The sequence below is a fragment of the Arachis stenosperma genome, chromosome 6, assembly GCF_014773155.1.
Source record: "Arachis stenosperma cultivar V10309 chromosome 6, arast.V10309.gnm1.PFL2, whole genome shotgun sequence".
Lineage (NCBI taxonomy): Eukaryota > Viridiplantae > Streptophyta > Magnoliopsida > Fabales > Fabaceae > Arachis > Arachis stenosperma.
In genome coordinates, this window is record NC_080382.1 from 138258772 (window position 1) to 138328864 (window position 70093).

Sequence of the window (70093 nt, forward strand, 5' to 3'; positions counted from 1 at the left end):
TGTACTGAATTGATTTTTCCTTGGCACCTGCACTGGGTAAGGACAAATGTCTCATCCCGCTTGTTCTGTGGTTGCAGTGTGACGTGGGACAGCGATATGGAACACCCACGTTCTCTTGGATGAAAGGTGAGACGGCACTCTCCGTTGTTTGAAACGTTTATACTTCCGGAAGAAGGTGAGACAGCACTTTCTGCTGGAATAATAGTACTATGATTTATAATTCCTCCCAGTGATGTGCATCGAGAGACCGATTCGGGGTGTCAACCGAATTTTGTGTCGGGCTTAGCCTAATAACCGACACGTGAGCTCATGGCTAGTAGGACAGGCATGTATAATCTGCATTTAAGTAACATTGTTTAAGTATGTTCAATGTATTTGGTTTGTCTATGTGATTATTTCCTATTTAACTGCTATTTGCCTTGTTGTAATTGTCTTTGTCTGTGCTTGAAATTCTCTATTTGTGCTTGTTACTACTACTAAATAAATTACTGGACACTAAATTACTATATTGAATCATTGTAACATGGAGAAAATTGATGACTTGTATAGAGAAGAATTGAAAGTCTGAAATCACAAAGGACTTTAGACTTGAACTTTGTGTTGGTTGGAGTTTAGGATTATCTAGTGGGTTCATATCTTTTTACATACTCTCTATTTAGAATTACTACTCTACTGGAAACTTTTAGGTTCTCACCCCGTTGTGGAACTATTTATTTTATAGATACAGGACGTGATGCACCTTGTTAAACGTGCTAGATTCCTCTCAGAAGCGAATACACTCTTTTAGGATTTTATTTTGTATCTTGTTGTATTATATTTTCTACTTTTGTATATGTCTTTGTATATCTTTCTTAGAGGTTGATTTTGAAAAAACATGTTTTTTTTGTGTACTTCTGGGTTGTGTTATAGTTTTTAACCGACATTATCTTCGGAGGTCGAGACTAGTACTTACTATGTATCTCCTTTTGAATCTTTTATATATATATATATATATATATATATATATATATATATATATATATATATATATATATATATATATATATCATTTCTGTATATCGGTGCGGTATATCTTTGATGTTTCGAGTGAGATGCGCTTGTCGTTTCGTTATTTTTTTTACAGGCTATTAACTATATTACTATCTTTTAAATATATGTATGTATATTTTTTTAGGTATCGTAATGCCTTACCACCACTGATTTACGACTATAACATAAAACTTTGTGTGATAGAGTGTTATAGAAGGCATTTATCGATAACACATTTTGTAAATCCAGCCACATTATCATCTTTATCTTTTCTGGAGAATTAGAATGCCAAACTCACCTAAAGTTGTTATTATCATTCCCATTTAATTTCTTTTTCAAGAGCCAATGATAATCTTCTCTAAAACTATAAACCTTTAAAGCTGTGGGCCACCAATTCCATCCGGCCTTCAAATCAGACATAAGCGGAGACCAAATGCTATGAAGAAACTATTTGATTTTATGAGAAATTGGCGCGACAAGTCTTTCTTCCTCCCAAGCCCCATTGCTCCACAAATGTGCAAGAGAAAAATTTATTTCAGATATGTATACATAAGAAGTAAGATCATAAAATTTACTGAGAAGAGTTCACTTATCATACCAAATCGATTATTGCCATTAGATGCTACCCATGTGATTGGAAATCTGGAAGTACTTATGAGTTAGAACTTGCACCCACAACTTGTCCTTATTATCTCTAGAAGATTGATTTGTTTTTATATATCTTGGACAGAGAGATTTAAATATCTCATATTTTAAAAAGTAAAAAATATTTTTACATTTTCAATTAGTTATAAACTTATGTGTTTTTGAATAACTATGTTATTACTTGTATGCTAAAATTAACCACTAAAATAAGCCATCAGTATTAAAATATATGTTGAAATACAAATACATATTGAAAATAAATTAAATTATTATGTATTTATATATAAATACATTGGTTGTTAATTTTGATGTACGAATAATATTTTTTATTTTCAAATTAAAAAATTGAGTATATATCCAAATAAGTTTCTGAAAAATTTTGTATCAGACATTTTCGTCTTCAAATTTTTTTTATTACATTGAGGTTCCTAAATTTTACAAAGATAAGATATATAAGTCTTTATCTTAGTTAAATATGATATTTTCAGGTAGACAAATAAATTCTCAAAAGTGTGACACAATAATCTATATATCTTATGAGTTATGCTACACATACAATTCTTTTTGGCTTACAAGTCTTACAAATTAGGCCAAGTCTAATAAAAACTACATTCATCCACTGGAGCGTGATAACACGCGCATCACTCAATTGTTTCCAGAGCGCCCTCTCACTCACCATTATGGAAGACGCTTCTTCTTTTTCTTCACGTTCCTCCTTATCCTCCTCCTCTTCCTTTTCCTTTTCTTTCTTCTTTGCGTTTTCCCTCCTTTTTATTCGCGTGTTTCATCTTCATTGTTATTTTTATATTACTATTGTTGTTGCTGCATTTTTTTTCTCCTCCTCTTTTTATTGATTTTGCAACATTATGTATTTTTTTTCTTCTTTGTTTGATTTTTCTTCCAAGAAGAATTATAAGAAAATGAAATAAGAAGATGAGAAAGAAGAAGCAGTAGAAGATGAAGAGGAGGAAGAGGAAGAATTTTGAATTATACAAAACTTATCAGAATAAAAATACACTCAAATATCTTCGTGCTACACCCAAATATTTTCGTGTTACACCCAAATTTGCTGCAAATATAGAAAAATATTTTCTCTAATGCTGCATTTTTTTCTTCTTCTTCTTTTCCTTATTTCTTTCTTTCTTTTAGTTAAATGAATGTAAGTTTATCCTATTCTAAGTAATTTTGCAGCATTATGTGTTTCTTCTTCTTTTTTATTTGATTTTTTTGTTTTTATTCTTGTTAAGAGAGTAAAACAAGAAGAAACTTGAGAAGGTAAAATAAAAAAAAAGTGAATAAGAAAAAAAGAAGAAGAAGATGGTAATGATGATAAAAAAAAGAGTAGAAGATGGGAAGGAAGAAGAGAAAGAAGAGTTTTGAATTATGTAAAACTTCCCAGAATAAAAATATACAAAAAAATTCTTAAAATACACCCAAATATATCTTCGTGTTACACCTAAATATCTTCTTACTACACCCAAATTTGCTGCAAAAAAATGTTTTCTCTAATGCTATATTTTTTCTTTTGAATTGAACCACACCTTAACCACTTAATTGGATTAAAAACAACAATCAATTTTATTCTAGTTTAATTGACAATCTGAACCTGAATTATTTGTTATCTTTAACAACGAAATAAGAGGAGAAAGAAAAAAAAAAGAGGAGAAGAAATTCTAATGAAAAAAAGAAGAAGGAGAAGGAGGAGGAAAAATAGGTGGTATTGATGACGACGATAATAAAAGAGAAAAATTACGAAAAAGAAGAAGAAGAAGAGGCACGAAAAACAAAGAAAAAAAAGTACAAAAAAAATATGAAAATACATAAATATAAATAACTTATATAACTTATATGAAAAAACGCTTGTATATGAAAAATAACTCATATCTTATTTCTATAAAATTTAAAAATCTCAACGTAATAATTTTGTTTAAATACAAAAATATCCAATGTAAAATTTTTCACTAATCTATTTAGACATATATATACTCTAAAAAATTAGACATGTATTTATTTTTTTCTCTTAGTATTACTATTATCTTACCGCCTCAAGTATCAACTTCAACCTAAGAAACTTCTTGAGTCTGAGGCATCTTCCGACTTCGATAATAATCTCGTCTTCTTCTCTCTTATTTCTTCGCTTTTTGCGGCCGCTGCACTCTTCTTCCCCCCTAGGTGGCGGCGAGGTTCCATCCCCCCCCCCCCTCTTCTCACTTCTCTCTTTGCTTTTTACGCTCTGATTCTCTTGCTTGGTGCTTATCTTCTACTCTTTCTCTCCTAATGCATATTCCATTTACTTTTCAAACACTCATATATCTTGTTTTCCCAATTTTCTTATATATTGGTTTTTCTAGAAGCAAAATTTTTCCACTGCACATCATTTAATACCCTTGCCCTGTGAATCTGTCTCACATCATTCTATGCGAGTTTATTTATTTTTATTTTATTTATGCGATTTTAGGGTTTTGTAATCCCCTCATCAACTCCTATGCTAAGTTCAAGACTTCCAAGACTTGGACCATGGATCGCCAAGCGCCTCTTCACAAGTACATCACTGCATTTTCAACTATTTTTTTATGCTTCCCTTTTTCTTAATTACCAATTTAATTTACATAATGTCCGTTACATGTCAACAATATCTAATTCCGTTAAATCCATGATTCTAAAAAATCATTTTGGCAGGGAATTATGCATCCATTTATAGAGGAAGATACAATCAAAGCACCAGAAACCGTTTCCTGCAACCTCCGGCAGTAAGTATGATTGAATCATTCAATTTAAATTTTACGATTTTGGATATCTAAATTTGGCTCTTGGCTTTCTGTATATGATATTTGGCTGTTGTAACCATTGCCAAAAAAAAAAAATGAAGGAAACAAATACTGGATTTCGATCAATGGCTAGTTTACTGATGAGCATAGACTAGTATAAGAATTCAATTTTGGCCTTTGTTTGGCTGAAACTATGAATAATCTGTTTTTGTTTGTTATTTGAAGTTCTGTTTACGAGTATGATGTAATTCTTATTGAACGGAATGGTAACTATGGATGCACAATTATGGAAGGTTATATATCATTCATAGAAATTGAAGCTTTTGAATGTATTAGGTGAGCTTGATAATAAGATTAGACATTCACCAGTTCAAGGGGTGTCGAGGAGTGGAATCATGAATGTTGTCCCATTAAGTCGAGATGACTGATGTGTTTGTGTATGACACAAGAATGGGAATTCAGATTTTGGTTATTTTGGAAATGTTAATGAATTTAGCATTTTTCTGTTGTTTTGGAAATGAGTTTATTTGCTTTTCATAATTTTGTCTCAACAGATTTCGTTGCTTTCGATTTCTTGTTATTAGAGATAGATTTCATTGTGACAACATTCGCAATTGGTAAAGGAAATCTACACTAGAAAAAGAAATCTAACGGGGAGTAAGTGAGGATATATTAAAAACTTGGAATTTCTAGAATAATGTATATTTAAAAATTTCTCCAATTGGAAATTACGTGCTATTATATTTGTGGATGCCATGTAGATTAAAATTATATATGTATATATAATATGGATTATTAGCTATATAGTTTTATAAGATGTTTTTTTTTCTGTGGCATGTTTATATCTGTGTTTTTAATGCTAATTATTATTATTATTATTATTATTATTATTATTATTTTGTTAGGTACAGTTTCAACAACTTTCTCTTAATAAGTTATACAATGGAGCTATGATTGGAAAACATAATTTCCTATCAACAACTAGCAATGAAGGGAATGAACAAAAGGAAACGTAAGTCTCTTTTTTTTATCTGAAAATATTATTGAAATTGCCTTTTCTGTAGCAGTGTGTGCATTTTCATGATGAGTGTAGTCAAGTTACATGACTTACCTATATAAACTCACACTTTGCCTTCCCCAAGTTAAACTGAGCACAATTGGAGCTAGGAATTTCATTGTTGCACCTCAATTCTCTATTTTTGTCCCTTCCCCTCCCCTGGCACTGTCCTCTACTGTTGCTCAACATATTATCCCAAAGCATTCCCATAGACTATGTATCGTACATACTATGTTTCTCACCCTAAACTCTGTTGTCTTCTCTATTGCTTTTCCTACATATATATATTTTGTATGATTTGGGAATATTTATCTATACTTCTCAAGTTGGCGGCCAGCTTTTCATCCACTATCCAGCTATAGCAGTTTTTGAGTAGGCTACATTGCATCTTGATCCAGGATTAGCTACTATGATTTTGGACGATTCACCCTGATTGGAGAAGTTAAAAGTTATGTGATTTTGGTTTATAATGGTTCAGACAATTTTATTGGGAAGCTCACAGTTTGTGTATAATCTACCTTTATAGGTTATACTACTAAGTTGTAATGGTTGAATTTTTAATGGGATATGAGAACTTAATGCAAAGAATGCTAATCTCATGTAGTGTGCATTTTACCAGTCTGGATTTGTGCTCTTAACCATGGGGTTGTAATACTTTACCATCGTAGAATGAGTTGAGTTGATGTTGGGGTGTGGTACTTCTGCCTAAATGGCACTAGTGATTCTGGCGAGTCTTGAGTTGTTGCTCACAGTCATACTTTCTTGAAACATCTTTCATTCCATTGCTCTTGGCAGAGGACAATAATACTTATCAAATGCTAAACTAACATTTTAATAGTTGTTCAGTGCTAACTTTACATAAGACATACAGCACAATTAATGCTTTATGTTCCTTACATATTGGATTAGATGAAAACAATGCATTGTCTAAGTGTGTTCTTATTCAATTAGGTGAATGGTAGTATGTCTTCAAAGCTTAGGGGTAAAAGTGCATGTTTGTTTTTTAGTCTTTGATCCAACTATGTGCAGGATATCTGTGACGTTTGTTGATAAGGATGGGGAGGAACAACATATTCGAGTCCCTGTTGGAATGTCCATGCTAGAAGCTGCACATGAAAACGACATTGAACTAGAAGGCAAGAGCTTTGTTATTATCAATTTTTTCATTCTACACTAAATTGTATATTTTGATTGTTTTGAAAAATAATTTCTTTTGTTTGGGTAACTTGCTTTGGTTGCTACCTTACTCGTAATGGATATATTGACCCATCTCATACACCCTTATTTTTTTAACTAAGCTTGCAAGTCTGTGTTTTGGGGCTATGGAAGTTGCATAGTGGTATATTTACTATTGATTCAGCTTAGCTTCACTTTTCACGAGTTATAATATGTTGTTTTGCAGGGGCATGCGAGGGCTCACTTGCATGTTCAACTTGCCATGTTATAGTCATGGTAAATTAAATTAATTTATCATTTTTATGCAATTACTTATTATTTTCCACATACATGAGTGTCAAATTGCTTGAGTCTGAACTTTGTGCAGGATGTAGAATATTACAACAAATTGGAAGATCCAACTGATGAGGAAAATGATATGTTGGACCTAGCTTTTGGCCTTTCCGAAACGTGAGTTTGTTTAATCTGAACATGGGATCCCTTATATCTATAGTTTGTATTTCAACCCTAAATTCTTCCCAGACTAATCTTGGTAGTTAATACAGTTCACGTTTGGGTTGCCAAGTGATTGCTAAGCCTGAACTCGACGGGATTCGATTAGCTATTCCAGCTGCCACGCGGAACTTTGCAGTCGATGGTTATGTGCCGAAGCCACACTAATGAATACAATTTATAAGTTTGAGTGCAAAAGAATGGTAACTGATAAGGTTTAGGATTTGGAGGTTTAGGTTTTGTAGCTTAATGATTGGTTCTAGATAAATGAGCATTTACATCTTAGGCATTATTTTTGTGCTGAGTTTTGTGGATAACAAGCTACTCAGTATGCGAGAACCAGAAATTTGTCACTTTGTTGGGAATTTTCAGCGTCCCAAGTATAGTTGCATGCCAATAAATTAATCAGATCTGCCACATATCCAAGTAATATTGCCATTTAAGTTCAACTAAGTAGATCTAACACCAACAAAAACCACTCATTAAAAAAGAGTGTGATTACACGTGCATATATCATTCTTCTAACCTAGTCATTTACATTTATAGGGTGTCGTCATCTTTTTCTTCACGTTCTTCCTTGTCCTCTTTTTTCTTCTTTTTTGCGTGCTTTTTTCGCATCATCATTTTTTTTATTGTTGCTGTTATTGCTATTATTAATTGAGCAGGACGAGTCTAAATGTAACTTAATTCACTAAAAAATGAACTGAAATTATATAATGATTATGACACAATTAACTCAGAAAGAGAAGTAGAGAATAATGGTAAAGAATATGTAGAACTCAAATTGTGTTAAATTTGAGTAAATCAATAAAAATTTTGAAAAAATGAAATAAAAAGTAGATGAGGAGAAAAAGTTTTGAATTGTGTAGAACATCGAGTTCAAATGAGTCTAATTCATTGAGAAATGAATCGAAATTGCATAATGATTGTGACACAATTAACTCAGAAAGAAAAAAAGTAGAGAACAATAGTAAAGAATTTATAGAACTCAAAAATTGTGTCGGAGGAAGCAGAAAAAGATGAGGAGAAAGAGAAGAAAGAGTTTTGAATTGTGTAAGACAACGAGTCTAAATATATCCTAATTCACTCAGAAATGAATCGAAATTACATTATAATTGTGACACAATTAACTAAGAAATGAACTAAAATTTACTATAATGATTGCGATACATAAACTCAGTTCGAAAACAAGCATACAAACAAGATTGAATCATGGTTTCTTCTTTTTTCTTTGATATTTTCTTCTCTTTTTCTTGGTTTTATTCCTCTCAAAAGAGTAAATAAAAAAATTTTAAAAGAATGAAATAATAAGGTGAAAACGAAGAAGAAAAAAGATAAAAAAGAAGAAGCAGTAAAAGATGAGGAAAACGAGTTTTGAATTGTGTAGGACAACGAGTCCAAATATAACTTAATTCACTCAGAAATGAACCAAAATTATATAATAGATTGCGACATAATTAACTTAGAAATGAATCCAAATTATATAACGATTGTGACACAATTAACTCCGTTCAAAAACAATCATACAAATAAGACTGAGTCATGAATAACAACACTTCGAAAATCAATTTTGGATCAGATAATATTATCAATATGGTAAAAATTCAACGATAACGATGATATGTATAAAAAAAGATGATGATGGAGGAGGAGAAGAAAAAGGAAATTGAAGAAGAAATTTAAATGAGAAAAGAAAGAGGCTGAAGTTGTGGTGTTATTGGTGTTGACGATAATAAAGACAAAAAAAAGAAGAAGCGCTGCGAGAGAAGAAAAATGTCACAAAAAGAAGCCCTAAATCACTGGATGTTAAAATGATTTGAATGTGGAGAATAATTTAAAAAAGAGAAAGTCTAGGGAGCCAATAGTCTAAGCGTACAATGTGTACAATGGAGGTTTAGGAAGTATTAGAGATATGACCATTAGTGTTACATTGTTCTGTCAGGTTACGCTTTTGGGATGAGTGGTTTCAGATATGGTATTAGTGTTCTGGATCCGAAAGGTCAAGAGTTTGATTCTTGGTGAACTCCAAAAATAGTTTAATTTTTTATTGAGATGTTTATTATCCTTGGTATCCAGATGGTTATCTTTGCTATCCGGATGGTTATTCTAGATAGTATGGTGATGTTCATTTTATTCATGGATCAAAGATTTAGTCCATTGTACACATTGTATATTTAGTCCATTGGCTCCCTAGCACTACTCTACTATTACAACTAAAGTATCATTAATTGAGGAATTATCTAAAGTGATAGAATTTGTAGGATTAGATCACTTTTAAAAGAAAAAAATTGCCCCTCTCAGGTTCTGGTTCGTGCTAGACTGCTAGTGTTTTTGATTACCAAAGCAGAAGCAGAATAATCGGAATTGGAAACATGGCAATGCTCTACAAGATATCATCACTATCACTCTCACCCACACCCATCCTCCTCAACCGCCTTCAAAACCTCACTTCCCTCTCTTCTTCTTCTTTTTCAACGGTCAACAGCCCCATTCGTAGCAGCGCCACCTCAACAAAGAAGCAGAAGCAAAAATCGGCGTTGGCCAAAGAGAAGAGAAGGACCCGTTCCGATAAGGACTTCGACATGGACGCTTTAATGGACCGTTCTGAATCTCGTCATCATTTTCCTGTTATGCTCGCTGAAGTTTTGGACGTTTTCTCCAATCGCTCGCTTACTTCCTTCGTCGATTGCACCCTTGGCGCCGCCGGTCATTCCTCCGCTGTTAGTATCAATCAATGCCTTCACTTTGCACGAATTTCTTAAATTTAGGGGTTTTCTTTTGCTACCTTTGTTTTGTGCAATTAATTACTAGTTAGTATAATTTAGAGTAAGGGTTCAATTTGGTTCTGAAATTGCAAGTGTTTCATTTTACTATCTTATCAACGTTACCAGAGAAAGGAGTGTCTTGCATTGCAGCTGACCATTGAGTTGAGATTAAGTTAGACTCTTGAGTATTTCGAAGTATGTGTTCAAGGACAATTGTCTTTCCATTAATTCTTATTGTATAACATGTAGAGAGAATTTGATATGATTTTTATTTTTTGATAGACTAATTTGATGTTATGCATTTATTTTGGGCATGTATACTTTTTCTTATTTGATAATGCCATTGTGATGATGTTAATTTGGATATGAATGTTGAGACAGGTGATTAATGGGCATGCGGAGTTGAAGTATTTTGTTGGGATGGATGTGGATCCTGTGGCACATAACATGGCTCAAGCTCGAATCAATTCTGTAGTAGAAAAGCAATTGGATGGTGGTGTAAAAGTTTTTACGTTGCTAAGGAATTTCAGACATATCAAGTCTGCTCTTAGGGAAACTGGCGACGAACGGTTGGTGGATGGGAGCATTGATGGAATCTTGATGGACTTGGGCATGTCATCCATGCAGGTTTCATTCTTGAACTTGTATCTTCTATACTGTTACATGATCGGTCCTTGCTGCGTTGCTTGGTTTGGTTTCCAATATTTGTGCGTTAGTGTTTTTGATCTTTGGAACTTCCAATGGGGAGAAACGGAAAATTTGACTTCTTCTAATTTTTGGTAGAGCAATTGCATTTCATTTATTTATTTGAAAAGGAAAACCCTGTCTTGCTTAAGTTGTAATTATAAGCTTTATTGAACTTAAAATAAACTGATGATCCCTTTTCTTTTGGCTTTTCATATTTATATTTGTCCTGGTTTTTAGGTGGACAATCCCCAGAGAGGATTCAGTGTGCTAGCTGATGGCCCCCTTGATATGCGTATGGATCCACAGGTATACTTTTAGACATTCTGGAGTTTAATGCAAAAATCAACATGCTCATTTTGCAGAAAGCGTATCTGGTGGTAAACTGCTTTGTCAGGATTACGGTTTTGGTCTAGATGAGTATTTTGTGGAATGATACTGTTGCTTGCTTGATGCAGAGTCATTCATAATTTTCTTTCCTGTGTAACTGATGAACAGGCCTAATATGACAGGCAAGTCTTAAAGCAGAGGATATATTAAATTCTTGGCCAGAATCTGAAGTTGGGCGTGTCCTAAGGGAATTTGGGGAAGAAAGTAATTGGCGTAATCTGCAAAAGAAGATTGTTCAAGCCCGGTTAGATGGTGGATTGCATTCCACTAGTGACTTGCTCAATCTTATTCGACGTGTGACTCCTGCAATGAAAGGTAGGTCTTTCTCCATTTTGTGCCTCTTGATTAGTTGTCTCTAAGGCCATCAGTTTATTTATGCATGTCTTTTATTTAGATACTGTAACCAATATCATGCATGAAATACCAATTATGCTCAAGGAAATATCATCACCGATTTCAATCAACATTGTAACAGGTGGAAGGCAAGGTTGGATAAAGACAGCAACCCGGGTGTTTCAAGCTCTTCGAATAGCTGTGAATGATGAACTGAAGACACTTGAGGATTCCCTCTATTCTTGTTTTGATTGCCTCTCGCCGGGGGGTAGGCTTGCCGTGATATCTTTCCATAGTCTAGAGGACAGAATTGTGAAGCAGACATTCCTTGATATAATTAAAGGAAGCGAATATGAGAGCTGCGATAATAGTGATTTGAGGAAGGTGAGTGATGAGATAAAAGAGAAAGAAGCATGGATAAAGCATGTGATAAATGGATCAAATGGAATAATTCTCACAAAAAGACCAATCACGCCCTCGGCCGAAGAAGAAAAATTGAACCGCCGAAGTAGAAGTGCAAAGCTCAGGGTGATTCAGAAGGTTTGATTTTTCTTTTTTTGGATTCTTTTAGAAAATGAAAATATTGTATGCATAGACTTATAGTTTGTTCTTCTTTTATAGTCATCTCTAGAATATAGTCACTGCTGTATTCACAAATTTCATTAAGAAAAGATTTAAATTATAAATGCCTGCACCTTTAGCAAACCATCTGCTTAATTAGACACGAAAAGAAAGCTATCTGCTTAATTTACTCATAATTAAAAATTCACACTTCCCCCTCATAATTTCTATTGCATTTATATAGGCGTTTGCTAACAAGTATCTCGCTATTTCCTTTTATGTATGTTACAGTTTGAAACGAGGTAGTATTCGATGAAAGATCGTAAAAGATTTCTTTTTTGAAAAAATGCTCAAAGACCAGAAGAACTTATTTTTTTATTATTATTTTTAGTCATCAACCTAATTTTTTTATTCGAATAATTTAATAATATATTTTTAGCCTACACTTTTAAATATTAATGATTAATTGTTAATCAAAACAATAAATTTTACTGGCCTTCTAATATTTTTCTTCTTTTCTGAAACGAAAATGTCATTAAAAAAATATCTTTAGAATACTCCTTAGTGAAATTCAATAAAATATCACCATAATTATAATTAAAATTTGCCACAAAATAAGAATACTCCTTCTAATGGTAGATGAATGACGTGTCCGTTGAGATGATTAAGATTCAAGCTCCAGAAATATAATTGTTCAAAAGTGTCTTTTTATTATAAAAAGTAATATCAGACTCAAAATACTTTACACATCAAAATTCTGATTAATATAATAACTAGTGAATCGTTTCTCAATGATATATATACCAAGACATACCATTTCTCTATTCAACGGAGTAGAGAAGAAAACAAGCGTAGGCACGATGTTAGATTTGTTACATTCTTATCCTAATTCACATTAAGAAATATTTCTTTTAATTGAAAGATTATCTATGGGATCCAGAGCTTGCTACAATTATTGGTGAAGGAATTTCAGAATAGTTTGATCATTAGAAACTTCGAATTCTAGTATACTTGTAGATAAATTTCTCAACATAAATTCTATAATTACTTTTAAGAAATGAAAAAAATCAGAAAGGAATTTACTAAATTTATGATTTTTATCTCGTGTATTACATGTAATGCCCAAGCATTACATGAGATAATACAACTTAGTATTAGCTTACATTATCAGTGACATAAGGAGGAATAGTACAAAAAGAATGAGGGAATGAAAATGACAATAAATATATCGTAAAAAGCAAGAGAATATGACATTTAGACCAAAATGGATATAACAATATTATAGAATAGTAAGTTGTCAAAATATCACTTTATCATTATTTTCTTTCTCTTTTAATATATTATAAATAAATACATTTGTAAGTTTTTATAAATTTTTATTAAAATAAGACATATTATAAACTTGATGGACGGACTAATGTCAAATTCATTTATTTTTTGTTTTTAAAAAATATCCTGTTTGAGATTTTACAACAAGTGTATTTAAATTAAATTCCCTTAAAATTAAAAAATTGCTTGTTTTAATTGTTAAAAAAATGTTTAAAGAGTTTAATTTTATTACAGTGACAATCGTGTAATCATATCCGTTTTTATGAAAAATTATTTATGTGATCAATATAAAATATAATTATTTTTGCTGAAGATACTATAAAATTATTTTAAGGTGTATCAAAGTTAGATTCATGTTTAAAATTGTTTGTTGTTATCACTTATCCAATTTATTTGGAGGTTTATACTTTATACTACTATGTAAGATCTTGTGCACATAACAATCTCTGCGGCTCATATGTCATAACACGTTTATTGCGCACTTTCTGGGTTGTGTCTGTGATTGTGAAGAAGATGAGATAAGAAATGAGATTACGATATCATGAAGTTTTAAGTGGCATTTCCGCAATTCCGCATAGAACTCATCTCTTTCAATCTTGTTCCTTGTTCGGATTCCTCCAACTTCCTTAATGGGTGATTACGCTAACCCACACATTCTTTTTCACTTAATTCTCTGCAAACCAAACACTCCCTTCATAACCACTGCACCTCTTTATTTCCTTTTGCAGCAAAAGCTATTCCGCTGTGTAACAAATGGTGTGGATATCGCCATCACTGTTTCAAACATTCGCCTTCTTTTTCCATCCCTAAATTCAGTTACTGGTAACTTCATAACTTTATAGACTTCCATCTAATCAAGTTCTGCCACGTGGCAGTAACTGAATGGATGATTAGATGAGATTACTATGAAAGAAGGTGAAAACTCATGTGCAGATGACTGAAGTTGATAGTTGAGAGTTGTTAGATGAAAATTTAGTCAAATCAGTCTAATTATCTAACTGTTCTTAGTTATCAACTTCACGTGAAGTCAATTGCAGCTGAGTTTCCACCATGAAAGAATTTTATACTGGGCGATGCACTCTAAAGTAGTTATGGTTGTTAAAAGAGTGAATAATGGTAAAATATTTGTGGTTGCTGTTGCATTGTGATTAGGTGCATCGTAGAAAATTATGGTAAAATATTTACGATGTCTTTTGATATGATTTTGTGAGCACTTCTTGTGGCATTTTCTTTTAATTGAAGACATTATTATTAAAGCATCGTTATTTCCCCTTTTTTTCTGATAAATTTTGTTCCATAAACTGTGTGATCTTTGTTAATGGTTGTTAATATTTTTGGTGTTAAAAAAGGGCTTCTAGGAAGAAAACTGTTATCAAAGTAATTGCAGAGGATTCCTCTGGTTCAAATGTAAAGAGAGCAAATTTATCAGCCGCGAAATCAGAGAGAATTAAGCTGCCTGATTATAATGATGGCGTTGGAGGTAAGAAATACCACATAAGCGAATTTCTAAGGCAGCCTAGTGGTATTGCGGCCGTGTTGAACACGAGGGAGTTGCAAACATTTGAATCTCTTGATGCTAACACTTACAGGTCTGTAAAACTTTCTAATTCTGTTTTTGTTGATTAGTTATTCTCTCAGTTACTTAATGATTAATCAGGTTATGGAGTATGAGTTGATAACCAGTAATGAGTCTTGAAAACCAGTAGTTTTACTTTTCATGTTGATCCTCCTTGTTCCAATTACAATCAGAGGATTCCTTAGTCCCACACCCGTGTTAATGCAGGGTTTGGGGAGGCAGATAATTTACATGAATGCCAAAAAAGGTGGAGGAACATTGTAAATTTATGTGGTGATTCTGACATAGTACACTGAAATTTGAAGATTTAAGCAGATAATTCAATTGTAACCTATAGAACATAGGTTGAAAAATACTATTCTTTAATCTTTATAGTGAAAATCCATGAACATTGTGTTTTAACCTTGCATTTATGAATTCTAGCATATATCTTACCGTGCTTGTTTGGTGTAATAAGTATGCATCTGAAATCAAATACTAATTATTTCTTGTTTGTGTAGGTGCTCACTACCTAAACTTCAATTTTTGAACTTTGAAGCTGCTCCAATGATGGATCTGCGCGTCACCCCAACAGAGGAAGATTGCTTGGTTGAGATGCTTTCCTGTAAGGTGTGCCACGCGACAACACAATACTGGAAAACAAAATGAAAAGTTTGGTAAATGATTTAACAATGAGTTTAATTCAACAATTGAATTGCTTAAATGTGCATTTGTAAATACTAAGAAAGATTTTAATTAACATAAGCTACTTATGTTAGGTTTTACTCAAATGCTGAAAACATATTTAATTATTTATTCTGCTTTTAAGCAGAAGTTGAGATAAATATATTCTATACAAAACCTTAATATTCAATAAACATAATAAACCTTAGTCTCTTTACTTTCAAAAGATCATTTTCTCATTGTTTTCTGTTTTCAACAAACTTGTTTTAATTGTTTCCTTTAGAAAATCTTGAAAACAGGAAATGGATTGAAACCATGTGATATTTTTGTAATTGAAACTGAAAAAGGAGAAAATGAAAACAGAGAATAATTTCTTAAATCAAACAAGCCCTTTTTATATCTTCATTGGACATGCATCTTTGCACTGCTACATTCCATCAGTCACTCATCCCATTTTAATTTTCTGGATACTTCACTGTATTCTTCACAGTTTGAGGGTTCTGAAGTTGTGGAAGAGCAAAACAACCACTTTTCAGGTATCAATGGATGGACTCGGTGCACAGCGAGGGATTCGAGTCATATGTTTAATTTGGGATCTAATCTCTGTTTATGTGAATTGACCAACAAATTTTTTTTATTTGCTATTAAGAGCCTTCTACAGATAAACTTATTGTCTTCCAAGAAAACGAAAAGATATATGTTTCATGTGACTTTTCTTTTTCATTTTCTTTTTCAATTCATGCTTTTATTGCTATGGATTTGCAGCACTTATGGTAAATCATATGACATGGGGAGGTGCTGATGCTGAATCATTTTTAGAAGTTGATGTTAAGTTGAATCTCACACTTGAGGTTGTTCTTAATTTCTTATCTTCATCATAGATTTAAATTTTCGATATACGATTGTATCCATGTTCATTTCAGTTTCTTCTGTTCTTGTGTATAAGCTTCGGTTTTTGTTCAAAAATCATTAACTTCCTTTATTTGATGCAAACTATGAGTAATTTATGTAATAGCCTAATTTATTTGATATTTACCACTATAGAGTCTCTCTATAGCTGCATGTTTGTATGCTATAATGTCAACATTCTGCAATCAAAATTATTACAATATTAACTATATTTTGATACCTTTTCTTGTGTTCATTTGTGTTTTGCAGATTTATACAAAACCATTCACCATGATGCCTGTATCAGCTGTGGAGCGTCCAGGAAATTTGTGAGTGTTTTTAGTAAATAATCTTGGTTTAATCCTTTTAGGTTGTTTTCCAGATGTTACTTTCCTCTCATGCTTTCTGATGGTCCCAAAATTCAATTCCAACCAAATTAACTCTTTCTATTTTTGTCAATTCATAGAATGGTACAGATTGCTGATTTCTTCCAACAAAATTTGCTCATTTCTTTCTGACTTTGGTTTATTTATTCATTTTGCTTTCAAGAATTTGTTTTTATAATTTATTGATTGTAGATTAATCCTTGTTGGAAGAGATAGCTTCACATATCAGGTTCAAACAAAAGTTACTTCTGTAATTTCGACTTTTGACCAAATTTGTGAATTAATAATTCTCAAGGTTATATATCTTCCTAGAAATTATACTTGCTTATGATAGTGGTTTCGCAATGTTGCTACTAATTCAATGCAAAACTCATCAAATTTTTTTACAGATTAAGTGAATAGTTTCTCTGAAAACCAACAACAAAATGCTAGTTTTGTCCTCTTGGCACTATATTATTCTACCAGTTTCAACCAACAACTTTCATTCATGAATTATGATACATTAGTGTGGTTGAGTGCAGAATGATGCAAGCTTTGGTGGACAAACTCGTGCCACTGCTACTTCAGCAGATGCTTCAAGATTATGATGAATGGGTTCAAAAGCAATTGGGAAATACTACTTAAAATCTGGATTCTAGCTTATAAATTGTTTGTACTTTGTTTTATCATCGTCACAAAAGGTTCATTTTGTTCAGGCTTGTAAAGAATGATAACCACATGCAATCAAATACATGGAATCTTCTCACGAGAAATATTAAATAGTTGGAGGAGTATATATAGAAATATTAAATTGTTGGAGGAATATCTATATATATTAAATAAAGTAACTTAACTTTCTTCCTTTAGAATAGAACATACACCCTGATCTTAGTTGACTCTACTTAAGAGACAGGCTTGCTTTTTATGAACACATAATATCATTCCAACAGAAGAGAGAAGAGATAACAAGAAAATTTTCATGGTTGAGGAAATTAATACCAAATTGATGCAATTAGTAAGAATTTAATCAGTAAAGATCAAGGGGAAAAGTGAAGGATCAAGGTATGTTAATTGATCAATGGTTAACTATGATACTCAGAGAGAATTGAGGAAAAGAATCATGTTTCCCAAGAATACAGGATTAAAAACTTGATCAAAATAAAATTAAATTGATATAATAAAATTTAGATATCAATGAAAGTAGAAAATCAATATTTCAATAACGCAACTTCAATCCAAAAACAAAACCTTCAGTACCATAAAAATATGAAATGTCACGAGATTAAAAACTTGCCATCAAATAGCTTTGACATATCAATGCCAAGCATGATATTAAAATAAACTTGATCAATTCCAAAAAAAAAAAGAATAAATAAAATAAAGAGAATGGATATTGTCACTCCAATTTTGATAATATCATTCTTTTTTTCTACAAATTAATGTAAATATACAATGTAAAAGAATCATGTGTGGAATGACATTATCATTTTCCAATAAAGGATCATGGACATAACATTGAAAATTCCATAAAAGTAATTCAAGTTGAACTTCTACAATATAGAAAAAGCTAGCAATATCAACAAACATGATTGGCAAATATAGAAAGCTCTAATTCTTTAGGAAAAATTTATAGAATGTGTATATCGATGCAGAAAGAAATCATACCTTCGTATTGCATGGACAAACTACATTATCCTCGTTAAAATCACACATAGTTCAGTTTTTAGTATATCTGTATATGTAGCTGTGACATTCTATAACCGTGAAGAGTTGAAGAAAGCAATAAAATCATTTCGAGAAGAAACATAAGATCAAGCAATCATAATTCCAATTAAATATGCAGCGATTTTACACACAGGCAAGAAAAATTTGTAAAACCAGTTGGTCAATACCAATCCATACACTGCAAAGATAGATGAAGCCAAAACTAACCACAATCCATACGCTGCAAAGATAGATGAAGCCAAAACTAACCACCAACCAAAGCTGGTCATTAAAGGGGTGTTACAGGCAACTATCTACTTGCTAGAGAACTATGCAGCAGCCGCCAATGGCTGCTTGGAGAGAACATGAACAACTTGTGCTTATATTTAGAAGAATCAAGAGGATTATTGAACCGCTTGAAAATAACAATGAAAAACCGTACATATTACATAATCAATGTCACTGCAGGTCCCAAATATAGATGGAACAGAACAGACTGGTAATACAACCCCGAAGTACAAGACGGAATAAAAAGACTTGGTGCATAAAGCACATGTCTAACAGACTAATACTGTAATACATTCTAGTTAATGAGATGACTTCCTCTTTCAGCAACCTTCCTCTAAGCATTGCTAACAGAATCATATTCACCGCTGTTGTCCACGTCCCCTTACCGATGGTGCTTCTTTCTGCGACCCTTCTCATAGCTGTCTGAATCAGATGGATCGTCCTCATGCTTCCTTCTTCGAGACTCACCCTTCTTTCCAGCATTGACCTTCCTCTTAGAATCGCGATCAGAATCGTATTCACCACCACTGTCTGGAGTCTCTCTACGGTGCTTCTTTCTGTCCATTCTGCTGTCTGAATCAGAAGAATTATCCTCATACTTCCGTTTATGATATTCATCTTTTCTGAGTAGCCCTGTATCTTTAAGGCCCTTCCTTTTAGCATTTTCATCCACTCTATGATGCTTGTTTCTATCATCAAAACTGCTGTATGAATCTGAAGAATCATCACCATACTTTCTCCTTTGAGTTTCACCCCTGTGTTGCCTTGTATCTTTAACATTCTTCTTTGTATCATATTCATCCACCTCTCTTTGGTTCTTCCTTCTATGGTCCTTCTCACCATCCAAATCAAATGAATCGTCGTCATACTTTCTCCTTTGAGGGTCAGCCTTCTTGTCATACCTTCTATCTTCAACACCCTTCTTTTTGGCGTATTCATCCTGCTCCCTTCCGGGTTTTCTTCTATGATCCTTCTCATCATCCATACTGCTATCTGATTCAAAAGAATCATCATCATACTTCTTCCTCCGAGTGTCAGCCTTCTTGTTGTGCCTTGTATCTTCAACATCCTTCTTTTTAGCATATTCATCCTCCTCCCTTCGGTGTTTTCTTTTATAATCTTTCTCATCATCCGTACTGCTATCTGATTCTGAAGAATCATCATCATACTTCTTCCTCCGACTGTTAGCCTTCTTGTTGTGCCTTGTATCTTTAACATTCCTCTTTTTGGCATAATCATCCTCCTCTCTTCGATGCTTCCTTCTATGATCCTGTTCATCATCTGTGCTGCTATCAGATTCAGTTGATTCGTCATTATACTTTCTCCTTTGAGTGTCAACCTTCTTGTTGTGCCTTGTATCTCTAACATCCATCTTTTTGGCATATTCATCCTCCTCTCTTCGGTGCTTCCTTCTATGATCTTTCTCATCATCAGTACTGCTATCTGATTCAGATGAGTCATCATACTTTCTACTTCGAGTGTCACCCTTCTTGCTGTGCGTTGTATCTTTAACACCCTTCTTTTTGGTATATTCATCCTCTTCTCTTCGGTGCCTCCTCTTATAATCTTTCTCATCATCCATACTGCTATCTGAATTGGACGAATCATCATCATACTTATTCTTTTGAGTATCAACCTTCTTGTGGTGCCTCGTGGTATCTTTAACATCCTTCTTTTTAGCATCTTCATCCTTTATATCTTCAGCCATTTTTTTCTTCCGACTGAAATCTCTGTCCAAAAACGCATGCTCACTTTTCGAGTTATGCTTCACCTCAGCAATAGAAGCATTTTTCCCATCATCATTCCCATCAGCAATTATTTCACCATCTTCAACAGAAGCTATTCCAAGAGCAGCTTTTAAGGTTTCCATCTGTTTTTCCTTTCTAGCAGCAACTTGGTGAGTCTGGGTATCTGAAACTCTGAAAATTTGCCCCAAAAGCAATATGGTTAATGAATGACTGGAAACGAACTATGGAAACATCGCTTAAAAAAAACCAAGCAAGCATAATTGTTTGTTAGCCCTAGCCCCTTCTTTCAATCTTCAAAGCAACACAAATTGTTCTAACATACATACCAAACATCTATTTCACAAGCCTAATAAAATACCATGACTTAAACAAGCTTTTCATCGATAAAATATAGCACATATTAGTTTCAACCTCTCAATTTCTGTTTCAGTCTCGTTGTCAGGTCATCTACAATGAACTAGGGAAGAAGACTATAAAGGATTATAATTTCACAGACCAGATCAAATCCATGCTTAAGCACATGGAAATGATTACAACCGATATTGTTTGTGTCCGTCAAAGAAATTTGCTTTGTTTCAGTCTCTATCTCTAACTCCCAGACCCTGTCAGGTGCATTTGCCCCTAATGAGGGCCTGGTATGGGGTAAAGAAATTAAAAATTTCAAAGCTTGCTCAACAGCAGAATTTTACTGACAGTTCTCATCCAATGCGAAACATACCCTCACTATTAAAAAAACTAATCATCAAACATTAAATGTGTTAAATTTTCACAGAATAAACATATAAATGATCACATCAAAACCTAAGCACATACAAACCCCAAATCAAAACACATCCAAAGATTACATAAAAGCAAAATTTCTCACTTCTTATCGGATGCACTGGTCGGTCCATCGCCGTCCTCAGCAGCCGCAGCGGTTTCCAAATTCCTCCGGGCCTCATCGAGCTTCTCAGCGATCTCAGCATCAGTGTAGCCCTGATCAATGAGCTTATCTTCGAGGATCACAAGCTTGAGCTGAATCTGGCGCTTGCGGTCATGCTCAAGAATCTCCTTGTTGGGCTTCCTTGTAACACCAGCAGTTCCCTGATCCGCCTCGAAACCCTTTGTGTTCTCCGAAACCTTGTTAGTTTTGGCCTTCACGAAGAACTTGTTGCCCTGGATGTAACCGTTGGTACCGGACCCTCTCGGAGTCTGTAACCCTATTCCGTTGTACATAGTATCGTTCTCTTAGCAATCACAAAAGCTGAAATTCAAAAGGAAAACCGAACCGAGAAAAAGGAAATTAGAAACCCTAAATTCTACAGTAATTATAGGAATGAAATATGATAATAACAACGAAACCGGATATTGATGTTTAGAGAAAGAATGGGAAAAAGTGAATGCTCGGGGCGATGCAAAACCCTAGGGGGAGTGGTACCTGTTATCCTGGACGAGAGAATGGAATTGAAGAAGAAACCGCGACAGATTGTTTCCCAGAGTCTAATTTGTTTTTAACAGCCTATTTCAAAACTTGATTTATAATTGAACTTCACCCAGAATTGAATTAAATTCTATTATTTAAAATAAATTAATAAATTTCAGTGTTTAAAATATTTATTAAATAAATTAAAATTTTATAAAAATAATTTTTTATTGATATAATATTATATTTATAATGAATAAAAATTGTATTTTAATTAAATTTTTTAATTAAAATTTATTCACCTCTTTTAAAAAAATTGGATTAATTTAAAAAATATTATTATTAATTAAAAAATTAAATAATTATCTATGATTAATTTTAACAATAAACCAACAATAAAAAACAAATTTAAATTATCAAAAATTAACTTATTGAATAATCTAATGACATAACAAATAAAAAAATTAGTTATTAAAATATTTTATTTAAATTATTAAAATAGAATAAAATTATATCACTCTTTATTAATGTCATTATTAACACAATTTCATTTAAAATATTTAAACGTATTAACAAAGAATTGTGTTATTAATCTAAATTAAATACATAAAATTTATATGTTTAAATTTTTTTTTAGGTTTATGTAGCAAATTTTTCCAAAAAAATAGATGTAAAACGGCAATGGTGAACAACAGATTTTTCCAAAAAAGTAGATATACAACGGGAGTGGTGAACAAAGGGCTACACACACAATCATAAAACACATATCCCAGCCTAATTACCAGATTCTCAATTTCACTTTTCACCTTTTACTGTTACCCACTTCCAATTTTACTTACCCTAAATCCTATCTTCACCACACCCAATACACCGCTGCAGCCACTGTGAACCCTCATCGCCGCTCCACTGTGATGCCGGCACGAAGCAGTCCTCCCGCCGTCCTTGTGCCACACGTTTAGAGTCGCTGTCACGCGGGCGAACATCCGCCCCCTGCTTCGACGGTGTGCCGATGCGACTTCTCTCCACTATTGCACGCTTCTCTTCTCCCTAGGTGTCAAACAAACATCATCTTTTCTTATGTGATTAAGTGCTTCGTTTCTGCTGATTCTGTCCTTATATTATATAGTAACTGCCTATCTCTTTGTATCTAATGCACTTACGCTTCTAATGTTACTTAGCATTGTAGGATGCTTTAGTTATTATTTATTAGCTATAAGGTCTCTAGTTTAGTTGTGCAATGCTTGCTTTATTGTATACCTTTTTGTCTTCCTCTTCACTATTTTATCTCAGATTTTAAGTTTGATTGCTATTTGAAGGTAGTAGTAGAGATTTATCTATCTTCATTCTTCACCAGAATTAAGTCTTACTTCCTTTTCTTTTAATTAAAAAAAAAAGTGCTTAGATTCAATTTTGTTTGCTTATTGCTCAAATTGTCCTAGTACTTGACTCCTTATATGATTGTTTACACCACAATTTTATTGTTTTACATAGTTGAGAAACTGAAGCATGGATTTGGCATGAAAGTACCTAGACCAGCTGCATAATTAAATGTAGAAACAAATACTGTCGTAGGTTTGGGAAGATGAATTTTGTGCCTTCCTTGTGAATACTCAGCAACGTTATTTGGTATCAGATCATTCAACTAATCTGGAAATGCTTATAAGATTACATATTTATGTTTGTTAGAAAAACTGCATGAGGAGTTCTAAGATTGATAATGTCAAGTAGTTTTAGGAGTAGTTCTTTATTGAGCAGCAAGGCTTGCATTTAGTGTAGAATTTGATGTGTAAAAATTTAATTTATTCCTTTGAGTTTACAATAGTAAATTTGTAGTGATAAGCATGAAAGTTATATTTTAATATGATCCTAGAATTTTTGAAAGATTATTGTGAATTATTTTATCTTAAGTGCATGCATTTGTGACATATGATTTTAAAGTGTCATGTGAAGTGCAGTGTTAGAGGAGACATAACACATTACCCTTTTGTTGTAATTTGTAATGTACATTATAAGCTAGTTATAGATGTAGGAGTTGATGTGAATTTTTCTTTTCTTCCTTAAGTATGATTCAAACACACGAGTTCAAGCAGAAAGAGCTGAGGTTAGTACTTAGTGGTCCTATAATCAAATTATATAGTATTCAGTTCAATAATTAATTAATTACTCTAATTATTATGGCATAATCATCGAAAATAATGAGACTTAGTTGGACCAGGAGTAAGGTGGTATTGTAGGATGCAGAATTTCTAAGAGCCAATGGTTGGTAAATCAGAGAAAGTGCTACTATTCTCCCATTTTTTTTGTAAATTTATTTATTTATTTGGTCATGATTTATTCTCCTTACTTCCTTAGTACTACAATATCCAGTACCACCAACTGAATCTCCGTTTCTTTTTCTAAGTTTTTTTTTTATAATCTTTGTATTTTATACTAACTTCAATTCATAACCTTATTTTCCATTATTTGGAGATGTTCATTTTACTATATATGCGGATGGTTATTTCATATGAGAAATGGATGTTTATCTGGTTTATACCATTGTTCTGTTACTTGATTTGCTAGATCCGACATGCATATGTTCCGCATGTATCTTTTCTTATATGGTTTGGATTTGATTTAGTTTAATTTTGTTTGAATTGAAATTGCTTGTTTGAGTTATGGCATTTAAACATGGTGCACGGGTGATATTTTGGTCAATCTGTTAGTTGTTACTGAAAAACTAATAAAGCAGATGTTTATTTCATCATGTATGCAGATGGTTCTTTCATATGAGAAGTGGATGTTTATTTGGTTTATACCATTGGTCTTTTGCTTAAATTCAAAATTTGTTATTTGTAAATTCTTTAGCCTCAATTTTTATGCATAATGTGCTTGAGGGTTAATACTACTATAAATGATATCAAAGTAAATAGTATTTTTTTTTTCTTTAGGAGTTGGAGGAGTTCAGCTTAAAAATATTGGTTTGATTCATTAGTAATGATTGGTTTGATTCAAGAGCAAAGGATTTGAAAGGAAGCTAAATTTTATTGAAATAGAACGTGGTTTAATTTCAAAGGAAACGATTTGATTATTAAGAATTATTTAATATTTGAAAATGGTTTGATTATTGAAAAATATTTGATATTCGAAATGGTTGAGAGATTATTTGGCAGGGATTCTGGAAGGGTGTCATAGGCCAAATTTTAGAGAAAATGTTGTCGAAATTTTTATAAAATTCCAAGACTTTGTTTAAGGCATTATTTAAAAGCCAATTTGATTTATGAATATTGTTTGATTTTGAATTATTATGGAAAGGGTCTTATTTTCAATCCGATTTATTAAGAAAAGTATAATATTTTAAATTCAATCTTTTGAGAAGAGATTTTGTTTTAATTTATGATATGAATTCGGTTTGTTAAGAAAAAGAAAGAAAGGGAAAAGAGAACACGGCATGTGTGATTATAAAATGATTAAAAGGTCACAAGAGGGTGGCGGAAAATAAATGGTTATAGTGCCGATGTGAAAATGTTAAACCGTGGGTTTTATATGTGAATGATTGTGCGGGACGTCCGTGTATATGGAATGGCTTTCAGGAGAAAGGGGCACATGCTTCAACTGGAGAATCAGCGTCTGCAAGTACTTGTATATGTCATGTTCGGCATACTTCAACTGGAGAATCAGCGCCTGCAAAAAGTAGAAACTTGCAGACGTTATGCCGCTGGAATTCCTTATCTGACTTGCGAGTCGGATTGCTTCGGGTGCGGGTCGAAACCGAAAAATGAGTTCATTACCTGCACTAGGGATAGACATGCATCATATTGTTTGCGTATTTGTTTTTTGGTTGTGTTTGCTTATTGTATTTTTCTATGATTGTGCATGTGTTGTGTTTGTTTCTCTTTTTTTGTGCTTTAGTTAGTATGTTTGTTGCGGGTTTTGGTTGCTACTGCTTATTGGGATTTTCTTGAATGATTTAGCTTATTGAGAACTAATCAATTGTCTTTAAAGTGAGTTTTAAAAGTAATTATTTAAAGTTGAAAAGCGATTATTTGTAACTTAATTCTTTACTCTCACGGCATTCTCTGTCCCTACTGAGAACTTGCGATGACGAAGTTCTCACTCCCCTACAACTTTACCTTTTCAGGAATCGGATGAAGGAGCATTATGAAGAGTTTTACTGCGTTTTGTTTATATGATATTGTTTTAGTTAGATAATTTTTCTTCCCTCATCTTTGTTATTATAATTTTTATAAGAGGGATAGGAGTTGTATGTTTTATATGTATATTACATTATAAGCTATTTAAGTAAGAAGTCTTGTATATGAATCTATTCTTGTTTGTTTTTTTTAAGATGAAGTATTTACTTCCGGTTTTAAAAGAAATCAGCGATACGGTGTCGAGTCAAAGGCTCAATATTAAATAATAAATAAAGAAAACAGGTTAGTAACTCCTTACTTTTGGTACGGTTATGACGTGCTAAAAGTTAGGGTGTTACATTATCTTTGACAAAACTCCCCCCATGTTGAAAGACAGGGATAACCCAATCAGTCATCTACAATCTATAAACATGGAATAAAATGTCAAAACCAGAACACAAACTTATACAGAGCAATTACATATTAAACACCAACTGCTCAAACTTTGATTTTCTAATTGTGATAACTAGATTAATAAATGTATAAAGTGTATTTACCACAAAAATATTGAATTTTTTTAATGTTAAGCTCATATATGCATGCATTACGTTACTTATCAGTAATTTTCATAGTAATGAAGAACTTAAAAACACTTTCTTCAATAACTAATTTCTAATACCAGAAACAGATACACAGGGTAAACACATTCGAACAATTGCAACGATGATAAACTATACTATCCGCATCATAATAGAGAAGAGATATACTAACCTGACCGATGAAGACCGATAAACCGGTAAAACCTTCTTCTACAATAACTCCGTTTCGTACAAAGCCTTGAGTCAACAATGTCAGCGGAGGTCATCGGAAGACTAGCGGTTCACGTGGTGGTAGCTTTCTATGTAAAACCTAGGGGAAGAGAGGGTGTTGATTGTAATTTCGTTTTGGGGGAGGAAGACAAAAATGGATCTTTAAATCCACTCAGCTAACGAAACGACACACACCCTCGTGCCCTACTCCCAAAACGCAACGTTTAGCATCATTTAGAATAGGAAAAGTATAAGGAACCAAAAGCTTATCAGCCAAAAACTAAACAAAACTACATTAATTTATATTAATAATTAATTAATTTTAATTTTTTTAAATTCAAAATTAAAAAAAATTTAAATTGATTAAGTAAACCTAATTAAAACCTATAAAAACCTTCCTCTTTTCCCTCACATTAACCTATCCACTTCCAACAATTACAAATTCGAAAAATATATAAAAGAACATCCATTTAATATGAAAAAGAAACATTCTGATACTTAGTAGAAGAAACATCCATATATATTAACTCGTAGAGATTTTTAATTCATCCAAAGGCATTTGGCTGGGTTTTGGCTGATATGCTTTTGGTTCTCTAGTTTTACTCTTTAGAATAAGGATCAATTCGTCTTTATTGAACACGTGGCGCTTAACGACTGACTCATTACCTGAACGTGACACGTTTGACTCCACCGTTATGATTTTATGGAAAATCTAACAAAAAGACTAAAGTGACGAACATTTACAAAAATTGGGAACTAATTATATAATTAAATTTTGTTAGAGACTAAAACATCTACTTCAAAATTTTTTAAAGACCAATTTGGATAAATACTCTAAAAAAATATCGAATTCAGATCTTTAGGTATTAAGTCAAATGTAGCTCGTGGCCCATTATTTGAATTTGGCTTAATGGACTAGACTTAATTTTTCTTCCTATCTTATCCAAAGTGTGAAGGGTCCGTCTAGACTCATCTCGTCTAAGTTCATTTTTTTTTTATTTACGAGTCTCAACTTTTAAACCTATATATGATCAATCTCACATGTTATTCGGATTGATTTATTTATTTTTTTTAGAAAATTATAGAAAATTCAGTTTTAAACTAAAAATAGACTTTGAAGAATACACAATGAACCATGAAGAACTTTTCAGAGTTTCTTATGAAGTATAGTATTTACAAGTTTGAAGAAAAAATTATTGCTCATTATTTTAAAAGATTTAATACAAAAAATTTTAATACCGTTCAACTGTAATTATATTAAACTTTAAATGATGTTATTAGATTGTCATTAAAAATTAAAAAACAAAAAACACAAATAAATAATATTTAGTTGTCGAATGATAAAAAAGTCATCTTCGATGATCAACAAAAATAAAGACAAAATTTTTTAAAACTTCACAAAGCAACAAAGAGCATAAATTATCATGCAAGAAGTACTTCAAATATCAAATTTTTGGGTATGTTACTCTTGATTGTCCAAATAAAAAGGTTATCACTTTTGTCAAAAAAAAAAGGTTAATGAATAACTAATCAAGAAACAAAAGGAAAAATGTGAAGTTGACTATGATATTGAAGAAGTTTTCAGTCGATTATAAAAAAGTCATGACAGTTCGTTAAAACTTAAATATTGCAAGACTAACAAAAAATGAGAGTTGGCGATGCCACAAAATCTTTTATACAAGATGCACTATTGAAAAAAAGATTTACAAGACCATCATAAATAGTTGAAGTTGTGAAAATGTTACTTCAAATTATATGGTAAATAATCTGATGCTACCGGCCGAGTTACATTCTAATTCCTAATTTTCTACAAGTTGCATTGGTTAAAAAAAAGTTGAAGTAATAAAGCAATGATGTGTCTAATTTTTTATGAGAAGCAAATACAAGGATAAAATGTGGTGTGACGTTATCCCAATATATATGTGTCACTTAATGTTAGAATATCCTTGACAATATAATCGTCGATGGCTTCAAAAATATATACTATTTCATAAAAATGGTAAGAAGATTGTGTTAACTCATTACGATATGTAGATGGTTAAAAGAATCAAATTGAGCTATGTCTTTTCACATCTTTTAAGGCCAAATGCACTCACCAATAAAATATTACGCTACTACAAGCTGAATTTTTTTCAACACAAAGAGAATAATATAGAAGTTATTTTTAACTTAGAGACAATGATGTAGGAGCATATATCTTTATGTTTATGTCAGGGACGTAGCTACATACTGCAAAAGAGGGGAAACGGCCCCCTAATTTTAATTTTTTACATGTAAATTATATGTAAATTTCAGTTTAGTCTCCCTAAAAAATTTATTTTAATATTATTTTATTGTGTAAATAATTTTAACCCTCTTTTAATATTTTTCTAGTTCCGCTCAAGGTTTATGTTATTATGTTGTGTTATGAGTTAATTTAGTATGGTCTAAGTCATGAAGGTCTCCTTTTTCTACTCTCTATTAATATAAATATGTATATGTATCTTCTTTTACTTATCAAATTGAGTTGATTGAATTATATTTAAATAAATTAGTATGTGTATTTTTTTTAAAGTTTTTTTAAGAATAAAAAGTACATTCTTAAATTTGCTATCAAGATAAATTTTTGGTTATTTTTATTTTTTAATATAATGAAGTTATTAATCTCGTCAACATTGATGATTCAAATAATATTTTAACATTATAAACTCAAAAAATGGAATATAAAATTTATAATAATGTATATAAATGAGTATTTTGTATGCTGTGTAAGATAAAAAAAGAGCATGAATTTTTGTTTATTTCTTTAATTAATTTTTATTCATAATTTGTTTCTTCTTAGTTTCTAGCTTCTCGTTGCATTTATTAGAGTTGTAGAATATTTTTTTTCAAAGATTACTAAAATTTATTGTAAAGATTTTTTATTAAAATATGTCCCGAAATACAAAATAGCTAATAAAAGCTAACATCTAATTAATATTTGATTAGTTTTATTAAATCGAATTTTTATGAGTTTAATTATTATGTGTTCTATATATATATATATATGTTAAAATTAATATTAATAGAAGTTTTTAAATTTTTTATTTTAATAAATTCATAATAAATGTATTAAAATTTAACTTTATATTTTTTCTACAAAAAATTTTAATTGATAACTTTAATTTGTATTCTTAAAGTTAATTCCAACTTTTAATGATTATTTTTTTTATAATTAAAAAATAATAGTTTAATCATAAATATGTCTAAAAAATGTGTAATTCAAAAATGAGAGTGAGTGAAAAAAAAAATATCATTCTTTAACCAAGCATTAATGATTTAATATGCATTTTGGACATACAAAAATTTAAACCTCTAAATCAACTATCTAATCAATCAAAGTGCTTACAAGAAAAAAAAAACAGTAATCATCATGTTTAACAATATATACCCCAATTATGAGGGGAAAATAAATTTAAAAAAAAAAAAGAAAAGAAAAAACCAAAAGTATGTTAGTCTAGCATGACTCTAGCAAGAAACTTTATGTTTGGATAAGAAGGACAAGAAGCAGTTGGACATTGCTGGATAATGAGGTGGAAAACATATTATACCTTAAACGTTAAGATTATTATACACCCATATCATGTCTAACTATCAATAATAATTCATAATATGATATTAATTAAATTTGCAACAAGTAATGCCATCTATATATCTTCAAATGCTCTTCTTCTTTTGTCTCCACTGCCATGTACACTTTATAGTTTATAAACTTAGTATTATATACAGAACCATATCAAACCGTTAATTAATGTAGCCGAAACATAAAAGAGAGAAAATCTTGTAACATAATCTTTGTTAAGATAAAAAAAATATAATGTAAGAATGGGAATTGGCATCTGAAGTCTATGAATTGAAGTAAAGTGGTTTTCTCTGGGGACGGCCACACCTCAACAACACAGTGTACTTATCAGTTTCAACAGTTATGACGAAAAAAGATATACAAAAAATTAAGAGTAAAATTAAAGCCATTTATTGCAATTTGCAAGCATGTGGGATTTTCTATGTAATTCTTTTTTGGAAAAGGGTTGGTTCCACTTTGTGTGATGTGATTACTTGCCTTCTTAATTCTCCCAAACAAAAAAAAGATTCCCTCACCATTGGAGAAATATTTAATATCCAGCAAAGTCTAGATATTTAGGGTTGGATTCGTTTTTCTTTTTAATATTTCACGTTTTAATATTAAAAATTTATTTTATCTTCTTACAAAATCTGAAAAATGAAAATATTTAAACTAGAAGAACTCAAAGCAACCAATCACTTGTATTTTAACTTCTATTCCCTTCTCCCTATTTGATCATATTTCAATAAAAAATAAAAAAATAAAACTAAAAACCAAATATCTTACTTTATATAAAAATATAGAGTAATATTCCAATCAATTTTTAAAAAAATTTTAGTTAGAATATTTTAATGTTCAACAAATTTTAGTTAACAAATCAATTCATAATTTTTATTTTGTTAAATAAATTAATTTTTATATTAAATTTTAGTAAAAAATTAGATGAATTAATTTTTATTATCATTCAATAAAATAATAAAAAATTTAGAAATGTTAAAATTTCTCATATAAACCTTTTTATATAAACAAATAATTTAATATAAATACTAATTATCTAACGAAATAAAAATTTACAGATTAATTTAGTGGTTAAAAACTAAAAATTTGTTAAAATCTAAAATGATCGACTAAAAATATTTTAAAAAATGATTTGGGATATTATTAAAAAATACATTACTCTTTATAGCTATAATTAATAAGTTTTTATGTTATATTTTTTCTAATATTATAAATAATTATTTTACCCACCGGCTTTTTTTTTTAATACAGAATTCCCCCCACCATTGAGCTTCTGCCCTGTCTCATAATTCAATAATGCATTAAGGACTCGTTATTTTCTCTCTCCATCTTTATCTCTCTCTCTCTCTCTCTCTCTCTCTCTCTCTCAAACACACACAGACACACACATCCTCATTCTCCGTCTTTGTCTCTCTGTTGTTTTGGGGAGCTTAAGTCTTAAAGCACTTAAGCAGAACAAAGGTTCTGCACTTCTGCTATCCTAAGAGATCCGTTCTTAGCTTCTCTTTTATTTTTAACCTTTTTTAGGCTTTCAAGCTCCCTTAACTTTGTTGCTTTCTGAATAATTTCAGTTAGGCTGTTTTTTTTTCCTCTTTTTTTTTCCCCTTTTTACCTACTTGTGATTTTTACCATTGTTTTTGTATCACTATTCTTGAGTACTCTTCTCTCTCTTGAGTTTCATGCTTTAACAGTTATCCAAGTTCTGCTTTACTTAGTTTCATAGCTGGTTGCTGAATAAAGCAACAAACTTGTGAAACCCCAGGAATAAAAAAAGCACCTTTGAGTTTCGAGCTTCAAATTTGACATTCCCTTATAAATAAAAAGCAAGATTTTTTACTCTTCATTTATCTGGGGTGTCTTATAATGGGGTGTGGAAAACTGAAGAGGTTTCTTGTTATGGTGTTGTTCATTGAACTGTTGGTGTGTTCAGTGGTGAGTGGAATTGGTGTTAACTGGGGAACACAAGCAACACACCCTTTGCCACCATCAACAGTGGTGAAAATGCTAAAAGACAATGGTATTCAGAAAGTGAAGCTTTTTGATGCTGACTCAAATATCTTAGAGGCTCTTAAGAAGACTCAGATCCAAGTCATGGTTGGTATCCCAAATGACATGCTTTACACACTTGCTAACAGTGTTCAAGCTGCTGAAAAATGGGTCTCAAAGAATATCTCAGCTCATATCTCATCTGGTGGAGTAGACATCAGGTAGAAAAAGAAAAAAAGAGAACACTTTTTCTTTGGGTATTTTGTTGATTCATTGATTTAGAGTTCAACCTTTTGGTCTTTGATGTTTTTGTGAGTGATCCCCTTTGGTGGTTGCCACTTAATTCATCAATTTGAATCTTTTACTATATTACCTCTTAGTTTGTGTGGTTCATAGCTTTGAATGTGGAATAGTTATTTATGTTTATGCATGTATTTGAGGAGTTTGTTTATGGTTTGGTAGTTCTCTTTTGAGGAGTGATGGAGCTATCCAATTTGGGAAGAAAATGTGGCAACTAGAAAATGACTTTGGATGAGTGAAAATCTTGTGTTTCTTTCTAGGTGTGATTTTTTCTGGAATTGATTGTGATGTGCTTGGAATCATTGAAAGGGATGATTAATTTTAGTCCTTTTGAAATTTTGAATTAGAATTGATTTGGTTTGAATCAGAAACTCCATCTATTCAAGTTGAATTGATTCATATCTTAGAAGTCAAATATAACCTGATATGGAAAACCTCTATATTTACATGACTAAAGTTGAAACAATTTCAAAATCAACTCAGTTCCAAATATGGTCAATTTACTGCTTTTGGCATCACTGAGTTGAATTCCATAGTTCAATTTACTATGTATGCCATCTTCATAGAGATTATTTCTTCTAAAATTCATATATTGCTGAAACTACTCTTGCTCTTGCTTAGTTCAATTTAAATTCTAAACTTTTTGATTAATTCACTCTCACTTATTTGTATCTACTTGCTTGCCTTCAATTGTTTTTGCTATCAAGTTATATTCTAATATGATGTTGAATTGCCAAGTTATTTGTGAAATTGTACTATTAAGTTTTCACCATTGATTGATGAAATAAGGACTTATAAAATATGACATGAGCCATCAAAAATAAAAAATCCATATCAGTTTTATTTTAAGCGTGTACAAAAACAGATTATTTGTTCTGTTTGATTGTAAAAATTGAAAGGTCCAATGTTATGAAAATTCTCTTGGAAGTCGAGTGATATTAAGATCTCATGGGGAGTTATATTGAAATAAAGGCCACCTTGTTTTTGGTCTGCCTTTTATTTCCAAGATTTTGTGAACAAAATATTGACAAAGGAAACATTGAAATCAAGATGGTTTCTTTCTAGTAAAACTTGAAGCTGGTACAATGAAAACAGAAAATGAGAATGCAAACCGAATATGTCCTATTGATCTTTGCTTTTTGAAAGAGTGGAATCATGGAATAGAAATGATTTGAGATTTCATTCTGCAAGATCTTAGTATTTTACAATGTTGTTTTGATACAATGAATTACTTTTTTTATTGTTTGCATTATGTGTATCTCCTTAACCATTATTTCTTGTAATTTTTTTTCAAGGTATGTCGCCGTGGGAAATGAACCTTTCTTGTCAACTTACAATGGAACGTTCGAGTCCACAACCCTTCCGGCTCTTCAAAACATCCAATCAGCTCTTGTGAAGGCTGGTTTGGGCAACAGGGTTAAAGTCACCACCCCTTTAAATGCTGATGTGTATCAAAGTTCGTCGGATAAACCTTCCGACGGTGACTTCAGGACAGACATCCATGATCTCATGATAAAAATTGTCAGTTTCTTGAGTCAGAACAATGCTCCATTCACTGTAAACATCTACCCTTTCATCAGCCTCTACGCCGATCCCAACTTCCCAATGGACTATGCCTTCTTCAATGGCTTCTCGAGTGCTATAAACGACAATGGAAAGATCTATGACAATGTCTTTGATGCTAACCATGATACTCTAGTATGGGCATTGCAGAAGAATGGCTTCGGAAACCTGCCCATTATTGTTGGAGAGATCGGGTGGCCTACAGATGGGGACCGGAATGCGAACCTTCAATACGCCCAACGCTTCAACCAAGGCTTCACGTCTAGATATCTTGGCGGAAAAGGTACCCCAATGAGGCCGGGTCCGATCGACGCCTACCTATTTAGCCTCATAGATGAAGACAGCAAAAGCATTCAACCAGGTAACTTCGAACGCCACTGGGGATTGTTTTACTACGACGGAAAGCCAAAGTACCAACTCAGCCTTGGACCGACAAGTCCGAACGGCTTGATAGCTGCTAGTGGCGTCGCATATCTTCCTAAAAAGTGGTGTATTATGAAGCCTTCGGCGAACCTCAACAGCGACCAAGTTGCGCCGAGTGTATCTTATGCGTGCCAAAATGCTGATTGCACTAGTCTTGGATATGGAACTTCATGTGGAAATTTGGATGTTCAAGGTAACATATCTTATGCATTTAATAGCTATTTTCAGGTGAATGATCAAATGGACAGTGCATGCAAATTCCCTGGACTTTCTGTTGTCACCGAGAGAGATCCTTCAGTGGGTGATTGCAAATTCAAAATCATGATCCAGACAGATTCTGCTGTCAGAATTGGTTCTGTTAGAATATTGCTATTTGTATTCTTGTTTTTAGGTATTGTTGTGTAATATTATTTTTGCTTTTTTGAATTTGTTATTATTGGAGAAAAGTGAAACCGTGTATTTTGAGTTTCTTATTTTTTCAATGTGCTGGATTGGAGCCAATGGAAGTGAAAGCATGTTGAAAATTATGTGGAAACCAAGCATAGAGGCGGTTTTTTTTTTGTCTCTCTCAATTGTCTTTGTTTCTCGGTTTTCGTCTGAGACACATTCCGGACACTACCTCGGTGACAACGTTTCTTTAAAATCTAAATTCTTGTGTCACAAAAAAGATATATTTGTTGAGTAAATAAAGCAGCTTCTCAAATTTTTTTTTTTGGTAATTCCTTCTATAAAGATATTTTAAAGAAAAGATGATATTTGTGAATTGTTAAATGGTTTGAAATAGTTAATTGAATAACTTAATGGTTTATATAACAAAAATGTTATTTGTATACTAAAATTAGTCACTAAAATTAGTCATTAATGTATTTGTGTATAAATATATGTGTGGTTTAATTTATTTTTAATGTGTATTTATATTTATATAAAGATGTTTTTATAGAAATTATTTTTTTTTGTCTTAACATAGACTAAAGTGCCATTTTAATAGTGAGCCTGTTACAAGTAAATTTTAATTCTGATATCTAAATTTTTTTTTCTTTCATTTTTCTATTGGTTTGTTTCTTGAAATTGTGCGAGTTTTTTATTGTGCCATCAACTTTTTGCTTAGTTAGTTTAAAAATATTGTGTACACAAAATTAGTCAGTAAATTAGTTATTATGTATGTATAATATTTATATGTATTTTTTATTAATTTTAAATATATATTTTATATAAATAATGATTTTTGTGACTAACTTTTTTATACATATTTATATAGTGGTAAAATATAAATTTGAATTCGTTTCTGATATTTCTAAAAGATGTCAAGAAAACAACGTGAAACAACTGGGTAGTCGATTGGGAAAAAAAAAAAAAAAGAAAAACAGTGAAAATATTAATAGAAATGAGTGAAATTAATCTAGTCCATCTGGAGTGGTTTGATGGTAAACTTACTCTAAAAAGATGGGAAGATAATAACACAAATTATTATTATTAATAGGATTCTGCTAGGGAGATAATGAACTATTGAGCTATAAAATGAACATCTCCTATACTATTGATTTTGAAATCATATCATGATACCACTCATTCCAAAAACTTCAGCTGATAGAAAAAAGTAACACTAATAGTTATATCTCTAATACTCCATAAATCTTATTGTATTGTATAAATATTCTATTGGCTCCTTATACATTCTCTTATTATTATTATTATTATTATTATTATTTGGAATGGAACAAAGAAAAATTATTTATGCCACATAAAGGAAGCTTTGCAACTCTGGACCTTATCACTATCGCTGTCGCACATGAGATTCAAACCAAGATAATGAAAATCCACTTCTAATATTCTACTAAATGACATCACAAAAACATGGCCCATGCATCCTTGCAAGCGATATCAAACATTTCATTACAAGGGAGTCACTTAGATAAAGATGTTTAAAATATTTTTTAAAAAATATTTTAAATAATTTAAATTTAATACATATAATTAATTAAACTATATTATTTTTATTAAAATTAGATCGGATAAATTGATTTAACTAAAAAATTAATAAATTATATTTTAAACCGGTCTAAATTAATATTTTTTTATAAAAAATAATTATAATATTTTTATTATAAAAAATGACTAATATATATATATATATATATATATATTAATTAATTAAGAATCTTAAATTCTAACCTTTTTCTTTTCTCTGTATTGTTATAAGGTTAGAATTTAGGATTTTTAAAATAAAAAAATATATAATAAAAATATTTTAGTCATTTTCTATAATAAGATTATTGTAATCATTTTTTTATAAAAAAGAATATTAATTTAAATCGGTTTAATATTTGATTTATCAATTTATTTATTAAATCAATTTGTCTGATTTAATTTTGATAAAAATAATATATTTTAATTAATTATATGTATTAAATTTTAATTAATAATAAATATCTTTAAAAAAAGACGTTTTAAATATCTTTATAGAAGCGTCTCACTTTCACTAATCCGGTAGACTAAATTTTGACAGTAGTCTCTTAGATTTATGAGATTATTTAATTTAATTTTGTCATATTCTAATTTTATTATAGTAGTCTCTTACTCTTTTAGATTAAATTCCGGATATTATAGTGATTTTTGAATTACTGTTCCGTGATGAATCAACAATTGCAAGGATGATGTGACACTCTGTTGCCATACTAAATGTTACAACAGTTAGCTAACATGACCAAATTGAAATTTCGACCCAATTTGATTCCTCTCCCTATATATGATCCTAATTCATTCCCCCCATTCCTTCTTATTGAAGCTCTGTCTTCATTTACAATTATTGAACAGAAAGGCATTTAAAAACAACTCATCTTTTAATTATATAAAATATTAATAAATAAAGAAAAAGTTACTAACAGAGGCTAACTAATATTTTTATTAGTAATAATATTATTAGAATATAAATCTTTTAGAATTACATCAATTTTGTTTTGATATTATACATTATAACAGACAAAACTTATAAAATCAAACTACTTTTGTAAAAAGGTCGCAGGAGACATAAATCATCATCGACTAAAAAGATCAGTATCTCATATAAAAAAATTTAAATAACAAGTTTTTTAGGTATTATTTTTATATGAAATAGTTTAATTTTTGCTAATAATTAATTTTAGAATTTTTTTCAGAAATAAAATAAAAAAATTCATATTTTTCAAACACTATTTTTTAACTTTAATTCCGCAAATACGATTTTTTTTTTGTTTAGAATTTGAAAAAAATTTTATTTCAAAATAAAATACAACTTATAATTTGAAAGAATTAGATGTGTATACTTTTGTATTTGATTAGGTGTTAAATTTGTTGTACACAAAAAAATAATTAATTTTCATATTTTTATTTAAAAATAATATTTTCTCTCTATATATATATAAAAATATAATTAGATATTAGTATACAAAATTTATATTAATAGTTATAAATTAACTCAAAATTATTTTTTTTAAAAAAATTAAATCTTGATTGTAATTATTAATTATAATATTAGTATTTTTGTAAATTATATGTAATAAATATTTAAAAGAAGAAAAGTAAAAATATAAATTAGAAAGATAAGCGGTAAAACTTTAAAACTAAATATAAAAAAATATAAAAATAATAATATATTTTTATATGACTAATATTACGAAATATTTTTTAATTATATTTAGCTATAAATTTAATTTATTTATTATAATTTTATGAATTTATTTGAATTATATTATTTTATTAATTTTAATTTTTGTAGAAAATAAATGTAGAGAGAGATAGAGAATGAGAGAAAAAAGAGAAAGAATGATAAAAGAAAAAGGAGGAGAGAGAGAGAATTTATTAATTTTGAAAGAAAAGATTTTATTTTAATTATAATGAAAGAATATCTCGTCACACATTTTGATTTTTTTTATTAAAGATAGGGAGACTCAAACACGTAACCTCTTAGGTGAGTATGGGGATACTATGACATTTGAACTATAACTCATTGGCCACATTTTGATTTGTTAGATTAGTAATATAAAATATAAGCGATAAATTATATAGGGTGGGAAGGATAAAGGGAAATAAAAAAAAGGAGAGAAATAGATAAACGGATAGAGAAAAAATTTATTAATTTTAAAAAAATATTTTATTTCAATTTAGATGAGAGTATCATGTGACACATTTTAGTTTTTTACTTAGTAATATAATATAGTTATATTTTAATTTTAATTTAATTTAATTTTAATTAAAAAATATTATGTTATATATTTTAATTGTTAAATTTATAATTAGTCATTAATAATGATATATAAAAGAGATAGAAGGAATAAAAAATGAGAAAGAGAAAAAAACAAGAAAACTGTTTAATTTTAGAGAATAAAATTTTATTTTAACTCCAATAAAAGAATAACATATAATATATTTTAGTTATAAAATTAGTAATATATAATAAATGTTAGATGCCAATATTGTTTTTCTTTAATAAATAATTACAGGTTAACGTTTTAGACATAGAAATAGAATAGCTGATATTGAAAATGTTATATATTTTTATGAAACTTTTAATACTTCAATAGAGTTTATCTTCAATAATAAGATGATAGATGCTATTTCAAAAAAGAAAAAGAAAAGGTACCAGTCACAAGGAAACAACAAATGTGGTTCTGACTGGTCCGTAATATTTTGTAATCGATTTGGTTGCATAGCATTGTCATCACTCTTACATATTGATGATTTGGACTTCCCAAAAGCTAAACGAAAAGATGCTAAGTTAGATATTAATTATGATTACAAGCTGACCCCACATGTGATCATCGACCGTGCGGTGAAATCATTCATTGATTCATTCACTATATAAAATCCACAATAATACATTTTATAATACTATCAAAATTCTTATTCATCAAAAAGAATTTTATAAAAAATTAAAAAGATACAAAGGCATATTGTATTAGAACAGTGTTATTTAAACATATCATAAGCCATCTAATTAAAGATGTTTCATCTTATAAAATTCTATAAAAAGACAAAATGATTTTTTTTCTATCTTTTTCCCTTATCTTCCATATATACTGCCACTATTATATTCCCCAACCCTAAACCCTAACCACCATTATATCTCCTAGGAAATTATATTCAAATAATACTTTTAATTTCTCCTCTTAAGATTTGCATAACTATACCCAGACTACTTTCTAGTTGACCAACTACAAGGATTACTAATTTACCTTTTTTTATAAAAATGTCTATAGCTGAATGCTAATTTCATCAAAACCAAAATTATGAAAAAGTACTTCACTAATGAAGGAAAGGAAATTAATAAGGACAACACAGGTCTCTGCTCCAATTTCAGGGTTACAATTGAATTTTGAAAATAACAAAGATATAAAGAAAGAGTGTATAATATGTATGGGGTTGTCTGAGATGTATGCAGTATGTATGTAAATCTGGGAAATAATGGAGTGTGATTATAAAGAAAAGTACTGAGACAAAATTCATGGGGATATGGATCAAAATCAGGTACAAGCTACACTTGAATATATGGAATCACGGTCATACCATCTTTCCCTTCAAATTTCTCTTGCCCATTTTAGCTTGGGCCAATTTTTCAGGATCATAACAATGTCCCATTTTCATAATTTCATTACAGTTGTGTCACAATTCACAACAATATCATGTGATTAATCATACATTAATCTCATCACCTTTGTTGTTTACAAGTGGTCGATACAGTTTTGCCACCTGCTATCATCTTGTAATAACCATCATGGTTTGCAACACATTTGCAACATCTGTTTCCAGTTCAAGTAAGTCTCACCAATGAGAAATCTGTATTTGGAACCAAAGCAAGGCCAAGAGCAATAAAGTTTATATCTCAAGGTTCTGTAATCTTATTTAATTCATTGTAGCATCAATGTTCAAGAAACAATGAGCATTAATAATGTACTGTATCAGTGAAATTACTTCATTCTGGCATTCATTTTGAGCTTCCGAATGTAGTCTCTGGATCTTATATCGGCCTGCAGTAAAAATACAGATGAAAGAAGTGGATGCATTTTTCAATTTCATTAGTTACCAAAGAATTGAAACATAGCCAGTAACTGGAGCGGTTCTGAAAAATAAAACCTTTCAAAATGATAGAAAACCTTTCCAAACCAATCTAATATAAACATCTATTAACCAAAAACGTTGGAAAATAGTGCATCAGCCTAGCTAACAACATTTGATACTTTGACTTTCTGTTGTAAGGACATTAAGAATGTGAGATGCAGCAACATCTCATGGATCATCTAGAGAATACTTCGCAATACAAGATTTTGAGTTGAACCCAAGGTAGTAGTCAAAGGCTAAAAGTGCCCTTAAGGTGCGAAAGGCTCAAAACGTCTTGATAATTAGACACAAATCCTTCAATAAGGCATAATAATAAGTTAATACCCGAAAGCAATTTTATAGGATGCCCAAAATTCACCAAAAATAGAAAAAAAAAAGTTGATCAAGGAAAAGAAAGATTAAATTTACCCATTGTTTGGTCCTCAAGAAAAAAAAAAGGAAGGAAAGAAGAAAAAACAGCAAAAAGAGGATGGGGAGAAAAGTAGATTTTCTTTGGTTGGTTGTCAAAGAAAATGGAGAAAAGGAACAAATTGTTCATGAGACATTGAGACTTGGATATGCAGTTTTTCCAAACAAGATTATAACTATACCCTTAAATAAATGACATTTATTAAACATAAACATATGATAAGCTTACCATTAATAAAAAATTTTAAATGCTTTCATTTAATAAATACAAAACAAATACATTGAAAACTTTAATTTTTTATATTTTCAATAAAAACCTTTTTATTTTGTAATCTTAACATGTACTCTTAGGGCACACGATAGATAAACCCTAAAATTAATTATAAAAAAATGTGGTGTTTATTAATCTATTATATATGGAAATTAGATAGCTTTTGTTCGTGAACAAATTTTTATTCTTAAAATACCATAACCTCTTGATTAGAATGTAAATGTTTACCATCTTAACTAATCTTACAATTATTATTTTTACACAATTAATAAATAAAATAATAAATTAATAGACAGTTAGAATTAAGATATTTACCATCTTAACTAGTTTCACATGGTTGAGTTTTACACTCAGTTAATAATAATAGAATGAATTAAAACACTAGTCATTAAAATAAGGATATAAACGTCATTTCATTCTCTCGATAAAAAAAGGTGCAATAATTTGACAACCAAATTTAATAATTAGATTTCAAACTCACTATTTCATTGTATTTTTCTTTCAAACAAGTTTTAATCTTTATTATATCAACTACTTGTATTTTTAGTTGGTTCTCCAACACTACCTCAAAAGCTAAGAAATCACGCTCCATGCCTCCATTCAACCTAGTGCACCTACCTATTTAATTGAACCGGCTCCATTCTATTCAACCTAGTGCGCCTCAAAATGTGAGAAGTGCAAAACTATTTTTCCACAGCTGCTAGTGTCTAAGTGTGCTTTTGATAGCAGTAACACTGGTTGAACCATCAAGGGTTTGTATTTTTATTTCTAGTATTTTTTTTTATTTACAGGATTTTATGGAGAAAAAAAAATCATAAAATAAGATTTGATTGTTTCTACATTTTTTCTTATTACAATGTTCAAAACAAAACCAAAAAGTTGTGGTAAACCAAAAGGTTTTTTAGTGGGTCTCAGATAAAAAAGAACATAGTGATTGGTTTTCAAAACTTTTCCTTTCTTTCCCTTTAAGTCCTTAACAACTCTTCTCAATGAACCAAGACTGCTATAGTGTCCTAACATGAAATAAAGAACTAGAAATAAAAGCCATAAATATTCAATTTATAGGATTAATTCTTGTAAATAGTTTACTTGTATCTAGTAATGGACATACGATTTATATGAAGAGATGTGAAACTAATGAGATATCAAAAGCTTTCAAATGACAAATAATTTCACCTGTCTAATTGGCTCGGGAACACGATACTTGCAAGTCATCTGAACTAGTCTAAGAGCAGTTTGAAGTGAAATCCGATGACCAATTGATATAAATATTGGCTTTATAGATCCTTGTGTAGATCTCATGGCCTAAACATATTGTTTTGGAAAAAAAAAAACTGATTCAATAAATATTTATAACTGTATAAATACTTGAAACAGGATTTTAGCAGCAGTGTAAGTCTAAGCTGGATAGCAATTCATAACATGTCAGCAATATGGCACGGACTTTTCCAATGGTTTGTGCTCACCAGAGCAGTTAGTGTAACAAATAACAAAATGCCGTTAATTCAAAGAGTAAACTAGCTATCCAGTCCCACAATGATATAGGTGACATTAGTTTGATTTTTAAAAGATTTGTGACATCAGTTTAGCCCCAGAAAGATGTACGCTCACATTAGTTTGGTCCATGGAGGATTTTTTACATCAATTTAGTACTTGAAAAAAATACATGTAACATCACTTTGGTCCTTAAACAATAGATGTTGACCTCAAATAAATTAATGAATTTACCTGAACAAAGGATCAAATAGATGCCACGTGAATTTTTTAATAACTAAACTTAGAGAATCTTTAAAGACTAAACTGATGCTAACATGTAGCTAAAACCAAGTCACATGTATCACTGAGTTACCAAATAGCTAGTTTGGTCTTAGATGAATGACTTACCGCTCCCCATATATGCCCTGAGCAACCTACCAAATTAATGAGATCTTTACAAGAATTTTCTCCAGCTTCAAGAAGCTCTCTAACCCTAGATTGATTAAGACCATCCACATGATGCAACTGGAACATACACAGGTAAAGAATAAGTGTTCGAGTATTTAAACGGCAATTCTTCTTCTTGACTGTAAGAACAAAAGAGAGTACAAAATCTCTTAAATGATCGATAAGAGAATTTCTATCAATAAAAGCTCCTCAGTTTTGTGACAGGTACAAGATAAAAAAAAATGACTAACCATGACAATAAGAATGAATTAAATCGAATATTATCAATACTAACATTCTTTCCAATTCCAATGGTTGGGAGATTTGCCTCAACTCCTAGATGACAGGCCAGGCCAAAGCCTGCATAAGTTAATTTAGGGAATTTCCATTTAAACTTGGTAAGTTAATAACAAGCTAAAGTTTCTATATCTTTTATCAATTATAACATGAAAAAGTTGCAAACATAATTTACATTAGGGGAAAACCTGGACATTGGAAATGGAGTGATAAAAATTCACTGGTTGAATCACTATTCAATGTCATGGTCTATTAAAGCATAAAAATATTTGAAAAACAATGACCCAGTGTTACAAATTGACGGTTTACTAAGCATACAAAATGTTTGAAAAACAATGTCCCATTACTAGAAGAGAACAGTCTAATGACAATGAATAATTCCTCACTTTAAAGCAGCTACTCTGCAAATACAGTATTATATTTCAAATTCACTACTGCTAAATAAATTCAAATTTATAATTCTTTGAGAATTCAAAAGAATTTTTTAGCTTAAACAAACAGCAGTATAAGAACGATGCATAACATTGGCATATCTCTTACAAAAGCACTTGCCTCGGGGATGTAGTATTCCGTTTCCATCAACCATTAACAACTGTCAATAAACACCAAAAACAACTTCCATTCAGATGACAAAAACATCGTACAAAATCATCAAAAAGAAAAAAGACTGCTACAAAATTCCAAAGTAAATAATCTTCATTTTAAAATTCAGTATATTTGAAACACACTCTTGCAACGCTAAATGGAGTGTAGGATCCACATGAGCCACACACCATCCAATCGATATACAAGGTAGACTAAGAAAATTAGAACTATTTTTTAACATAAGATACGACAATCACCTGTGGGTAGAAAGAACTACCACTCTTTTTCATTTTCTCCAGAATCTCTAAAAGAATTGGGGCCTAAAATATTATAAGATTAATCAAAACAAGAGCTGAAACAAATAATTTAGACACTTAATGTAAGGAAAATTATAAATCAAAATTGAGAAAAGACTATCCTAGCTAATTGGTCCTCAAAGATATGCATGACATCATTTTAGTGTTTAAACCATTTGTGACAAAGTTTAGTTCCTTAAAGATTTGTGAATCAATTCATCTGTCAAGCTGTGCTTAGACACTGCAAGAGAAACATAGAGACAGTAGAACCAGAAACACACTTAGTTGTAGAGAGAGTGAGACTGAGACAAAAATTTTCTTATATTTTCTATATTTTCTAAAAGTGAATATCTAAATCATCCACTCTATCTATATATTGGTGACTACTGCAAGACCAACCCGTTGAGCAGGACGAAAGTCAGCCTTAGTGATCTGTAGGGATGAAAGTCAGACTTAGTGATCCGACCACGGTGTTAAGTGGAAGGGTTGTTGCTCAATGGATAAAAGTTACTCTAGGGAAGGTTTGGTACCCTGATGTCGGCTCTTCGCCACCTGGGGCTGTAGTATGTTTCAAGGGTTGGGTTGTTTGCCCTACTCACATGAAGATTCCTATATTTAAATATGATATTTGAGAATTGTTAAATATTTTGACATATTTAACTAAATTATTTAACTTAACAGAACGTGTCAACATGTTAGCTATCATCTTCACATGAAAATTTTTATGTGAGTAGTCACAATGTATATTTCTGTCTTAAAAAATAGAATCCAAATGGTAAAAGAAAGGGACAAATGTCAAATATATCTCAGATTAACCTGAAGTCACCTATAGTTACAAAGGAACTGAATTGATGTCACAAATTTTTCAAGTAATGGTACATGTATCTTTGAGTTTAATCATAAAAAAAAGGAACATATACCTCCCTGAATGCAAGGAAGCCAGGAACATAGGGAACTCGAATATTGACCAAAGAGAAGTCTTCATAAACAACTTGCAGAGTTCTTAAGTTCAAAACCACAAGTGTGCCACACGCCATTGATGGGTCATCTTTTGAGAAGCTTATATCAACTCCGCCAATGTATCTCAATAATCCTTCCTCCGAATCCGAACGGTCTTCGGGTATTTTCCATGTGAAGCTATCCTCTCTGATCAGCTTCTCCCTCAGCAAATCTTGTGCTCTGAAATGGAAAAAAAAAAAAAAAAATCCTTTTAATCAAAAAGTAAAATTGATTAACGATAATAAGGTTAGTGCAATAGAATCTTTTACACACGCTATCCAGTTTTGGTGATCTGGCAACGAAGTTGAAGAGGGTTCTTCGGTTTCTGATGGTTTTTCCATTGGTTCTGTATCGGAGGATAGTTTCAGAGTAATTAAATTCATCTCCTTTCTATTTGCAAAATTGTAAAGTACCCCTTAACTCTTAATAATTATACAAATATCCACTCTTACGCCTTAACATTGAATTTTTAGTCAACACTACTGAAGTGCTTTAAAGAAGAATAAGAACATGGTTAATTGGTTACAGTTTGTGACATATGGATGACTTATATCCTGTTGCACGAAATGGTGAAACTGAAAACGCAAGGATTGATTCAGTTAAGAGTCTGAAATAATCCGCGCGCACTGGAAGAATGAACAAAAATTACACTAATCAGTAATCACCGGGAAGCTCAAAAAGCACAAGTAAAGTTACCAGTTAGTACAATCCATTAGCAGAACAACTAAAATACGTTAAAAGGAACGGGAATGACCCAACTTGTTTCTGAGGCTTTTCATCAAACAGTTTGCGTGCATCATTCCAAATGCTTTGATTAAATAAAAAATTCATCACAACAACCAAAAAAATCACAAAAACAAAGGCAAATGCTAGCTTAATCCGATATTCGTAATAAAATCAAGCAGCGATTAAACTAACACGACATGAAAATTACGTTGTAATAATGGAATTTTATTGTATGTCTCTCAAAATCCGTCACTCTGAATTGAATCAAAAATTGAAAAAATGAAACTCTGGAGATAATAATAAATAAATAAATAAAACAAAAGCACTTTTGTCACGTGCTTAAGCATATAAAATATACGATAAAGTAAACTCCAATATATATAAAATATAAAATAAATGTTAACTTTTTAAATTTTTATGCATGCATAAAAAAATTTAATATTCAATTTGGTCTCTAAATTTATATACAAGTCTCAATTTAGTTCCAAAAATTTTAATTACCTTTATTTAATCCTTAAATTTTATAAACATGTCTCACATTAGTCCCTAAGACGATTTTTAGTTCAAAAACGTTAATGGAGGACAATCAAATATCACATTGAAACATATAAAATGATGTTGTTAGGTAAAGTTTCAATAAACACTACTTATGATATTATTTTTGGGTTATTTGAGTGTCAAAACAAAAACGACATCATTTTACATAGTCTAGTGTGGCATCTGCTTGTCCATGATAATGTTCTATTAATATCTATATATTGAAAATTATTTCAAGAACTAACATGAGTCATATTGGCAAAGTTTGAGAATTAAATAAAGATAATTAAAATTTTAGAAACTAAATTGAAGCTCGTATGCAAATTTAGAAACTAAATTAAATATTATCTCACTGAAAAATAAAAAACTTTTCTTATTCCTTCTCTTAACTATTATCTTTATGAGATTCTTAAGCTAAATCATTAAATACTATAATTAATTCTTCTTATTCTCTTATTTTATTTTGTTTATTCGCTTAGAAAAAAAAGGCCAAAAAAAATAAATACAAAAATACAAAAATTAACAAAAAAAAACCAAAAAAAATGTTAAATTTAAAGAAATAATAATAATAATAATTTGATAATGAACAAATATTATAATATTAGGCTAAAAGCTTAAAGTGTGTGAATAATGTGTTTGGCTAAGTGTGTTAGTCAAAATTAGAAGGAACTAGCCAAATATTAGATTAAGTCCATAATTATAGTCTTCAACTCATTCACTAATAAATGGCACAAGAAATAGTTATTTATCACTATTTAAGATGAAGAGAAGCAACTCATTTTTTCTAAACCAAAGCGAAAGTGACCAAACTCATTTTCTTTCTTCTTTTTTCTCTAACCCACGCGAAAAAATCTCAAAAGAAAGCAAGAAAAAAAAAAATCTTATTAGGGTTCAAATCAAAAAGAAAAAATGGATTATCAAAATCAAAAAATAAAAGAGAAAAAAGAAGAAAATTAAAAGCTAATACTCAAAAGCAAAGATCAAATTCGAAAGTGAATTAGAAAATCATTTCTTTCTTTTGTGTTTTATTGTTGCTCGTTGAAAATACTTTCCTCCTACATGCACCGAACGAAAAATTTGAAAAAATAAAGGTTATGAAGTTCTACTATAAATCAATGGTCAAGAACCAAACTTGGAGCCAAAGTATTAATGAATAGCTCAAATTCTTGAAGAAATTTGAAAAAGAAAGAAAGAGAAGCACTTAGTTAAGAATACATGTTTGCTTTATTCACTACTGCTGTCAAATCTCTCTTCTACGTTGATGCTGTGTTATTTGTGGAACAAGAAGTTAAAGATGTTCAAGTCGAGTTTCAAATTTTGAAAGCTTTACTCCTCTATTAAAGGGATAAACGGCCAGAGATTAGGATAAAGAATGAGCAGACAAGTTTGGGTCTTTATAACTTTCAAATTAACCCTTCTTCTCTTTCATAAGTTTACATTAAATTTATATTTTTCAATGTTCATCTTTCTTTGTTTTTTTTTTTCTAATAAAAGAACGCATTAAATGAGGTATCAGTAAAAGTCATTGAGAGAAGAGACAAAGAGAGTTATTTAAAAAAATCTAGAAAATTATGTCACACTCTTTTGTATGTATTTCTGTTTTATACACATGATCCTGAGAAAATTTTCTTGCTAAGTTGGGTGAACAATTAGTGGTTTCAAGTCTAAGGAGTGAACCTAGCCAAATTTAACTTGGGTAGAAGCTGGGTTTGTCCCAGATAGGATTGGGTTAAATCCTAAGAAAATTGGTGTTTGTAAATATTGTGAAAGATAGTAAAAATTGTTCCACTGTTGTGGAGGAGACTGGATTTAGGTCACATTGCACATGGCAACTGAACCAGGATACATGGCTGTGTGATTTTCTCTTCTCTTCTTATCTTCTGTTTTCCCTCGGTATATATGAGATAAAATAAAAATGTCTCATGCATTGCCTACTTCACAGAAGTCGCAGCTATTCAAAAGCAAAGAGTTACTCTGTTTCTGTTCACATCGTGAAGAGACAAAATAAAATTATCTCTTAAAATTTCAACTTGACAGACTTAACAACAATTAAGTTCCAAATCCAGTCAGAAACAAAAGGCAAAAAGAAATTCAAAAAGAGTCAGATTCAATCCCCTTCTCTAGGTCATTCACAAACATTTAATTAGTATCAGAACTTGGTCTCAAAGAAGTCAACCTTAACAACTTGGAGAAAAGATCCAAATGAGCAACAACATGGGTTCGAATGTCGTGGCTTATACACTCTTTGAAGGTCAGTCCAACAACAGAACTCCCTTCTTCAACGACAAAAATTACAACTACTAGAAGGAAAGAATGCGAATATTTGTCTAATCTATTAACTACAATATTTGAAAGATAATTATGAATGGTCCACAAGTTTCAACCAAAATAAGTGTAGAAGGAGTCGTGACACCCAAAGAAAAAGCTGAATTGAATGATGAAGACAAGAAAAAAGTGGAGTTGAACGCCAATGCAATCAACATGATGCACTGCTCAATTAACTTTGAGGAGTAGTATCGGAAGGTATCAAGGTGCAAAACAGTAAAAGAGACTTGGGATAAACTCCAAGTCACATATGAGAACACAGAACAAGTAAAGAAAACAAGGATTGACATGTTGAGGAAAGAATACGAGATGTTTGCTATGAAAGAAGGAGAAATAATTGATGAAAAATTCGATAAGTTCTTTGTCATCATCAATAGCTTGAATGTTATAAGGATGACTCACTTTGAACAAGTACTAATGAGAAAAATACTAAGAAGCCTTACCAAAGAGTGGAAAACAAAAATAACTGTCATTACTTAGAGTGATAACTTGAAACAGATTTCATATGATGAGTTGAGAGAAAAACTCCTTGCCTATGAAACCACCTACATAAACTATGACATGCAAAAGAAAGGAGCGACTTTAAAGTCTACTATTGAGTCATTGAAAGATGATTTCAATGATATTTTATTAGATGACGAAATTGTATTTTTTTCTAGGAAGCTAAGGAGACTCACGAGGAATAAAAAAAGGAGCAAAGTTCAAGCTCGAAGGAATACAATAGAGAACTCAACAAAATCAGCTGTCATAAATACGAGGAGGCAGAACACTATAAGTATGGCTATCCCAAGTTCAAGAAAGAAGACAAGACAATGAATGATAAGAAAAATATTCTGATGGCTTCATGAGAAGACTTGGAAACTGATTCAGAGGAAGAAGACTCTGAATATGAAGCTCATGCTTGCTTTATGGTTGGTCAAGATCAAGTTGAAGAGGTAATTTATTCCATCCTAACTAATGATAAACTCCATCAAATGATTGATGATTTAACTAGTCGTGTTAGAAAAGTTTTAGATAAATGCTATAAATTTGAGGCTGAAAATGATTATTTAAAAGCAGAAAATACATACCTTAAAGAAAAACTGAGTGAAGCCGAAAATACAGTTGATTTAATAGAAGAAAATAATTTCTTAAATCTAAAAATGAAACTTTTAAAAAGAATCATTGAGTTATTTTTTTTTAATGGACATATATTAAAATGAAAGGTTACACAAAGTGATCCACAAAAAATTATAATTAGAGATTCATCACAATGAGTCACCACAAGATCTTTAAGTAGAAGGAGAATGAAACAAAATGACATTGCCTTCATATCTCATATTGAACCTCAAAATATAAAGAGAACTCTTGAAAATCCATTATGGCTCAAAGCTATGGAAGAGGAGCTCATCCAATTTGAGAAAACTAAAGTTTGGCAATTGGTACCAAGTTCCAATGAAAAAAAAGTTACGGAAACTAAATAGATCTTTCGGAACAAATTAGGTGAAGATAGTAACATTGCAAGAAATAAAACAAGACTCGTAACTCAAGGATATGATCAAGAAAAAATGATTGATTTTGATGAGTCTTTTACTCTGATTGCAAGAATAGAAGTAATAAGATTGTTGCTTGTTTATGCCTCACACAATAGGTTTAAACTTTTTGAAATGGATGTCAAATATACCTTTTTAAATGGTATTATTGATAGAGAGGTATACGTGGCACAATCTTTCAATTTTGAAAATAAAGATTTTTCAAACCATATTTTTAAACTTTCAAAAGCTCTTTATGGTTTGAGACAAGCTCCTATAGCTTGGTATGAAACACTTAACTCTTTCTTATTGAAAAATGATTTTCAAAGAGGTACCACGGATACAACTCTTTTTATTAAAGAATCTAATGATCATTTCATTATAGTTCAAGTTTATGTGGATGATATTGTGCTTGGCTCCGCTAATGAGGCCTTGTGTGCTGATTTTAGACAGTTAATGATTAGTGAGTTTGATAAAAGTATGATGGGAGAATTCACATTTTTTCTTGGACTCCAAATCAAACAAACTTCTAGTGACATTTTTATGCACCAAGGTAAATATGCCAAAGAGTTGGTTAAGAAATTTGGTTTAGAAAATTCGAAACCAATGAGCACACCAATGCATCCATATTCTAAACTTGAAAAGATGAAAATGACAAAGATGTGAATGAGACAAGGTATAGAGGAATGATTAGATCTCTCATGTACCTTACTTCCTCTAATTATCTAGATTTAACGGGACACGTGACATATAATTCTCTTATATTTGGGTAATTAGGATTTCTGTGGCATATAACTAGAATTAAACTTCACCCTCTACTTGGAATTAATTGACCAAAGAATTGGCGGTTGATGAGAGTTAGAGGAGACTAAAAAGGTCTAAGAAATTAGGATTTAGTCACATATAATTTTTCATGAATTAAATCTTGCATGATTAAAATAGTTAGTAAGAAAAGTCAATCAGGAAATAGATAACTTTGAAGCCTTAACTGTTTCTCCATATATTATTCCCAACTTATTTATTGCTTGTCTTCTGATATTCTGAATTTTCTGTTTAATGCTTTTTGAACTCTCAAACACCATTTTATGTTTGTCTAACTAAGTAAATCACTTAACTATTGTTGCTTAGTCCATCAATTATCGTGGGATCGATCCTCATTCACTTGAGGTACTACTTGGTACGACTCGGTGCACTTGCCGGTTAGTTTGTTGTTGTAAATTCTGCACCATGTTGCTCTCTGATTGTTTTTGTCTCTCCAATTGAGATGAAACAAAATTGGACAGATAATGAATCTCTCTAGATTTTCTTGATATATGACTGAGTGTTGGTACTTGTAAATAAATATGGATTAAAGTTGAATCTTGTTGGTGGGCTTTTATGTTTTCTTAACACCATCATTAGTCCAAAAAGAGAAGTTCTATTCTATGAAATGGACTTCATTGGATTTTTAATCATAAATTTAAAATATATGATTTTAGAATTTTTCACCAAGTTAAATCAAGTTCAATATTTTAAAAATCTTTTAACTTGTCTTTTCAACTGCTTGCATATATTTTTAAATAATTTTTTTGAAATATTTTTTGTATTTTCTTTAAATATCATTTTGTGCTTTTAAAACTCAAGCATTTATAGCATTTTCTCTTTGTAAACTGCTCATCTTCTTCTCCAACTTTCATCATTCTCATAACCGTATTTATAAAGAAGAGAAAGAAAGTGACTACTAGAAGAGGTATTGGTATCTATCATGCTCTAAAAAATCATCCACCAAAAAGTCAAGCACACACTCACATCCACATATATTCTCATTTCTCTTTGCATTCCTTTCTTGTTCTAGAAATCATTGTGCGAACCAAAACAACCTCTCGCCGCCCATCAATAACACCACCAGAGGCTGGGACATCTAGGGCTAATGTTGTCAAAGGGAAGAAGCCTATGACAAAGAAAAAATCATCCTTGTCTCTTCCTCCACATTCTTCATCTCGTTCACAAAGACGTTCTATACCCTCGAGTAAAACAACCAAAGGTAACTGTAGACCCTTTCTTAAATCTGTGAAAGAATCTGTAAGCTCTAATCCTGTTGGCTTCAAGTCTCATTTTGGTAACCTTTCATACTTTTATTCTGATCTTTTTTTATTCTCTTCTAACATGAATTTTGAATTTCATAGAGTTATAGTGTTTAATCGTCCATTTTGCTCAATTTATATGGCTAATTTAAAGGCTTTGGCTAAAAAGAGATAAAATTTATTGATAATATTATTTATTTGGGTTGAAAAAATCTTTTTGAAATTCGAAAGTTATTTTACCCCGATTTAGTTCGAGAATTTATGTCAACATGTACTACCATGAAGAATCTGTTCACTCTTATTTTAAGGCTGTGAAATTTATTTGAACAAAGAATCTATTGGTAAAGCCCTAGGTTACTATAATGTTGGTGTCAATGCTTACCTCTCTGATAAGTGAGACAATGATACGGGTGTTTCACACAAGATGTTTTTGCCAATATATGTGAGATCATATCACTCATGGATGGTGTCACTCCTAATCACCGAGCTTTAGATCTTGTTAAAGTTCAGTTACACCGTATCATTACCCGTATTCTCCTGCGATAAAGCAATTTATATCAAAGGACTACTCTTTGCAATGCCTTGGTTCTCTATGTCATCAACAAAACTGAAATTTTATTTGCATATTTGATGATGTGTCATATGTATGACTGTATTCGAAGTGATAAAAATGTTTCATTACCATATGTCATGTTTTTTACTTGTTTCTTTGAGTACTTTGGTGTTGATCTGAACAATGAGACCTAAGAGAATAGAATTTTATTTCTTAAAGGCAGTGGTGCAGTCAAACAAACTAAAAAAAAAGGGGACTAAAACTACTAAAGATAGGGGCAGAGTTACCTATAAAGAAAGAGGGCAATCGTCCCCCTAATTTTAATTTTTTACATGTAAATTATATATAAATTTCAGTTTAGTCCCCTTTTAAAATTTTATTTTAATCTTATTTTATTGTGTAAATATTTTTGCTTTCCCTCTAATATTTTATCTAGCTCCACCTCTCACTAAAGACACAGTTATGGAAGAAGTAGAAGATAAAATCATCCTTCTTTCATCAACTACTGGTACATTTTCATCCAATAAGTATTTGGTTAATGACATTATAAAAGATGTCTTACAAGAAGTTGTGAACCTGACCAAGCATATGATTAAAGAAAGCTAACAAGTTAGGAGATTGGCTATTCAAAATGAAAATGCTTTGAGAAAATTTCAAAGCTGAGTTGAGGTACTTTTGAAGTACATTAAATTCTTGGAAGATGACCAAATAATATTTAAGCAAGAAGAAGAAAATATCTTAGAAATCGAAGATGAAAAATCTGATGTCTAAGTCATTTGTTTCTGATGCAGATTATGAAATATTATTTTTTGATGTTTAAATCATGTTACTCTGATATTTTTTTTAGTTTGTTTTGGATAATGATAATAGTGATTTATAGACTTTTAACTCTAAATTGATTGAACTGATACATTTTTTGAAAACAAACAAACTTTTGTGAAGAAAATACTACCTCTCCTTGATAACAAAAAGGGGAATGAGTATGAAAAATAAATTGTTGATTAGTTAGTGCTGCTATTTTACATTAATAGTGCTATTTTATTTTAGCAGTAATGATTTTGTTGATGCTAATGATTTATTGAAACTATTGTTTTGCTTTAGATTTGATAAAATGCTTTTTAATCACTGTTCAGATTGATATATTGGTCATATAATTGCTTAATAGTGTTACATATCACTATCCAAGATGGAAAGAAGCAACTCATTTTTCTCTAAACCAAAACCAAAGTGACTAAATTCATTCTCTCTCTTCTCTCTTTTCTAACCCATGTGAAGAAGTCTCAAAAGAAAACAAGAAAAAGAAAGTCCTATTAGGGTTCAAATTAAGAAGAAAAAGTGAATTACCAAAATCAAGAAACAAAAGAAAAAAAAGGAAGAAAGTCAAAAGTTAAGGTTCAAAAGCAAAGATCAAATTCGAAGGTGAATCAGAAAATCATTTCTTTCTTTGTGCTTCATTGTTATTTCTTGAAGATGCTTTCTTCCTACACGCACTGAGCGGAAAACTTGAAGAAAATGGAGGTTACGAAGCTCTGCTATAAATCAAGGGTTAAGAATCAAACTTAGAGTCAAAGTATTCATGAATGGCTCAGATTCTTGAAGAAATTTGAAAAAGGAAGAAAGAGAAGTAGTTAGGTAAGAATGTATGTTTGCTTTATTCACTGCTGCTGTCAAATCTCTCTTTTATGCTACTGCTGCTGCTGTGTTATTTAGAGAAGAAGTCAAAGATGTTCAAGCCAAGTTTCAAATTTTGGAAGCTTTACTTCTCTATTAAATAGGATTAACAACCAGAGAATGGGGCAAGGAGTGAGCACACAAATTTGGATCTTCATAGCTTTCAAGCTAACCCTTCTTCTCTTTCATGAGTTTATATTAATTTTTTTTTGTTTTTCAGTGTTCATCTTTCTTTGTTTCTTTTCAATGAAAAAATGCATTAAGTGAAACAAAGTTATTAAGAGAAAAGGCAAAGAGAATTATTTAGAAAAAGTCAAAAAATTATGTCAAATTCTTTTGTATGTATTTCTGTTTTGTACAAATGATCTTGAGATAATTTTTTTGTTAAGTTGGGTGAATAATTAGTGGTTGTAAGTCTAGAGAATAAACCTAGTCAAATATAATTTGGATAGAAGCTGAGTTTGTCCCATATAGAATTAGGTTGAATCTTAAGAAAATTGGTGTTTGTAAACATTGTGAAAAATAGTGAAAATTCATCCACTATTATGAGGAAGATTGGATGTAAGTCACATTGCACATGATAACTGAACCAAGATATATATGACTGTTTAATTTTCTCTTTTCTACTCTTCTTCTGTTTTTTCTCTATATGAGACAAAATAAAAATGTCTTATGCATTATCTATTTCACAAAAGTCACAGCTATTCAAAAGCAAAGAATTGTTCTATTTTTTTTTTGTATTGTGAAAAGATAAAATAAAATTATCTCCTAAAATTTTTACTTAACAGACTTAACAACAACTAAATTCTAAAACCAGAAGCAAAACATAAAAAAAATTCAAAAAGAACTATAAATTTAAACTTTTTTTCTAGGTCATTCACAAATCTTCATAGCTAATAAATAAATATATATGTTTATTTATAGAAATTATAAATTTTATAACTAAAAATTTTTACTTTTTTATTTTATCTATAATTATTATGTGTTTATCTTCGTAAATTTTTGTGTTTAGTTTCATAAAACTCTATGGTTTTCATTGTTTATTTTAGGAACAACATTTTATAACAAAAATTAAATTTTTTTTAATAAAACACATCATCTTGTGGATAAAAGCATAGTGTGTATCTTTTTATTTTTTTTTCTCATTGGCGATATTATACAACACAAAAATTTAAGGAAAGTACAAAAATTTTACTATTTTTGATATTTTGACTTCTTTTCTACCTCAACTCTAGTAATAAATGTTTAGAAAAAATATAAAACCTTTGAAAAGAAAACACACAATTTTATAAATAAAAATATACAAATTTATATTTTTTGTCTTCTCATTAACGATAAACATGAAAATTTTTTAAAAATAACATAAAAATTTATAAATAAAAATACAAAAATTTTTGTTTTTTTTTATTATTCCTCCCCTCTCTTTTGCCATAAACATTTAGGAAAAAACACATAATTTTGTGAATAAAAATACAGAAATGTTGTATTTTTATTTCATTTTTTTGTTTTTTTTTAATGATAAATATGGAAATTTAAAAAAAATACGCAAATTTATAAACGAAATCACATAAATTCTACTTTTTTTTGTTTCTCCTGCTTCTTCCGCTTCTTATTTGCTTTTTGATTTTTATTCTATTTTCTTATTTTCTTTTATTTTTACTCTTAAAAAAAATAAAAAAATGCAAAATAAAAAAGTAACAAAAATACAAAATACAATAGAAGAAGAAGAAAAAAAATAACATGTGTGATTTATGCACATATTTATGTAAACAATTTTTGTTAGACTAATAAATTATTTAATTATTAAAAAAAGATTTATTTATTTAGTATTATTATAAAAAGTTAGTTAATATATATTTTAAAAATATAAATTAAGATTATTATAAATAAAAAATAAAAAATATCAATAACATATAATAAGATATTAAAAATTAATTTTTTATAATTTTAATAATTTTGTTTTTAGTTTATGATTCTTAAGACATATGTTAACCAAACTTTTGTCGAAAAAGAAAAGGATGGGAATATTAATTTTGAAACTTTCTTTTTTTAACAGAAGAACATGAGAGTTGTGCTGGAGGGGGTACGTGGCAAAGAAGCGATAAAACAAATGTCAACATCAAAGTGAAAGCAACAAAATTTTGTATGGGACACGTCAAAGAAACAAAGTAACGCGCACAAGAGAGCGTGTGTTACACTCTCTCTCTCTTTCTCTCTCCATAGAATATATAGATACATAGTATTATTGCCTCTGCTTCTCACTGCACATCACAGCACAGCACAACTTTCTTATTCTTATTTACTGCATTTGGGACCTCTTTCTCTCTGAACTTTCTAGACCAAGCACTCTCTGCTGGTGGGTTCTTTCTTCTCTTCTTCTTCTTTCTTTTCTTTATTATTATTATTATTATTTCTTGCTGTTCTTTCTTGTTGATGATTGATTTTGTTGACTCACACTGATTTGGGGTCTTTCATGTTTCTCTGGTATGCATTATTATCATTATTATGCTATCAAACTTTTATTTCATTTTTGCTTTGTAAAATGTTCATTATTTAATCATTTTCTTTGATTATGCATGATATAAAATGTTTTTTTAGTACTGTTTTAATGCTCTATTAATGCATTTTGGGGGAAATGAATGAATTGATGTATTCTTTCTATACATGAAATTTCTGTCGAGAACTCTTTGAAACTTTGCTATAGATTTTTACCTATTATTTGTTTAATGTGGCTAACAACAAAGGGTTTAGTTTCTTTTTCTCACCTTGATGAAGGTCCATGTACATTATTTATTTTTTCTTAATCCAAATTATGGAGTAAAGTTGGTAGTTGATCAGTTATTCAAACATGTGTGTATTGTTCTTCAGCTGGTGTTCTGAGAAAATGCTGAGGAAGAGGGCAAGATCAATTCATAAGGATCAAAATCACAAGGATCAGAGGACAATGATCTCTGATGCTGATTATGATTGCAATTCATTGGAGGGGACGAACATAAAAAACAGCTCAATTTTCAATGCTCCTCTTGTGTTTGTTGGAATGGGTCAGAGAGGGGTTTTAGATTCTGATTCAGTTAAGAGCCCCACTTCTCCACTAGATTTCACATGGATTTCAAATCTAGGAAACCCTTTTGTTAGGACCCCAAGATCTTCACTCCATGAAGGGAAACAACAAAGGATTTGGGATTGCAACAACAAAGTAGGTTTAGGGATCATAGATTCTTTGGAATTGGAAGATAATAACTGTTCTGAGTTTTCTGGGAAAATTCTCTTTTCATCAGAGAACAAGAAGCCTAGCCTCACTCCACAGATGATTATCAATGCCCCAAATTGCAGAACATTTGTGGATTCTGTTAAGGTATCTAAGTCCTTGCCAAAAGATTTTTGCAAGCTTCCTTATGCTAAGAATAGTGAGGATTCCTCTCACATGGGTAAATTTAATGTTCTTTATGAGATTGGTGAAACCATCCAAGAGCATGCACCTTTTGGGAAAACTAGGTCCTTCTCATTGGACTCTTTCACCCTGATTGATTCCAATGTGGATTCAGATTCTAAGGATTTCGGTTCAAACGGAGTGATCCGTCCTCCTCATTTTATTGGAGGGAGCAAGAATTCAAACAAATATCTGCCTGAAGAATTGGCTTCGAAACCTGCCTCCATCTGCTCCTCTAATGAGATTGTGAAGTTTCTATCGCCTAGTGAGATTGAAAATTCTGAGGACTACACCTGTGTGATCTCGCACGGTCCCAGTCCGAAAACCACCCACATTTTTTGTGACTGCATCTTGGGAACTCATTCCAATGATTTTAAAAACCACTATAATGAAGGGGAAGATAAGGGAGTGTCCTCCATGGTGGAGGACATGTTACAGACTCCAATCCAGTGCCCTTCTGGTGATTTCTTAAGTATCTGCTACCATTGCAACAAGAAACTCAAAGAGGGTGAAGATATTTACATATATAGGTAGATTTATTTGTGTTGTATCTCCTATGTTGTTAGTTGCTGTTTCTTTGTTTGATATAATTTGATCATTGGCTTCCTTTATGTCCTGCAGAGGTGAAGAGTCGTTTTGCAGTTTAGCTTGCCGTGAGATGGAAATCATGATCGATGAGGCGAGACAGGAATCATCGAATTCAGCTTCTCAAAGCCCTCCGAAGATGGGATATCATGGGGATATTTTTGAGCTAGGCATCCCCACGGCCATTGCGGTATAGAGGCTGCGGCCAGCGGCGCCCTTTTCTGCAATCATCATCAGGTTCATGAGAGTGGTAAACAACACCTGATCATCTGTTCACAAAGTGCTGTTCTTTATGTGCATCTATTAGCAGCCATGGATGATTTTTGTGTGTACATCATTTGTTTACCATTGGTTTTTAAGCTCTCATGGTGTTTGGTGGATGATGGCTATGAATTCAAGATTAATTTTGGTTTATTTCCATGTATAACTGAGATTATATATTATGAAATTTATATGCTAGTCTAGACTAGATTTGTTTTGATGCAGAAAAGAAGGGGTTGATGTTGAAGCCAATTTTTTGTGGCTTATCCCCATAATGAGTTTGCATCTATATATTATTATATTATGATTTAAGAATCAATGTATACCCGCCAAACAAATTGTTGACTATATTGGTATGCTAATTATTTACTGTTGTAGTTTATATCAAGCTACCCCCTTTTGAATCAATGAGAGATGGTTTTTATTGTGGTTTATCACTATTATCCTCTAATACCGTAATACATGCGACTTCGCCTTTTATGTTTAAGATGCTATGTTGACTCCTATTTTTCCCTTCTCCATCTCATGAGGAATGCAATATTTTTCTTTAAAAACATGCGGATACATGTGGTTATCTTCTAGTACAGTTTTTCTTCTATTTATGTTATTGAAGCGCTTAATTTTCAATCATGTTTAGAAGATAAAAAAAAAGTAATTTAAAATTATTTGTTAGGGTAATTTACACATATAAAATGATTGAAGAAAACGTTTACGCAAATACAACATTGGCAATTTCCAGGCGCAAATGCAACAAACGCAACTATATATAATCCGCTACACCCTGCAGCGGAACTTAATTGCACGTAATCCGTTACAGGGTATCGCGGATTACGTTGAGGGTGGGGTTACTCATAAACCGCTACACCTTGTAGCGGTTTATGACCAAATGACTTTTATGCATAGTCTGTTACACTCTGTAGCGGATTATGAGTATAGCGGTGTTTTATATGTTAGGGTTTAAAATCCATGATGCCAAATGCACGAATTGATATAAAATATAATCGTTATTCGCATTAACTCGTACAAAAATAATACAGGTATAACTACATAACTAATACAGATATAACTGTCACAAGTCGTTAACCCTAACAGAAAATAAATAAGTCATAATTCATACATGGATAACTATCGGAAATTAAGAGAGTCGGACGCTATTGCTGGTCACCGTCAACATTATGTTCGCCTCCGAATGGACCAAGTAGGTGCGAGCCTGTGTCACATCGAGTCGGACGCCTAACCATAGCCGCTCGCCGATCTCCCGACGGAGCCTCCTGTGCCCCAACTCCAAATGCAGATGGTGGCGTCCCCTCCATTCCGAACCAAGTGTCGTACGGGCTGCCTGCGGGCTCATTCAAGTCGACCGGGAGCTGGGTCTCAGGAACCTGGGTCTCAGGCATATCCGCTGGCTGTGGCCTATACTCCGTAGGGTCTGAAGGGCCGTTTGGAATCGGGCTCTGGTACTAATAAACGTCGTCACCCCGTATGAACTCATCAAAATTCGCATAGAACTGGGGTCCACACAACTGATCGTCGAAATCCATGGTGAAAGAAGTGGTAGCAAGATCGGCTAACAGCTGTGTGCTACACCCAGGTAGTACCTGAGAGTTAGATACGTGGGTAAAAGGTGTACCACCCATACTAGCCTCCGCGGTGCCACCAGCATGAGTGTCTGTAGGGTGCTGACGGGACGATCCTGCCTCGTCATCGTGGTGGACGGGAGGTGCTCTTCCACCACGAGCAGCCCGTCGTCTAGCAGAAGATCGACGAAAGCGATGATCTGCCTGGCCTCTGTCACACCACCAATCTGCTCCTCCTGCATCATGTTGTATAGCCAGCGCCAGTCGCGATCAGTGGCACGTGTACCGATGCGTCGTCTCCGCTCCAAACATCTGTTATCTGGCATATCGGACGCTGGAACTCTAGTCGGCGCCTGCGACGACCCTCTGAGTATAGCATCGTCCGGAACCTGGGTCAGCCTGGGGTCGGCGAAAGCAACTCCTGGTGACAGAATCCTACGTGCAACACGGTGCCACCAGTCCAGGTATTCAGGGGATGGACCAGGATCAGGAACTCTCTTGTGGCCCATGAATAGCAGAAATAGCACATAAGTATGTAATTTCAAATGTATAACGTAATGAACTTGAAAGAATGAATGAATTAAAGTATACCTGGATGCCAATGGAAAAGAGAAGGCATCATAACCCGGCGGCCTCAGCGTGGAAAACCGCCAAAAGATCCATGACTATAGCAACTGTAGGGGTCCAGCCAAGTTGGTGACGTTTCTGTTCGCCACCCTGCACATGCATCGGTACACGCCACGCCATGGCGCCCCAGCTATAGCTGCCTATATCGTCAAGTCTCGCCACAAAAGGCAACCAGCGAAGGTGGACTCGATTAGCACTCTTGTCCATGAACAGCTGTGTCGACAGAAGCATCATAATATACGCGCGTGCATATATGCGCACGGTCTCCTCCGAAGCATCCGCTAGTAACACCCAGAACCGCTCATGAAACCATGTGAAGTGGACTGTGTATAACTTTCTCTTATCCTGCGGCGGAAGCTTACCAAATAACTCCTCGAACCACTCCCATGCCGGTCTGGCCCCCTCGATGTGCATGTGGAAGTCTGTCATGCACCCGAAAACAACCTGGTCATCCACGGGCAGCCCGAGCTGGTATGCCACGTCCTGGAGCGTGATAGTACACTCTCCGAATGGTATATGGAAAGTGTGGGTCTCAGGCCGCCACCTCTCAATAAATGCGCTGACCAGAGGTTCATCCAACCAGAGCCAATGCGCGTTCAGCCTAGCCATGTGGTACAACCCAACCCTCTCTAAGTAAGGTATGATCCTATCATGTAACGGCATATTATGTTGCCTACGGACGCTATACACACATCGGGTTGGCTGCATTTTCAGAAATAAAGAACACCGGCTTAATTTCTAACAATAACATCACCAACCAAACTATAGCTTGTATTTCTAGTCTTAAGCTACTTGGGTTTTGAAATTACTAATTTACCTCTCTACCTTGACTATTAAATGTTAGATGTGAAAGTTTATATTTCAAATTTTCATTTACAAACCAAAACCTAAACTAAGTCTCTATCTATCTAGTTAATGAATTACTTCCTTAATATTGAATAAAATATACATTTATTAAAATAGTGTTTGGAAATACAGACACTTACCTCTGGATCCATGGTTCCGGTTACGTGAGCAACGCCGTCGAGCCGGTACAACCGCCATTCATCCTCCATTCTTCCAAACTACTCAAATATTTTAAATTTTCTCTCCCTTCTCTCTACTTTCTCTCTCTAACTTTTTTTCCAAAATAACTCACATGATTTTCACTACAGCCTCACGCGGTATATATAGACAAACCACTATACTCATAATCCGCTACAGTGCATAAAAGTCATTTGGTCATAAACCGCTACAGGGTGTAGCGGTTTATGAGTAACCCCGCCCTCAACGTAATCCGCGATACCCTGTAGCGGATTACGTGCAATTAAGTTCCGCTGCAGGGTGTAGCGGATTATATATAGTTGCGTTTGTTGCATTTGCGTATGAAAATTGCCAATGTTGTATTCGCGTAAACGTTTTCTTCAATAATTTTGTATGTGCCCTATTTGTTAATTATAATTTATTTTATTTGTAGGATTTAGTTAATCAGTTCTGCTACATATTTAAATTTTTTTTTGAAAAACAAATCTAATCAAGTTGGTTTAAAACTAACAAAAATTAATTTCATTAGTGAGAATGTATAGACATGCTCTAACTTCCAACGGCATGGCGCATTTTGTCTTGCTCTTCGCGTTCTTTCTTTTTCGTGTTCTTTTTTCTTCTCTTTATACAATTGTTACCTTTTTTTCTTTTCATTTTCCTGGTATTTTTTGCAATATCATGTATGATTTTTTTTTACTTAATTTTTTTTTGTTTTTATTTTTGTTAAGAGGGTAAAATAAGAAAAATTATGAGAATGTGAGACATAAAAAAAAGATGATAATGAAGAAGAGGATGAGACGTTTTGAATTAGATAGAATTCATTAGAAAATAACATCGAAATATTTTAATAATACTAAAACTTCTTAATTTTAACATCGAAATTTAATTACAAAAACACAGCTTCTTTAATGTTGCATTTTTATTTTGAATTGTTATTCTTACTTTTTTTAGGAGTATTACTTCTCATATTAAACTTAAATAAACATGCATTACAATCTTATTTAGTTGAATGAATATAGTTTCACATTTATTGGATTAAATTCTTGCCAAAAACTAAAAAAATACCAAAATTTCGTAATTTTGACATTGAAATGTTAAAAAACGAAAAAAATTTTAATTTTGACATAGAAATGTCTTGTTAATGCCTTCTTATGCTTCAATGACAGATTCTTTTCTTTCTTTACTTGCTAACTAAATATAATGAGAAGGAATATTCTAATTTGATGTTCTAAACTTACTAAGTAATCACGATGATTAAAATAACAAAAAATAAGAGCGGGAAGAGTTGTTATTTTGAATTGTTATTTTTATTTTTTAAAGAGTATTGTTTCTCATATTAGACTTGAATGAACATGTATTATAATTTTATTTAATTAAATGAATGTAAAAAGTAAATTACATACTAAAAGATCACAAGATAACACCGAAATTACTTGAATGAATATGTTTGTACTATATTAGAATCTTTTTTAATTGAATGAATGTATGTTCATACTTATTGGATTGAATTCTTGCAAAAAAAAAAAATCAAAATTTCTTAATTTTGATACCGAAATGTTGCTACAAAAATACAAATTTTTTTTAATTTTATATTTTTCACTTCTAATTTTTTTTTCTTATGCTCTTATTTCTTTTAAAAGTACTGTTTCTCAATTAGACTTGAATGCATACTTATTGAATTTAAATCTTACATGTGCAAAAATTTAAAAGAGAATGAAGGAGAAAAAAAACACTGTGCAATTTATGTATAAGAAGAAAACTGATATTGACGGCGATAACGATGATGATGATGATGATGATGATGATGGAGGAGGAGGAAAAGGAAGGAGGAGAATAAATTCAAATGAAAAAGAAGGGAGATGGAAGAGGAGGTGGTGACAACGACGACGATGACGAAAGAGAAATATGGGGAAAAAGAAGAGAATAAGAAGAGATAGTAGCATCTGCAATGACGATAATGATAATAATAATGATGATGGAGGAGTAAAAAAAGGAAGGAGGAAAATAAATTCAAATGAGAAAGAAAGGAAGAGGAAGAGGAGGTGGTGGTGACGACAACGAGAACGATGAGGAAAAAGGAGGAGAATAAGAAGAGACGGGCAACGATATACGAAAAGAGGCGTAAACAGAAAATACATTATAACAATTTGGTTAGACTTGATTAAATAAATGCTTTTAGAACAGATGTTAAGTTTACAGATTAAAATTTTTTTTATTAAAAATATGAAAAATTTAAATTTTTAACACATTTCTTTTACATTCTTTAAATAAATATATTTAAAATTTTTGTTAATAATAAATTTATCATGGACATATATTGACTAAATCTTTATTTATATTTATTAATTAATTATTATTTATTGTTTTGATGGTTAATTTTAATGGTCATTTAATATTCTTCCTTTTGTATTTATTAATTATTGTTTAAATAACTAAATAATATTATATGTAATAAATGTATAATTGTGAATGTTGCATATATGAAATTAAGTTAAACAAAGGCATAAATGCAATTATAGATTTTTTTTTCTAAAGTTAGGAGTAAGACTCAAATTCGTGACTTCTAAGTGAGTATTTGAAAAATTATACCATTTAAATTATAAGTTATTTATAACTCGTTACTATATAATTATAGATTTTACATTTATAAAATTATAGATAGATTATTATTTTATTATCTCTTAGCATTACTGCATTACTGTTAACTTTTATATTTTTTCTTAGCAAGATTCAGATGCATCGAGTATTGATTATTAAATGATAACAAGGTCAACTGTCAAGCCCTCAGCGCACAATACTACAACAATTACTCGGCTACATGAAATTTAGTTCAAATTTTGGCTGGGCGATTCATGATTAACAAATTACAATAGTTTCCCAATTCAAGCGAATGGAGTGGTGTACGGTGGACCTTCCTTATTTATGTGTGTGAAACTGCGAATTATTTATTTTAAAAGAATTGGTTTTGAGGAGGTTACTTTTACCCCTGCAAAATTATAGGGTATTAATAACTGGCAACTCTATGTAATTAAAATATTCGATTATGTTATATTCATAGTTTCATACTAAAATTAATTCTTAAAGTCAATCATCAATATATTTTAATAAAATATAAATATATATTAAAAATAAAATTATATATATTTATATTCAAATATATTAATAACTAATTTTAATAACTAAGTTTAGTATACAAATACCATTTTTGTAAAATATTAGCTGCATCGCCTAATAAGAAGGTATTAAATCTTTAGTTGTAACAGGCTTTGCATTAAATCATAGCCGTCAAGTGAGTAGTAAATACCTCGGAAAGAAATATTGAAGACCAAATTACAAATATTTAAATACATTTTAATCTTAATTATCCAGTTGTAATTTTGAGGAGCTCGCTTTGAAATTGCTATTAAGAGTCAAAATTAGAGACGCGTGTATCTTCAGTAAAACCTCTAAATTTTAAATTATTAAATGACTATTTATTAACTTCCAATCCAAGATATCTGTGTATCAATTATAAAGTCGGAACTAGAAGTCTAGAACTACTGCTCTCAAGTCTCGTGCACCATATCCTCTCTACACATAGATTTTAGATTTGATATCATCACAAAATAAAACTGTCACAATTTAAATTTTAAAACCATACATTCAGAATATTCTATTACGTGGAGCATAGGCATACAAAAATAGAAAGCGAAAAATATATAAATCACTAATAACAAAATATTTACAAGCTAAAACAAAAACATTTGAAAAAGCAGCGACTACAACCTGAAACCCCCCCCCCCCCTCCTCTCTCTTCCAACACGACACTATTAGTAAACAAATTATCTGACTCGGATCATTCCCCTAGGCATAAACTTGTCCTTCCTATTGAATATTGGATCAGCATGCAGTTTTCCAATTCCCACAAAGTGCATTACTTCTTCACTTGACATTTTTGAGTTCACAGGACTCTCCAGTGAAATCAGATTTAGACTTCCAACTCAAAATATACCCACACTTGCTTCAGCAGTCTCGGCCTCGGATCTGTCGTGTGTTGTAGGATTTGCAGTTCAAGCATTTTTGAGCCACAAAATGGAACTGAACTCGAGATGTTTTGCAACAATCATTGCACAAGATCCAAACCTGTCGAGCATAACACCATCATACCAGTATTTCATAAAACTGGACTAATGAACTACGCTATGGTGCATCAAATCAACAAGATAATTTGAAGTATAACTCAACATAATTTTACATCACTAATTTAATCTCTCTGCATCAACACCAAGTTTATGTGGGTATATTTAAGTCATTCCTCATAAAACTAGACATCTTAAAACCCTCAAACACAACACAGAAAGACATGACAGAAACAAACACTGACCATTTTATTCTGATATGGTTCAGGCATCGATATAGCAGCCATCTCCAAGTCAAATTTCTCCCAAACCTTCGACATATCGCACACCGACTTTGAGCACAGAGGGCATGCATATCTGATGGATATTCAAAAGCAAGGATCAGTAAAATTTTCGGATAGATATTAAGAAAGAAGACAAAGGTAAGTGCCTATTACTCACTTGTGATGTTCTCCCATTTCCTTCAAGCAGCTCTTATGGATTGTATGTCCACAGGGCATAACAGTGACATCATTTCTGGATTCAAACAAATACTGCAATAGCAAATTTTTCATGTACTTGTATCAGTCTCCATTCCAGTAATTCAAAGTTCCAAAGAGGTATTATATAAAGGAAAAATTATATTTTAACCGTGGAACTTGTAAAAGTATTACCTCAAAACAAACGGGGCAATCATGATGCATTGCTCCTTCAATGCAAGGGTGACCGTCTTTTAGCAGGATTGAATAGCAACAACCTACTCAAAATAATTCATCAATGAAAAGACGAAACAGGCATTGCATTGAAAAATAAATCACAATATAATAAGAGAAAGATGAAGACCCCAAGAATTTAGTGAGAGAAGAGTGTATTAAAATGAAAAATGAGTGTATTAAAATGAATAATATTAACTTACCACACTTGTAGCAGTGGAAGAAATTCTCACGTCCTCCAGTTCTGGATTATAACATTAGATAGAATCAATCAGTTTGAATTTCAATACTAGACACAGTTGATCCACAAAGCAAAATTCTTTAAACCTTCAAGGCATACTTTGCACACATGTGATATTGTAGTTAAGACACAAAACAAAATGGTACAATAAAGAATCATATCTAGAAACATAAAAAAGAACTAATTTACCAAACGAAGCATAGCACACATTTCCATTTTAGAGAATCTTGTAAAATCAGTGTAGAAAGTGGACTACTACAAATGAAGGACCAAATAAATTTTTGTTTTGTTTCAAAAATGAGTTTAGAAGAAAAATTATAAGCTAAATCACCCCACCTCCCCCAAAAAACACCTTTCCTCTCATTTTCTGCAGAGATATTTACAACTGAGAGAACACACTAGATCAGCAGTTCATACCTGCAAATTCCACATCCATCGCAATGATATTGTTGCTTCGATACCTGCTTCAAATGGAAGAAAAACAGATATAAGACGGTAAAACAGTATTAAGGCAGAAAAAAAGGTAAATTAAACATGAAAAAGAAAAGGAAAAGAAGGGGGGGGGGGTCTGTTATTGAAACATGGATTAACTACTTCATCATCATCAAAGAGCTTGCATGTTTCACAGAAGTATTTGCCCATACATACACCACAATTGATACAGTTCTGCTGCACCTGTAAGCAGAAAAATAAACACACAAAATGAATCAATTAGCAAAATATTGTAATCAATGGTACTGCAGGTTTTCAATGGATGACTAGTTCAATAAGATGAGATGAATTCAATGTTCTCAAAGAAACTCACTTTTCCTAGGAAACATCTTTTAAGTCGTTTTTGTTTTCAAAACTAAAAGGGGAAAAAAAGCCTACAAACCTAAATAAAACATCTGGAGCAAATTTCAAAATCCCCCTTAACAACTGCACCTTTTTTGTTTACTTTATTGTATATGGAGGAGGACTCTCCATTGTTTTTATATACAATTATCACAGGTTCCCCCTAAAACAGTATTATTATTATCTGAATTCACTAATTTGTACACTAGACGGAGAAGTACAATTGAAGATCAAAGAATTTCTAAACTCACCTCTTGTTCTGTCCCACAAAGTGAACATATCACCTGAAAAGTCATTTCATTAGTATTAAGGACTTTCTTGATCACAATGCTACTAACAGTGGATTAGGCACAAAATAAATTGCACATTCCAACAGTATCTCCAAACAACTAACCATACCTGTTTGACTTGGTGGCGCGGAATGTCATGTCTAAGTTTCTGGTCAATGCTGATATCATTCTGTTAAACACAAGAAGAAGAAAAGTTTTGAGAAACTGAAGGAATGTTGCATTACATGAATTACACAAAACGAGGATATTTCAAGGGTTTGAATTAAATTCCCATAAGCTAACATTTTTGTTCCCCTGAAAATTTATCTTTTAAAAACTCATTATCAACTAGTACTCAAATATCTACACTTTATAGAAAAGTACACTTCCACTTCTCGTAAGACTATCAGAGAAAGTAACGAAACATAGGTATTTCTGAACTACAGCAGTTATGTAATAAAACAAATTGGACTTTGAGAGCAGACACAAAAAGAAATACAAACCACCGAAAATTAGAATAGATGTAAATAAAGCATCATGTAGAGAAAACATATCAAGTTTGGCTGGAATATGAAATAAAACGGAAGCTTATCAGCTCCAGAAATAACCAATGTTAAAATATTTGAGATCAAGGGAATTCACTCACTTTTGCTTCATTGTGACAGTGGCGGCAATCAAAAACCTCATTGCAACAAGGGGCCCTGATACAGCATCTTCTCCGGTAATGTTGACATCTGCAAACAAAGCCTATTGCTTTAGCAAACAAATAGGGTACATAACACCTCAACTAGAAGGAAAAGAGTATATGAACAAAATATTTACCCGTACTCCATGTATCCTTTCTCACGCAAGTCATTAGTCTTTTCATGATCAGTTGATTGGCTGGATTCTTCCCTATGATCAATCTCTGCATTTGATTCTGTGGCATAAGCGTCTCCCTCTGTCAGATGCTTCATATCATTGCACTCAAACTGCAGTGGCTCAGAGCGCATTACTGCCACCTCTCCCATTATACCTCGGATAATATTACCAAATATCTAGAAGCAGTGAGTGAGCTTAGGGACCTGCATGTAGGGACATGTTTAGAAATAATCCTAAAACTTCTAAAGGCATACTCAGTCACCCCATCAAGCCAGGTAAACACCGAATGTATTGTTGCTTTCTTCTACACTGCCGCGGACCAACAACAACACAAATTGAATCATGCAGCTCCAATCAGCAATTGAAAATTAGTCTATCTACAAGAATTCCATATATTACTATAAGTTGGCACTGGGAAACTTGCAGCTGCCAGATGTAAATAGAAACCAACAGCAGAATGATCACTTGATTTCTTGAAGAACTCTCGAGTCCCAGTCCCAGAACCAAATCCAACTATAGTTGAGCCAACCAATAGATACTCCAACCTATGTTGAAATCAATAAACCACTCAATCAAAGGCATCTCAAAAAATAATTAAAAAAATAGCATATGTGTCGATTTTTATTGTCCATGAAGGACAATCCTACCTTAATAGGCAGAAGT

The 70093-nt window shown here is 31.5% G+C and overlaps 8 protein-coding genes across 28 annotated transcripts in view; 5 read left to right on the forward strand and 3 right to left on the reverse strand.

Moving 5' to 3' along the window:
- Window positions 1-3686: 3686 nt before the first annotated feature.
- Window positions 3687-7586, forward strand: LOC130932825 (uncharacterized). 5 transcript variants are annotated; one of them, XM_057862251.1, is made up of 8 exons: window positions 3687-3857; window positions 4133-4217; window positions 4354-4424; window positions 5348-5454; window positions 6529-6635; window positions 6902-6951; window positions 7043-7125; window positions 7221-7586. In XM_057862251.1, the coding sequence occupies exons 2-8, from the start codon at window positions 4160-4162 to the stop codon at window positions 7333-7335; spliced, it is 591 nt and encodes a 196-aa protein (XP_057718234.1). In that variant the 5' UTR covers window positions 3687-3857; window positions 4133-4159; the 3' UTR covers window positions 7336-7586. The 5 variants fall into 5 exon arrangements, with proteins under 5 accessions (XP_057718234.1, XP_057718237.1, XP_057718236.1 ...); XM_057862254.1 differs by having other exon boundaries at window positions 5354-5454; XM_057862253.1 differs by having other exon boundaries at window positions 3712-3846.
- A 1856-nt stretch (window positions 7587-9442) lies between these two features.
- LOC130935880 (uncharacterized) lies at window positions 9443-12044 on the forward strand. Its single transcript, XM_057865790.1, has 5 exons — window positions 9443-9887; window positions 10314-10559; window positions 10857-10925; window positions 11129-11321; window positions 11482-12044. Exons 1-5 carry the CDS (start codon window positions 9540-9542, stop codon window positions 11883-11885), a joined length of 1260 nt encoding a protein of 419 aa, XP_057721773.1. The 5' UTR covers window positions 9443-9539; the 3' UTR covers window positions 11886-12044.
- A 1571-nt stretch (window positions 12045-13615) lies between these two features.
- LOC130933309 (uncharacterized) lies at window positions 13616-17535 on the forward strand. Of its 5 annotated transcripts, none has more exons than XM_057862889.1 (8): window positions 13617-13862; window positions 13958-14051; window positions 14579-14818; window positions 15306-15414; window positions 15959-16004; window positions 16234-16319; window positions 16627-16685; window positions 17249-17535. In XM_057862889.1, the coding sequence occupies exons 1-8, from the start codon at window positions 13859-13861 to the stop codon at window positions 17364-17366; spliced, it is 756 nt and encodes a 251-aa protein (XP_057718872.1). In that variant the 5' UTR covers window positions 13617-13858; the 3' UTR covers window positions 17367-17535. The 5 variants fall into 5 exon arrangements, 3 of the variants coding, with proteins under 3 accessions (XP_057718872.1, XP_057718874.1, XP_057718875.1); XM_057862891.1 differs by having other exon boundaries at window positions 17264-17535; XM_057862892.1 differs by having other exon boundaries at window positions 17132-17350.
- A 1256-nt stretch (window positions 17536-18791) lies between these two features.
- LOC130935383 (uncharacterized) lies at window positions 18792-21978 on the reverse strand. Its single transcript, XM_057865109.1, has 3 exons — window positions 21879-21978; window positions 21327-21704; window positions 18792-20632 (listed from the first exon to the last, which is right to left on the reverse strand). The coding sequence occupies exons 2-3, from the start codon at window positions 21674-21676 to the stop codon at window positions 19096-19098; spliced, it is 1887 nt and encodes a 628-aa protein (XP_057721092.1). The 5' UTR covers window positions 21677-21704; window positions 21879-21978; the 3' UTR covers window positions 18792-19095.
- Window positions 21979-31672: 9694 nt separating this feature from the next.
- On the forward strand, window positions 31673-35218 carry LOC130935753 (glucan endo-1,3-beta-glucosidase 5). The gene is made up of 2 exons (XM_057865636.1): window positions 31673-32589; window positions 33964-35218. Exons 1-2 carry the CDS (start codon window positions 32246-32248, stop codon window positions 35057-35059), a joined length of 1440 nt encoding a protein of 479 aa, XP_057721619.1. The 5' UTR covers window positions 31673-32245; the 3' UTR covers window positions 35060-35218.
- Window positions 35219-40040: 4822 nt separating this feature from the next.
- Window positions 40041-46557, reverse strand: LOC130932715 (uncharacterized). 7 transcript variants are annotated; one of them, XM_057862121.1, is made up of 11 exons: window positions 46461-46551; window positions 46053-46152; window positions 45800-45872; window positions 45448-45706; window positions 44489-44551; window positions 44199-44238; window positions 43645-43709; window positions 43311-43427; window positions 42603-42731; window positions 40601-40656; window positions 40041-40465 (listed from the first exon to the last, which is right to left on the reverse strand). In XM_057862121.1, the coding sequence occupies exons 3-11, from the start codon at window positions 45865-45867 to the stop codon at window positions 40402-40404; spliced, it is 861 nt and encodes a 286-aa protein (XP_057718104.1). In that variant the 5' UTR covers window positions 45868-45872; window positions 46053-46152; window positions 46461-46551; the 3' UTR covers window positions 40041-40401. The 7 variants fall into 7 exon arrangements, with proteins under 7 accessions (XP_057718104.1, XP_057718106.1, XP_057718102.1 ...); XM_057862123.1 differs by lacking the exon at window positions 46053-46152 and having other exon boundaries at window positions 46461-46557; XM_057862119.1 differs by having other exon boundaries at window positions 45800-46152; window positions 46461-46503.
- Window positions 46558-57185: 10628 nt separating this feature from the next.
- LOC130933097 (FCS-Like Zinc finger 10-like) lies at window positions 57186-59655 on the forward strand. Its single transcript, XM_057862608.1, has 3 exons — window positions 57186-57268; window positions 57781-58872; window positions 58964-59655. The coding sequence occupies exons 2-3, from the start codon at window positions 57797-57799 to the stop codon at window positions 59121-59123; spliced, it is 1236 nt and encodes a 411-aa protein (XP_057718591.1). The 5' UTR covers window positions 57186-57268; window positions 57781-57796; the 3' UTR covers window positions 59124-59655.
- A 6513-nt stretch (window positions 59656-66168) lies between these two features.
- Window positions 66169-70093, reverse strand: part of LOC130934966 (probable E3 ubiquitin-protein ligase RZFP34) — a 5594-nt gene continuing 1669 nt past the window's right edge. For 4 of the 7 annotated variants that reach the window (XM_057864484.1, XM_057864482.1, XM_057864483.1 and 1 more), the window contains 12 exons: window positions 70078-70093; window positions 69392-69975; window positions 69216-69303; window positions 68700-68759; window positions 68552-68584; window positions 68064-68141; window positions 67884-67930; window positions 67429-67469; window positions 67187-67269; window positions 66975-67066; window positions 66779-66890; window positions 66170-66537 (listed from right to left, as the gene is read on the reverse strand). The exon at window positions 70078-70093 is cut by the window's right edge. In XM_057864484.1, the coding sequence (XP_057720467.1) occupies window positions 66418-66537; window positions 66779-66890; window positions 66975-67066; window positions 67187-67269; window positions 67429-67469; window positions 67884-67930; window positions 68064-68141; window positions 68552-68584; window positions 68700-68759; window positions 69216-69303; window positions 69392-69579 (942 nt within the window). In that variant the 5' untranslated portion in view covers window positions 69580-69975; window positions 70078-70093 and the 3' untranslated portion in view covers window positions 66170-66417. Of the gene's footprint in view, window positions 66538-66778; window positions 66891-66974; window positions 67067-67186; window positions 67270-67428; window positions 67470-67883; window positions 67931-68062; window positions 68142-68551; window positions 68585-68699; window positions 68760-69215; window positions 69304-69391; window positions 69976-70077 lie in introns of all 7 variants that reach the window. The other 3 variants (XM_057864488.1, XM_057864487.1, XM_057864485.1) reach the window with 3 other exon arrangements.

Excerpts from the sequence above, each read along its gene's own strand:
- LOC130932825 (XM_057862251.1), top strand. The coding sequence starts at position 4,160 with ATGCTAAGTTCAAGACTTCCAAGACTTGGACCATGGATCGCCAAGCGC. Across the intron at positions 5,455-6,528 it reads GGGAATGAACAAAAGGAAAC|GATATCTGTGACGTTTGTTG; the intron begins GTAAGTCTCTTT and ends AACTATGTGCAG. Across the intron at positions 6,636-6,901 it reads AAACGACATTGAACTAGAAG|GGGCATGCGAGGGCTCACTT; the intron begins GCAAGAGCTTTG and ends GTTGTTTTGCAG.
- LOC130935880 (XM_057865790.1), top strand. The coding sequence starts at position 9,540 with ATGGCAATGCTCTACAAGATATCATCACTATCACTCTCACCCACACCC. Across the intron at positions 9,888-10,313 it reads CCGCCGGTCATTCCTCCGCT|GTGATTAATGGGCATGCGGA; the intron begins GTTAGTATCAAT and ends ATGTTGAGACAG. Across the intron at positions 11,322-11,481 it reads TGTGACTCCTGCAATGAAAG|GTGGAAGGCAAGGTTGGATA; the intron begins GTAGGTCTTTCT and ends ACATTGTAACAG.
- LOC130933309 (XM_057862889.1), top strand. Across the intron at positions 14,052-14,578 it reads ATCCCTAAATTCAGTTACTG|GGCTTCTAGGAAGAAAACTG; the intron begins GTAACTTCATAA and ends GTGTTAAAAAAG. Across the intron at positions 15,415-15,958 it reads TTGAGATGCTTTCCTGTAAG|TTTGAGGGTTCTGAAGTTGT; the intron begins GTGTGCCACGCG and ends TATTCTTCACAG.
- LOC130935383 (XM_057865109.1), bottom strand. The coding sequence starts at position 21,676 with ATGTACAACGGAATAGGGTTACAGACTCCGAGAGGGTCCGGTACCAAC. Across the intron at positions 20,633-21,326 it reads ACCAGTGCATCCGATAAGAA|AGTTTCAGATACCCAGACTC; the intron begins GTGAGAAATTTT and ends GCAAATTTTCAG.
- LOC130935753 (XM_057865636.1), top strand. The coding sequence starts at position 32,246 with ATGGGGTGTGGAAAACTGAAGAGGTTTCTTGTTATGGTGTTGTTCATT. Across the intron at positions 32,590-33,963 it reads TCTGGTGGAGTAGACATCAG|GTATGTCGCCGTGGGAAATG; the intron begins GTAGAAAAAGAA and ends TTTTTTTTCAAG.
- LOC130932715 (XM_057862119.1), bottom strand. The coding sequence starts at position 45,909 with ATGAATTTAATTACTCTGAAACTATCCTCCGATACAGAACCAATGGAA. Across the intron at positions 43,428-43,644 it reads CCATTGGAATTGGAAAGAAT|TTGCATCATGTGGATGGTCT; the intron begins GTTAGTATTGAT and ends TGTATGTTCCAG. Across the intron at positions 40,657-42,602 it reads TTCCCGAGCCAATTAGACAG|GCCGATATAAGATCCAGAGA; the intron begins GTGAAATTATTT and ends TTTTTACTGCAG.
- LOC130933097 (XM_057862608.1), top strand. The coding sequence starts at position 57,797 with ATGCTGAGGAAGAGGGCAAGATCAATTCATAAGGATCAAAATCACAAG. Across the intron at positions 58,873-58,963 it reads GAAGATATTTACATATATAG|AGGTGAAGAGTCGTTTTGCA; the intron begins GTAGATTTATTT and ends TATGTCCTGCAG.